This window comes from Panicum hallii, chromosome 1 (genome assembly GCF_002211085.1).
Source record: "Panicum hallii strain FIL2 chromosome 1, PHallii_v3.1, whole genome shotgun sequence".
Lineage (NCBI taxonomy): Eukaryota > Viridiplantae > Streptophyta > Magnoliopsida > Poales > Poaceae > Panicum > Panicum hallii.
Window position 1 is genome coordinate 6,876,468 of NC_038042.1, and position 71,527 is coordinate 6,947,994.

General features: G+C 45.3%; 5 protein-coding genes and 1 pseudogene across 8 annotated transcripts; 4 read left to right on the forward strand and 2 right to left on the reverse strand.

Moving 5' to 3' along the window:
* The first annotated feature begins 1,184 nt into the window (after positions 1 to 1,184).
* On the forward strand, positions 1,185 to 2,871 carry LOC112872923. The gene has a single exon (XM_025935958.1). It carries the CDS (start codon positions 1,653 to 1,655, stop codon positions 2,544 to 2,546), a length of 894 nt encoding a protein of 297 aa, XP_025791743.1. The 5' UTR covers positions 1,185 to 1,652; the 3' UTR covers positions 2,547 to 2,871.
* A 3,515-nt stretch (positions 2,872 to 6,386) lies between these two features.
* LOC112873366 lies at positions 6,387 to 7,232 on the forward strand. The gene has a single exon (XM_025936336.1). The coding sequence runs from the start codon at positions 6,448 to 6,450 to the stop codon at positions 7,075 to 7,077; it is 630 nt and encodes a 209-aa protein (XP_025792121.1). The 5' UTR covers positions 6,387 to 6,447; the 3' UTR covers positions 7,078 to 7,232.
* Positions 7,233 to 7,714: 482 nt separating this feature from the next.
* Positions 7,715 to 11,700, reverse strand: LOC112899484. Of its 4 annotated transcripts, XM_025968002.1 has the most exons (4): positions 11,503 to 11,700; positions 11,293 to 11,414; positions 9,059 to 9,132; positions 7,715 to 8,041 (listed from the first exon to the last, which is right to left on the reverse strand). In XM_025968002.1, the coding sequence occupies exons 1-3, from the start codon at positions 11,613 to 11,615 to the stop codon at positions 9,065 to 9,067; spliced, it is 303 nt and encodes a 100-aa protein (XP_025823787.1). In that variant the 5' UTR covers positions 11,616 to 11,700; the 3' UTR covers positions 7,715 to 8,041; positions 9,059 to 9,064. The 4 variants fall into 4 exon arrangements, with proteins under 4 accessions (XP_025823787.1, XP_025824015.1, XP_025823855.1 ...); XM_025968230.1 differs by lacking the exon at positions 9,059 to 9,132; XM_025968070.1 differs by lacking the exon at positions 9,059 to 9,132 and having other exon boundaries at positions 7,715 to 8,105.
* A 164-nt stretch (positions 11,701 to 11,864) lies between these two features.
* LOC112885200 (protein phosphatase 1 regulatory inhibitor subunit PPP1R7 homolog) lies at positions 11,865 to 15,833 on the forward strand. The gene is made up of 6 exons (XM_025951099.1): positions 11,865 to 12,268; positions 13,285 to 13,515; positions 13,704 to 13,850; positions 13,923 to 14,065; positions 14,192 to 14,306; positions 15,185 to 15,833. Exons 1-6 carry the CDS (start codon positions 11,954 to 11,956, stop codon positions 15,263 to 15,265), a joined length of 1,032 nt encoding a protein of 343 aa, XP_025806884.1. The 5' UTR covers positions 11,865 to 11,953; the 3' UTR covers positions 15,266 to 15,833.
* Positions 15,834 to 16,552: 719 nt separating this feature from the next.
* LOC112895284 (mavicyanin-like) lies at positions 16,553 to 17,216 on the forward strand. The gene is made up of 2 exons (XM_025963236.1): positions 16,553 to 16,778; positions 16,915 to 17,216. Exons 1-2 carry the CDS (start codon positions 16,559 to 16,561, stop codon positions 17,214 to 17,216), a joined length of 522 nt encoding a protein of 173 aa, XP_025819021.1. The 5' UTR covers positions 16,553 to 16,558.
* Positions 17,217 to 33,133: 15,917 nt separating this feature from the next.
* Positions 33,134 to 36,806, reverse strand: LOC112895294 (annotated as a pseudogene).
* Positions 36,807 to 71,527: the final 34,721 nt, after the last annotated feature.

Consider the following 71,527-nt stretch of genomic DNA (forward strand, 5'->3'; position numbering starts at 1 on the left):
CGCACTCCCTTGCGCCACGCGTCCGCTCACCAAATAAGAATTTTGCTACGTGGATCCTACAGGGCGTGCCTCCTTGATCGACAAGTGCCCTTATCCACAGACCACATGTACACCTGTGTGTTCGGTTAAACTGCTTGAAGTCCGACGGCTCTTGTGGAGTTATGGTTATCCTGGACTGTGGACTCGTGCCACGTAGCCCGATCACAAATTAGGACAATGGATGAGGTGATAGGGGCACACTTTGATGCTTTCCTCTGACAGTGCGTATCACTCTGGGGAAGTGTCTTCAAACTTCACTCTGCTTTTGGGCGCGTAGGTCAAGAAAGAACACCTGATCTCCTTATCTCCCAAGACTGACAGCTAGTAGGTACGTGGAATTCGGTGTCATCGCCTCACTTTCAAACAGATGGGGGCTAAACGGTGCCTTTTTTTTCTCTTCACCCAACAATTTGGTTTGGCGTAAGGCAAATCGTTTGAAGAGACACACTCAACTTGAATCGAATTGTACTCATTTGTGGTCATCATTCAAAACGTTTTTGGGGGGAAGTTGATGCTCTGCCTCTGCTGGTGGTGATGTTTGAGAACAAACAGTTACCGGTTGGATAGTAGTGGTACGTAGCAAACTTCATCTGACATAATAGTACCCCTATTAATTGCATACAGCGACGCGCTTAACTAGTCTTTGTCCACTCCCTAGGGACGTATTTATTCGGAGATGTTCATGTGCCGAGACATGTTTTAACTCTCTAGCTAATCTTATTGGTCGGCAAGCTCAGACATATGGTTCATGCTTCATCTTCATATGGGGTCACACCTCCTAGTTAATTTCCTTTTCACCTTTTTTTATTCGAAATGCAGATTTATTTGTTTGTTCGTTCACCCTGATCAACACAAGAAAACAAACTCGCACCCTACTCATTGGGCATCTCTCATATGCTCAACCTACCTCTGCACAAATCTTGTAGTGGTTTCCGTACAATCACCTCCTTCAAGAACGGCAAGACAAGGATTACTCTCTATCTATGTCTCTTTCTTTCTTTCTTTTTTGAAAAGAAAAACATGTATGTCATGCGACAAAGTCCCCTGGTTTCGTTGCCTACAACCTGGAGGAATGCAGCTGGAGCTTCAGACGATGAGATGAGAAACATCTTTACAACTTCATCAGTGTCCAGAGAAACTGGCAAGCAACAGCCGTGGCTGAAACCTGAAAGCCTGAAACCGAGTTTGAAAAGCGAAGCCGGAGCAGCAGCAAACCAGGAGGGGTGCCCTACCCCACGCCTGCAACCTTGGGATCGGATGGACCCTGTCCAAGCAATAATGCAGAGCCGCCACCACTCGTCGTCCACTCCAACCACAACCACGCCCTCTTCTAGTCTTCTTCCTCCTCCTCCCTTTTGCTGGCTGCCTGCTGCTTGGTGTGGTCATTAGCAGACGGATCGGATTACCCACTGCGATTGATCAGCGAGCCTCCAGGCCATCCTTGTCCGGGCCTTTAAATACCTGTCCCCGCGCCACCTTCCCCTCCAACTCCAACCAGACAGGATAGTTCCACATCCACATCGACACCCACAGGGCGCAGCGAGCTGCCCGCTCGAGCTTCAAGTACTCGCCGACGAAGCCGGAGCAGAGGAAGAGACGGTGGGAGAGGAGCAATGGCGAGCGGGAAGCAGCAGCAGCAGGGCCAGGGCGTGGTGGCGGCGGCGGAGCCGGGCGCGGCGCGGCGGCTGTGGCGCGTGGTGCGCGCCGTGCTGTACATGCTGCGCCGGGGCCTGCCGTCGGGCCGCAAGCTCGCCATGGACCTTAGCCTCCTCCTCCACCGCGGAAAGATCGCGGGGAAGGCGCTCGGCGAGCTCTTCCTCGCCTTCCACCACGGCCGCCACGGCTCCGCGGCCGCTTTCCCCTACGCTGGCGCCGGCAGCAGCAGCACCGCCGGTGCGGGGCCCTTCTCGTGCCGCGCGCTCGACCCGAGCCTCGCGGTCCACGAGCCCGCGCCGGCGGGGCGGCGCGAGGTCGAGTTCAGCTGCAGCAACACCCCCTCCTCCGCGGCGAGAGGCGGGGGCCTCGGCCTCCTCGGCGTCGGCAAGCGCCGCCGCCGCAACCGTCAGCATCGCGACGACACCTCCGGCGGCTACCTCCAGTACAGCAACTACGACGCGGCCGAGGTGGCGCGGGTGTTCGAGATGCTCAACGACGACGACCACTACTACCGCGTCTTCGGCGACGACGGCGCCGCCGAGCCGGGCGCGGCGGCGTCCGCCGCCACCTCCGTGACCGCGACGCCTTCCCCCGCGCAGCTGCTGTACTGGGCTGTGGCGCGCAGCCCCGCCGTTGCGGCGGCGAGGAGCAGGACGCCGCGCCTCACCGACTCGCCGGCCGACGGCGCCGGGGTGGACCGGCAGGCGGACGAGTTCATCCGGCGGTTCTACGAGCAGCTCCGCGCGCAGAGGAGCGCCGCGTCCACCCCGGACTACTACGGCCACACTGCCGCCGCCAGCCCCTACACCACCCCGCGCGCGCGGCGGCCCGTCGCCGCCGGCATCGCCTAGTTGGAGCAACCGAAAGACCATCTTGCTGAGAACGAAGTGCTCGCCGGGCGCGGCCGCCGGCTGGCCGGCCGATGAGCGAAGGTCCTTTCTTTAGGCGTGCTGCATGAGGCTGCCTCGTGATCCCGCGAACCACCACCCCCTGCTTGTACACCGCGACACCACATGTTGCCATCCCTTCACGTGTTTTGTGCGTGAAACTACCTTGCTGCTCTTCTTCTTCTTCTTTTTTTTTTCTTCAACAAGTTGGATGATGAACATTGGACACAAGGGCTTTGCTGTGCTTGCTCCTGCAGTCATGCTAATAGTATATGATTGTCTCCCAAAAGCTTGGGTTTTAAACCAAATTATACCCAACTATACCACTTGGTCATTCTACTTAATCAGTTGTTTAATGATACTAGTTCCAAATTACTTACCACTAGTACTAAGTTAACTAGCACTTAGCAGTGGTACGTTTGCAAAGTGGGCCGTGGTGATGAGAAACAGGGAAAGTAGGGTTGATGCGGAGGAGTAAAGGGAGGAGGGGCAAGCAAGGACAGGAGTCCAGCGATTTGGTTGGGATTTAGCGCGGTACAGCGGCCCGCGGCTTTTAGTACGCCGGGTGTGGTGTGTGCGGTGTCACAGGAGCTTGCGAGTCGAGGAACGTGAAACGTGGTACGTGCTGCGTTGTTTAAGAGCGATTTTAGCGCCAGTAGAATGAAAATGAAAATGTACCTATGCAAATGTTCCCGGTGCAGAGAAGGAAGGGATTAGGCGATTAGCCACTGCCCACTGACGGAGCATTTCGTCGATCAGCGTGGAGAGAAATCAGGCGGCAGGTCGTCTGAGATGACCACGACAGACAGTAACATGCAAGAAACCAAAGGTAGCCGAGCCGAGTCCATGTCGATGTCGACGCACGCCGGCCGGTCGGGGGCGACGCCCGGTCAGACCATCCGTCAGCTGCGGGGCTGCTCCCTGACGGCATCTGGAGGAAGAGGACCGCGGTCGACGACGAGTTCCCAACACAAATGACCTCTCCTCAATGACCCATGGGATTGCAACAGAGCGGTCAGATCCACGCCATAAACCTGACGAGTTTGTGCGGATTGGTTCACTGACAGATGGCCCCGCCGGCCAGCCAGCCTTTTGAACTGAAGATTGAGCTCAAGTGACAGTGGCAGCAGCAGGGGAGGGGACGTTGACGCCGGTCCGCGACGAGCACGACGTGCGCTTGGACTTGGACCGGGACCTCCGCACCGGCGAATAATGCTGCTGTGCGCCTGTACCTAGCTGCCGCGCTCGGTACTTCACCGCTCTGCACAGACTCTGACCTGCTGCTGCTGCTGCTACGGTAGCACTGCGCTGGAGCTGGGTAGTACTGGTACTCCAGCATAGAGCGAGTCCAAGCTTCACCTTTCCGGCCGGGCCGGCCGGTCTCTGACGCCGTGGGCTACGCTCTCTGCGAGCGTAGCAACACTGCACGCTGCATCGCTGGAATGGTAGGAGGAGCCTGAGATGGTGAGATCTTTTCGGTCGATCTTGGCTTCAATGCAGGTAATAGAGAAGATATGTGCCGTGCTCGATCCCATAGCTCCCTCGTCCTCAGTGCTTCGCGTTCGGCGTTCTGCACAAACGATCCTGCAGCCTCGGATAAAGACAAGCCAAAGTGAAAGAGCGCTATGCTATGCCCAGTTCTACTCTGTTCTGAATGGTGACGTACTGACATGGGGAAATGGAGAACGAGTCAATGCTACCCTGTTAGTGGCTCATTTGCTCTGTCCAAGAGAAGGCCCACTCATTGGCCTATGGCAGCCAAGACCATTTTTCCATGACCATCCGTCAGCTCACGTACAGAAAAGCTCCATATCCGATCTCACCGGCGAGTTTCATCGTAAAGTTATTAAGATTGAGAAAATTTTATACGGATGAAACTCCTCTCTCATCCCATAAAACTTACTTTTTCTCGCTCCTCGCCATATCAGCAAAATTGATGATGTAATATAGAATTTAATGCCATAAAATTCTACGTGAAACCTCTATTGAGACTGGCCTTACTGAATAGGTCGTTGATAGCAAAGAGTTCGTGATGTAGAAGTCAACAGTTATTCACTTAGGATTTATCTGTCTCCAATGTTTAGTTAGCTGAGACAACCTAAATCTTCTTTGACTAGAAGACATATCATGTGGTAAAATGGTCAAAACCTTCCGACAAAAGACAACACGCCCATGTTAAAATGATATGGAATAAATAATATACCTTAAACAAGAAAAATGAACCTTGAAATTTCTTCCTTTTCAGCCTAAACAGTAATGAACTGGTACACTGTTACATACACGAGCTCGATCGCACACACACACACACACGTCATGTGTGATGTGTTCTTCCTCCTGTGTCGACTCCAAGTTACTTGCGCTGCATGGCACGGGACCGTGAGTCCGTGACCATGAAAGCAACGTCGTCGATCATCTAAGCTGCTACTAGCCGCAGCTAATGATGGAGCTAGAGACGATCGATCATCATTTGATACACACAGACACCTGGTCGGAATGGCTTCCACGTGAGGGTAGAATTGACCACCTGGACGGCTAGCTACCGTATAAAAGATCGGCTTGCTAGCATTTGCTTTCGCGAAAGCTCAAGTGATAAGTCATGAGAAAGTAATAAGGCGACGTCGATGATAAGGTCATGGCTAACGCAATTGTGATCACCTAACGCTCTTATTGGAAGGAATATCTTCTCGTCGTCGATCACTGAGGTTCACGTACGGCATTTATTGGTCCGGCTAGATGAGTTGCGGAATATGCTGAAGGTTCTACACCGAATATTTTGCTAGGAAGCAGTTTCAGGTAGTTCCACAAATTAATCATCATAAGATTCCACGCAAAAAAGAAAAGAAAAGAAAATGGTGACGGTATACTAGCTCCCTCCCTAGCTAGCTTTACATAACTTGTATTTAGGATAAAGGATAAAGGCAGGCTCAAATACTATTATCTGTTAACAAATATTTATAAGACAGAATAGTTTAATTTATTATGATAAAATTTTTCAGGACAAATCTGTATATATGATTTTTCATTTTTAGAGAGCAAATACTTTAGATTTTTTTTTTGCGAGGAGAAAATGTGTAGGAGTTATTTAAAGTTTCAGAAATTGGATATATAGGAACTTTGTCTGAAGTGTTTGTATGTATTTCTGTTTGGAGAGAGTACAAGTTTGTGCCTGCTGTAACGTTGTCCAAAACTTGCCTAACAAAATCTTCACCTGAGCAAATAATGAAGACATGATATTTACTGTTCGAGATCACTTTATTTTGTTGTGAGGAATATGCTAACTGAGTTTAACTCTAATTTCAAGTAAATATTCCAAGTAGTTAATAAATGTACGTAAGGGGAAAAATGTTGGAGGTGTTTTCATAAACTAACCCATCAACAACTATTTTTTTTACATTCTCACGCAAGCAGGTCTTTTACATTTTCAAATTCGCCCGAACATTTTTTTTTTAAATTCCTCGTCCCGCAACACCTAAGACGTCATCACGTACGTGAGATCAAAACCTAACCCCAGCTCGAAAGCAGATACTTGGCACAACACAAAGATACCTTCATGTTCATGTTGCTCGTGCCGCCAATCATGAGCTACCACGAATGCTAATGATAAGCTGATCGATAAGCACGCGCCGCGCACCCCAGCCACAAGTTGTGCTCGTATCAAAATCCGGTGTCCAGAGGCACACCTCGTCTTCTGCAATTAATCTCGTCCTCATTTGAGATCACGAGATCAAGGTCACTTTCTTCTCTGCAAGCTCTCTATAAATAGGTTCCATGGCGTAGTGCGCCTCTTCGCTAAAACGAAACAACAACAAGCACGCGCGCGCACGACAGGAAACTGAATAGACTGTTAGTCCGATCTAGTCCCCCCATGGCGCCCAATGGAGAAGCACCGGCCATGGCAGCCGCCGTGGTGCCGCTGCTGGCGACGATCATTGGCAGCTTCGGCAGCGGCGAGCACAGGCGGCAGCAGAGGATCCCGTCGTCCCACGAGCTCCGCAGCTGCGTTGCAGACCACGATAAGGAGGTGGAAGACGGCGGCCACGACGGCGGCGGCGGCGGTGGCAGCGACCCGCGGGACGCCGCTCGCCCGGCGGCGGAGGTGGAGGACGCCCAGTGCGAGTGCTGCGGCATGTCGGAGGAGTGCACCCCGGGGTACATCGGCGCGGTGCGGCGCCGCTTCTCGGGGCGGTGGGTCTGCGGGCTCTGCGCCGAGGCCGTGGCCGAGGAGGCCGGCAAGAACGGCGGCGACCGGGAGGCCGCGCTCGCGGCGCACATGGCCGTGTGCCGGCGGTTCAACGGCTTCGGGAGGACGCACCAGGCGCTCTTCCAGGCCGACGCCGTCATCGACATCGTGAGGAGGCTCGCGGGGCCGAGGTCGCCGAAGTTCAGCGCTGGAACGAGAGCCATCGGTGACGGCGCCAAGAACGGCCTCGCTGGCAGCTCCGGGTGCATGGCGCTCGTCGCCGGCGTACGCACCGATCAGGCGGTGACCAACTAGATCGCTGGTTAAAGAGTGTACAGCCAGCCAGCAAGGCGTTTGGGTGTAGGTCCATGTGTATTGGTTTTCCCACCCTTTTTTTGTTGACTTGTTTCCAGGTGCAGTGCCTGCTGGAGTTCAGGCCTTTTTGGATGGGCTTTTGTTTGCCTCTTTCAGCTCTTTTAGCTGAGCACTGAGCTTGGAGTGTGCAAAGCCCCATCTTCTCATTTCATGCCAACTACTTGTCTCACCACATGGTGCTGCCGACAAATAAACCGAACCATTGCTATATCGTACAACAAGCAGGTGTTGTTACTTGCAATCAGATGCCGGGTGGCATAACCGGTGAAAATGGGCTAAATGTTAGAAATTTGGAAATTTTGTTGCAAATGCTGTATTAATTTGCCACAAACAGTGTTTGCAAATGTTTCAACAAGTGAACACTGCAACGTTTGCTACAAAAAATCAGTGTTTGAAAAAACATTTGCAAGCTGCATCAAACTGAAACAACATTTGCAACAAAATTTCACCTTCCCAACATTTTTCCCATTTTCACCAAATTGCCTCCAGATTTCGATCTCAACTAGGTTCACCTGGTGCCCATGTCTCAGAGATGGAGACCGCATGCATAAAGAACAATCAGGGACATCAAATCATAAGACCATTGAGGATATCAACTAGGTTAGCTCTTGAGATGGACGAAAACAGCAATTGGCCCAATTCGACCAGTATGTTTACAAAAGACAACTATGTCTCTGAAACCTTGAGCTCAAATGGAATTCAAACGAAAAACTGTTACCAGGAAGGTTCAAGGTCAAACGTGCGCCACTAGTATATAGCATAAAGTAGGTGCCCCTGAATAATACATAAGGTAATGATTTAACAAAAATGATTATTGAAGATAACCAAGTCTTGCAAATATCTGCTGCTGCTGCTGCCATCTGGAGCAGTACCTTTCATTATCGAGGGACACTGAGCCCCGTCTCTGCAAGATATCAGGGAAAACATAAGTTACAGCCTGAGACACACCGAATCATTTACATACATCCCTGTCCACAAGACATGAGAATCAGTGCTACAATAAAGCATAACAGTTGCGGTTTTTAAACACAAAGGAAACAGTCAGAAGTAAGGAACTTAAATTTAAGTTGAAGCAACTATAGGATGAGTTGGAGGTCAGGACCCATATATACCAGTACAAGTTCAGAAACCAAGAACAAGATGTCCATTATTATCCACTAACTCTTTTGCCAAAAGAAGATGGCCCTCTAGAACATTTTGGATAATGAAAAATAGGATTGCCAAGCCTAAGTTGTCCGATAAATTATTTGTGGGCATAAAAACAGCACAAATGATTCAAGATTGACTAAAGTGCTTGTGAACTTCAGTTAAGCGATAGCGTTCAAGTAGAGAGCACTTTGGCAGAGCACACTAATATTGGGCTGATGCACAATTGAAGTTTCTAAGCAGGATTTTAACAATAGCCACAGATTCATAAACATGCGGAAGTCAAGCAATAGAACGGTATGCTTCGAGAATTCTACAGCAAAGATTGATATAGCACATAGGCCAGCTAGATCTAAAAAGGGGCACGGACATTACATATCTACAGTAGCAAATGTGACCGTTTGAATAATAACATGTGTAAGAAGTAAAGGAGCAACTTCAATGCACTATATACAAGCAGAATTTAATTGACAGCCAATTTGACTTGCCAAATTAGTAGAATTTATCATGTAGTGACCATTAGCTTAGTGTAGGCACTTTAATTTCCATGTTGTAACAACAACAAAAAAAACCTTTAGTTTCAACCAAGTTGGGGTAAGCTAGAACTACCAAAAAAAGGGGAAAAACCATATAGAATATAAAAAGGCATTAATTAACAATAACTAGGTGATTTATGGTCTGTTCATGGTACATTTGGTACATACATTAACAAATAAGGTTCCATTATGTGAAAATTCTGACCCAGAAATTCAGAGAAGTTGAAATTTGAACCCACCCAAATCTAGTGGATAAAATGAAGCCCAATCTCCAGCGAAACAACTCCTGAGCACCAGGAAGGACAGACATCACCTGAATTCGTGCAACATAAGAAATGCTCAAGAAATTTGTTAGGTGTCTGGCAGTGACACATGGAAACAAGTGGGAGGCAGATGGTGTTGCTCAGGATTCTAGAGAGTGCCAACAAGGAACACGGGCAGTGATGGTCTAGTTCCTGTAGTGGGAATGAATCAAGGGTGACAAGAAGATGGAAAAGTGCTGGTGGCAGAAAGCTGTGCAGTGTGATAAGTAAGCTGATGTCCTCACTTGTCACTTAAGCCCAAACTTGAAACTTGAAAGTTGGTTACAAAACTGGACCACCTAGAACTTGGAGGACCAAAGTTAAACCAAGGGTGAAAGTAGAGGGACCAAATAGGCCATAGCCAATGGTGTATCAAATTGCATTGCAGAATGTGTTTGTGTGGCGGGGTGGCCAGGGGGGTTGGGGGACTAAACAAAAGAATGAAAATCTTGAAGCAATAACCGAAATGGATCAGAATTTTTTACCACTCTAACCTAAACTGAAAAGGTTAATACGCTAAATCAAGAATGTTTTGATGAAATCCACAAAACTGCTAGCGCACACCAATTTGCCCTTTCTTAGAGTTAATTTCACAAAACTACAACTATCCACGCCTAAATATCAATAATGACCTACAGCTTTTGTGATAAGTTTTACAGACCTACAACTACTTTTCCCCTTAGTTTCACAAAGGCGGGCCTTTCACAAACCTACAACATTTTGCATGGACCAACATGTCAGCCACACAAGTCCACATGTGGGTCCACATAGAACTTGTGTGTCCAACATGTGGGTCTAGGAAAATTGTTGCAGATCTGTGAAAGATATGGCACAAGTAGAAGTAGTTCTGTGAAATTGATCCCAAGAATTGTGGTTCCTTAATAGATAGGAGCGAATGGTTGTAGTTTGTGAAATTAGCTCTTTCTTCTCATGGTTTAGGATCATAAAAACACAGTTTATCAAACTTCTATACACAACTTCTCAAGTTCAATTTTTCATCCGAGTTATAACTCTATCATGGACGTATATGACATTAGGGTGATCGGTAGTGGTAATTATAAAAGTGGCCAGTGACTCAACCCAACCTTTGACTCTCGACACCTACATTGAAAAGTAAGAGTGAACTACATTCAGAAAGTATGAACCCCACACGTATATCAGGTTTTGTTGATTTCCAGCCCGTGGCATTTTGGCTTTACATTACTTCTTAACCCTGATATCTTAAACTATGTTAAACCGATATGCAATACCCACACATCTAAGGCACACCGTTTTCTGTAGCCTGTAGGCCAAGTACCTCATTCCATTTCAAGCACATATGCCCAGCCTTAGCCCATAAAACATCTGCCTAATTTGCTAGCATCAGTGTCAAACTGCATATTTGGTCTGCTTAGTAGTATTGTATTAGTACAATCCTCTTTGACAAATAGCATATATCATCTAAAGAAGCAAGTACAACTAAGAAACACCTTGAAAGTTCATGGCTAATATGTCTTGAATACATGAAGGACTGTGAATGCACTTCCAGCTAAGCATTTATCTCTTCCATGTTACCATGTGCTACACTAGTGTTTTTGTTCAGCATACAACACAATGTCAATGGCTAATTAGTACTGTGTTTTTCCTTACTACAAAACTGAAAAGAAGAAAAGGCTACATTGCATTGCTGCAAGGCCATCAAATTCGGGCAATGCTGAGTTCTTGATCAAGCAAACACAATTATTTAGCAAAGTTATTGATATAGCTTTAAAGACACAAATATAGAAGCATGTTTATGCATGTGGTTGGTGTGTTTTACTGAACAAAAATTCAAACCATTCTCCTAAGTAAATCATGTGTAATCTCCCTATATAGGATCAATCATTGAAGGAAATGAATTTGAGGGCATGGGAACGTATTTGGGCCCATGGCTATCCTATAATAGTGAATTTGTAACCATAAATAAAGAGGATTTTCGCCCATGAATGAAAGGATCCTACCCAAATGGATAAACGAACATAGATCCAAGTGAAATGGATCTCACCAACCGAAGCAAATCATCCTAGCCAGACAAAACATAATAAACAACAACAAGCAAGCAAGCAATCGGGCAGCCACAACTCACTGTAGCGTTTCAAAGATTAGTAGACTGTATCAGACTCAGACTCCCGGGTAGGAGCTGCAGAGCGTACCCTGCGACACGGCCCGGGCTACCTCCGCCCCCAGCCGCGACGTCAGCCGCGCCGCCGAGACCGCGCTGTGCAGCGGCTGCAGCGACCGCGCCAGCGCCATCAGCCGCCCCACGGCCGGAGCCCTGCAACACATGAATTTCCAAGCTAAACCGACGCGCTAGCGGGGAAACATTCTCACAGGCCGTGGTGAAAATGGAAGAGGCCTCTTACCTGGGGACGGGAGCGAGGGAGCGGGGGAGGGAAGCGGCGGGGCTCCGGCTGGCTGCGGAGCGGAGGAAGGCCGCGGCGGCCGGGCGGGCGAAGGAACGGAGGCGCGACGCCATGGCTTGCCGGGGACGGGGAGGGGAGCGCGAGCTCGCGGTGGAGGTGAGAGAGAGGCGGCGAGGCCGTGTGGTTTTTTTTAGGGTTTTGGACCTTGCGATTTGAGAGGCCAAGGCGTAGATGGGCCTAAATTATCTTTCCAGTTGGGCCTCAATAGTAGTATTCTCAGCCCAAATAGTGGGCCCAAATACCATTCGGCCTGGCCTACTATAATCACCCTTCTTCGGTTCTTCCCCCATGGGAAAACCCCAGTCGCGCATATTCCCCTTCTCTTGCCTTCACCTGCAGCTTCTTCCAGAACCTTCTCGAAACTTGAATCCACGCTCACCACGTGATCCCCATGGCCTCTGGGGAGGGTGCCGGCGATCCGCAGGCCGCGGCCGTCAGCGGCGAGGCGGAGGCCAAGATGGAGACGGAGGAGCAGGAAGGGCCGGTGCTGTGCCTCGACCTGACGAGCTACCAGCTGCACGATCTGAGCGAGGTGGAGATCCCGCCCACGCTGGAGGAGGTCGATCTCACCGCCAACCGCCTCACCTCCGCTGATCCACGCATCGGGCGACTCGCCGGCCTCCGCAAGCTCTCCTTCCGCCAGAACCTCCTCGACGACGCCGCTGTCGCGCCGCTCTCGTCCTGGGACGCAATCGCCAGATTGCAGGTGATTACTGCCTCTAGAAATGTGTGGTAGCGAGGCTTTGCTGGTCGCTCCGAACGTGATGTCCAATTTCGGTTATTAGGTGCTTGTGTTGGCTATTCCTGCAATGTCCTTCTTTTTATTATAAATCACCAATTTCGTTTGATGACAGCCAATCTGTGTTATCCAGGAAAGCAAACTTTACATGATACTTGGTAGTGTGATCAATAACTACTCATTGTTAATGTTACTTGATGTAAATGGGCCAGAACTAAATGTATTGTAAGATGCATATTGATGTAGAAAACATAATACTATTCATAAGAGAGAAACGAGAGGGTTTGTGTATGCTTATGGTGTGATGAGAAATAGAAATTTTATGAAATTTGTGTGCAAAGTTTAGTGCTCCTGTAATCTGATTCCCATCACTGAGCCTTTTAGTCCCCAGTAGTATTAGATATCAAGTTAGGTAATTGGCATTATTAGGCGAGCAACTTGGCTCAATGAGTGTAAGAAAAAACAGCCATAATGATATCTATCCATCCAATGTTAGGCTGTTAGCTGTATCCTTACAATATAACAATACAAGTAAACCTAGTGAGGAGACTAAATTTGGGTCTAGCACACTTCATGAAAGTTTGCAGATGTGTAGACAACTATATGTAATATTTCTTATGGTTATTTTGAGGACCCAATAACAGTTGAACGCATTGAAATACTGTCCTGACTCCTGATACTTTCACAACATGACCAGTGCATTAGCTTTCTGAAGCTTGTAGTAATAAGTTTTCACTAGGCTTGCCGTGGACAGAGTCGGGACACCACGTTTTCCTTCATTAAGCTTGAGAACTGTAGTGCTGAAAACAATGCATATAGGCTTTAAGTGCCTTTCCCTTCTTGTCTTGTTCATGAACTTCTTCGGTTCTGCTCCAATTTTAATGTTGCTTTAATTTTGATGCATTCCGGAAAAATCATTTGATTTATATTAGAAATAGGGAAGTGGTTTTGTAATGCTATCTAACTCCCATTTCATATTTCAGGAGTTGGTCCTTAGAGATAACAAACTTTCAAGGATTCCTGATGCCAGCATCTTCAAAGGTCTCCTGATTTTTGATGTATCATTCAATGAGATATCTTCCTTGACTGGGCTGTCCAAGGTTTCCAGCACATTGAAGGAACTTTATGTTTCAAAAAATGAAGTTGCAAAGATGGAAGAACTTGAACACTTGCATGCATTGGAAATTCTTGAACTTGGCAGCAACAGATTAAGGGTAAGTGTTGTAGAGTAAATTGTTCTTGATTCCTTGTGTTGATACCTGAGTGTTTGCATGTTGTTTTATGGAAAGTTAGCTCCTCTAGTCAGTGAACTAATCCATGTCTGATGATTATGCGGTATGGATTTTGTTTATACCCTAGATCCTGTGATTTCCTACATCCTTACATGCTCATCTTATTTCAGGTGATGGAAAATCTTGAAACCTTGACTAATCTACAAGAGCTATGGCTGGGAAGAAATCGAATTCGAACTGTCAACTTGTGTGGTTTGAAACTGATCAAGAAAATAAGTTTGCAAAGCAACAGATTAACTTCGATGGATGGGTTTCAGGTAGAATACTATAACACCCCCTGTTTGCTGTTCTAATTGCTGCTTGTTAATAATATCTGTTTTGCAATTCAGGAATGTATTGCATTAGAGGAACTGTACCTCAGCCACAATGGTATTCAAAAGATGGAAGGCCTCTCTACCTTGCAGAACCTCCGTGTTTTGGATGTTTCATCTAACAAGCTAACCGCTATAGAAAATATTGAAACCTTAACCAGGTAACATGATATCATGTGATCGAGCTTCTCATTCTCAGCACCAATTCTTAAGAAAGAAAGATGATAAAGAGCAGGATAAAATGGCTTTCTCTGAATATTTGGTTATCATACCAACTTGCTATACAGGTTGGAGGATCTGTGGTTGAATGACAACCAAATACCATCACTAGATGGGATAGAGGCTGCTTTGGCTGGTTCACGGAAGAAGTTGACAACCATATATCTTGAGCGAAATCCCTGTGTAAGTATTCCACACCTTTTTATATTTATTCATTGAAAGTTCTTATAAATCTGAAAGGTAACGAAGATTTACCATGACCTGAACATATCCTCAGTTATTTATGACTTAATTATCATCCATTGTTGTGTGCTTTATTGTTGCTAGTATTTTTCTTATAATATTATTGAAGATCACTGTGATAATCTCTGTTCTTGATACTATGTCCATTTTTTCGCAAAATCAATTTTTTTTCTGTATATTATCAAAATAAGCAACGCTTGATTTTTTTAATTCTCTAGGAGCATTTTGCAAAATTCAGTGGTACTGTGAAATATCCACGGTAATAGAACTGTTTACGAATAACAAAACATGTTTTCATTAGTCCTGTCATCGTGAATGAGCTACAAAACCTTTTTAACTTTGGCTAAGGTAGCACATTGGTTTTTACCCTCTACCGAGCTGAGCCACTTATAAAGTCGCAACCTTAATGGCTTCCACTTCCAGTGATTGTGGGTACTCTTTTACCATTCTACTGTTGCTGCATCTTTGTATATATTGCCTGAAATCTTGATCCACGTTTGGATCGGGGTGCTACTCATCGTACCATTTCTTTGATGTGTTGTGAAATTTCGAATTTTCACTCCAAGTGTACTTAATAAGTACAAAGAAAACAATATGTGCATTGTTGAGTAGGGGAATCCGTGTGTACTAAAACTTTTTCTTACACCATTGAAAATGGATAATGTCTGTTGGCTATGGAGAACCATCTAGTGACATAATCAAGATTTTGTATCTGAGCTTAATACTGTGATCCTGATTTTTTGACAATCAGTCAGCTGAGCTCGTGCCAAAACTATCCCCTCACTGTCTGATGTTCTTCCTTTTTGCCCTTTGTGCAGGCAAAAACTCCAAATTACTCATCCACGTTGAAGCAAGTATTTCCAAATCTCGAGCAAATTGATTCAGATATCATAGCGTGAAACTGGCGAATAAATTGCATAGAATACTCTGGCAAAGTAGGCTTGTTTCTTTCTTTCTTTTTTTCCAGAGAAGGCAAGTTGAGCTTTGTGAAGGAATAGTTTAATCTTTTGATCAAGCGCAGACATTGTGGAACCAGTTATCTATTGGCTGCAACTGTTCCCGGCCTATGTTTGCCATTGCCAACTCTGCCCCATGGGGTTAGAGAAGTCGGTCAGGAGTATGTAGGCTTGAGCCCCTACGAGCTGAATAGTGGTGATCGGTGACCAAATAATGAACGATTGATGTTTGAACCAACAGGAGATGTAGTAGGATTGTCAGAGTGTCCCGTACCAATGTTGCATTTGCTTTCTCTGTAGCGTTAGTTCTCGGTGCTTATTTTCCTTCATGAAATATATGAGACGAGGAACAGGTAGCAGCTCATCTGTACGCTATTGAAGCAGACACATACATATGTTATATTGCAATTTGCAAGGCTTTCAATCGGTGAGCTGCAGCTTCTTGACAAGCAAATTATGATGCTACAAAGTCTTCTTGATGTTGCAACAAGAGATATTATTTGATGCTATAGTCTTTTTTTCCATGTTGCATAAGATGTTTTTCGATGTTTCAACAACTGATTTTGCGAAGTTGTACTTCTTCGAGAAAAACGAAGACCTAGATCTGATGTTGCAGGAAATATTATTCCTTTGTTGTGGTGGGAATTTGTTTCTCTTAATCTGAAATTAAAAAACATATGCCAATAAGTATTTGATGTTGCAAAATGTATGGTTGGATGTTGCAGGCTGTGTTTTTTCTTATTGCAATGGACCGTCCGATATGAAATGCAGTTAAATTTAACCAAGTCGATGGATGCGGGTGGGAGAGGGAGTCTTCCTCGGGCCCGTCGAAGTATCGTGGGCCTTCTGGGCCTGAATGCCCGTGGATCGGAACACCTATATGGCTCGAAGTCGTAGGAGTTGCCACCACCGCCACCGCGAACGCCAAGTTTGCAACCGCCGCCGTTCCGACGCCACCACCACGTTCTCCGTTCCCTCTCGCCCCGCAACCGCCCATCGCCCATCGGCAACGGGCGCCGGTTCAACCCAGTCGAGGCCGCGCATGACGACGCTTCCCTCCCCGCCGTCGCCACTCGTCCCCTTATATATCAAGCCCCCGCGCCTGCCCCGCGCTACCGAGCGTCCCGTCCTCTCTCCAATCCATCGTCTTCCTCCTCTGTCTGAAGATCATCTGATCGCAAGAGGCCGGAAAGAAACCTCACAAGCGCCGCCGCACGTTCCTCGCTAGGTTCGGCAATGGCTGCCGCAGCGACGTCCCGCCGCCTCCTCGCGCTCGCCGCCGTCCTCGTCCTCGCCGTACTCTCCCTCCAGGCTGCGGTGTCGTCCGCGGCGGCGAAGGGGACGCGGTACACGGTCGGCGGGGCGGACGGGTGGCGCGTGCCGCCGCCGGAGGACAAGGAGCGTTTCTACGCCGACTGGGCCTCCAACATCACCTTCTACGTCGACGACTCCGTCGGTATAGTAACCGCCGCCGCCGCCGCCGCCGCCGTCTCCGTCTCACATGCATGCAACTAACAGCCATGCTTGCCGCATCCGGCACACGCTGACACGCACCGATCGATCGATCGCTCATTCCGCGTCGTCCTCTGCAGAGTTCGTGTACAAGAACGACTCGGTGATCAAGGTGGGCAAGGCGGGGTACTACCACTGCAACGAGACCGCCCCCGACGCGGCGCCGCGAGACGGCACCACGCTCTTCGTCCTCGACGCCCCCGGCCCGGCCTACTTCGCCAGCGCCGACCTCGACCACTGCAACATGGGGCAGCGTCTCATGGTCGACGTCCTCGCCGACGGCGCGGCGCCCGGGCCGTGGGCGTCGGGCCCGTCCGTGCAGCACTCCGCCGCCGCCCTGGTGCCCGTCGCGCTGGCGGCGTTGGCGGCCGGTTTCGTTTGAGCAACCGCATATGCAGTCGTCTTGTCAGGTTAAGCGTGTTGTGATCCCGTAGCTAGTGCCATGATGTGCTTGAGTTGTCAGATACTACGTGCTTGTTCATTAGGTTGTTGATGTGGACGGAGTCCATTCATCGATCGATCAGTGTCGTCGTGATGTACATATCGTCGCGTTTCATGCTGAATGTTCGTGTCTGTAATCTTGTATCTGGACCCCGATTTTGTACGTCGCCTTTTTTCAAGTGTTCAGTGTATCCAGGGGCAGTTGCTCAGTGAATGTTTGCGGTGGTCTCCTGAACTTTTACGAAGTTTTTCTTTCACTCTGCTTTTTGCATGTCATCTCCCATCACTCGTGAATAAGGTATCTTTGTGGAACAAATGTAGTGGAAATTCAAAAGAAAATGAACTGTATATAACTCTAAGCAGAACCTTACAAGCAGGTAGGCACCAAGCAGCTAGGAAGGAAAAATGTGGAAGGCACGAAACTTTTCCTTTTCTTTTCCCGATCGAGGAACTGAACGTATGATCATGGGCCAAGTTTAAAGACTAAATCGATCAGACTCCAAACTAAAATTACTACTTGCACGTGCATGTTTTAGATTATACAAGGCGAAAATAAATGAAATTATCTAGCATGAGCAATCATTCCCGATACTTAGAAGGGGTTTTGAGCCTAGGATGATGTTGGTGTAGGCCTTTGTTTCTTCCTCTCTATAAATTTGTTCAATGGCACATCTCTCTTGTCTGTTAGGTAAAAGAATTATTCAAAAGGTGTTCTTATTATAGAAATAACATCACTAGACTTGCTCATTTATCAGGGTGGGTTTGTGTCGGATCAAAGCTGAGATTTTTGTGCACAAATATCGGATTAGGTTGGGTTTGGGGTTGAAATATTCAGCCGATTTTTGTGTTGGGTTAAAAATTTCAGTCCGAGCCCAGCCCATACATGTGTTGGGTCGGGATTTTTTGAGGGGGGGTATCAGATTTACCAGGTCGGGCAGCCCATGATCAAGTATAACTATCATCATCGAAAAAAAAGTCAAACCATCCAACGGAACACAATACAACTTACGAGCGAACGAACCATCCAGAGACCACTTTAATTACCACATTTAATTTGTAGGGAGGACCAACAAGCATGCTTCTTCACTCATCTTATCCATTTCATGTATATGCCGCCTAGCAGGTTACTAGGTTGGCATCTTCATTGCGTCAAGCTTTCGTCTTTCCCGCTGTCAGTACGGTACCATGTCCACCGCCCATCTTTCTATCCACCCATTGTTGTTGGACATGGAGATGCCACTAGTCACAGAGGAGTGATAGCCGGTGGAATGTAGAGTATTAGGTGGGGGCATATGCTCCCACTAGGCACTCTAGCCCTTAGATGTGAGTAACCATTTTCTTCTATGTTATTTCCACACAGGGTATATGAGCCAATCAACATTCTCAAGAGTTGATCAACATCGTCAAGAGTTGTTGAGTATGGGCCTGTTTGATGGACTAAAACTAAAGTTTAGCTATAGCTAAAGTCTAAACTTTTAGACTTTAGTCAGCTAAAATTAGTCATGTCCTGTTCGGATGCTTGGGCTAAACTTTAGCTGTTGTTACTATAAAAAGTTATTTATACCCTTATACCAAGCACGCGGTGCTAGAGAATAATGTTTGACGATATTTTGGTATTTTGCAATGTGCAGCTAGAAATTTGCCCTCATTAGTTAGGTTTCGAGGGCTAATGGACTAAACTTTAGTTGGGGAGTTGGTTAATTTTTAGCCCGTGTGTTAGCCCCCTGTTTGGATTATCTAGAGCTAAACATATCATATATAGTTGTGCATATTATTTACACACTCCTGTATATACCTTCTATTTAGATAAAGAAAGATTTATTGATATCAGACAATTACATTAAGGTGAATAATTGCTTTATGACCAACTGTCACCTTTACATAACTAGTAAGCATACGAACTACGATGATTAGAGAATAACAACATACTATCACATATCATGGTGAAGTGAGCTATAACACACTTACACACAATATAATGTCGCATTGCATGATCCCATTGGACAAGATAGAATTCTGAACATCATGAGGTCAATCTTTGGCATTATTGGAAAAGAAAAAACTTTGACCATTATTTTAATTGTATACCCAGGGTTTTTGCATGTCTAAAAAATATAGAATTAATTATTTGAATCTCAAAGGAAACTACACCAAATATTATGGATGATATTTTAATTCTACTAAATAATTTTTTACTAAATTAATCAAGTCGGTTCGTTAAACTGCTATTCTGGTGCCTGTCGAGCTGGTGCTGGTAGTTGGTTTGGTTTGAGCTACTACAATCGAGTGAATCTAGCGTGCCCTCTTACAGCTTGGAAACTCCATAGAAGAAGGAGATGGAAAAGAAGAAGGAAGGATGAAGAAGAATAAAGAGAGGGAAAATACGTGAATGTATAGGAAGTAAGGAGAGGAGAGCCTCCTACCGTGCAGTTCTACATCTTTCCCTGACATCTGTGTATAACTTTGTATTGTTAGATTAAGAATTATGATCCATTAGTCTAAATCTTAAAGTGGGGTGTGTGCGTGTGTGATAGAGAGAGGTGATGATGACGATGATGATGTGAATGAGGGAGCTAAGACATGCATCTAGGTGTGATTATACTCCCTTTATTTTATTTTATTTTATAAGGCGGGCATGCATTTTAAGAGCAATCGTTAATGATTATTCTGTTTTTAATATCAGTGTCATCATGATGTTTCGTCATATTTTATGTTGAATATCAGTGCTAGTAATTTGTATTATCTGGACTTAGATTATGCACATCGCCTGTCGTTTCAAGTGCTCGTAGTGTGTTCATTATATTATCAATGGGCAATTATTTAGAGCTTCACTGGTCTGTTTAATTTTGCCAACATTTTCTCTCACTTCTTTTCATCATCTCCTAACATTCTCATGCATTCCATCAAAAAAACATTCTCATGCATTATCCATGAGAATTGGGAAATAAAAAGCCGCGGCTTTGTGGAACAAAGAAAGTAGAAATTTCAAAGCAGTATATATCTTGGTACAGCTCTATTTTATGAACCCAGGCAGTCAGTGGTCAGCGTTTTCCCGGCCCATCAGCCCATCAAAGTATTTCAGCCCAACTAAAATGGACGAGCACAAGAGACTGACTGTCGCTACAAAGCCTGGCCCAAAATAAATCTTACAAACTGAAAAGCCCGTAGCAAGTTTGGGCCAAGTTTCCCTCACAAATCGACCTTCTTAAACTATAGAAAATTGATTCCTTAGGTAGATCCTCTCATTCAATTTATTCTTTTCTTCTAAAAAAATCTGAGTGTGTCTCCTTCAGACGACTTCAGAGGCTTTTTCTATACGGGGACTTATTTTTAGCCTGGATTGTATCAAATACCAACTAGTATCAAATACGAGTTTTCTATACCAATTAGTCTAATTGCATAAATGGATACTAATTCACGAGATGAATCTTTTAACATAATTAATTATTATTAGTACATATTTACTGTAGCACAACATTGTTAAATTATGAACTAATTAGTCTTGGTAGATTCATCTCGTAAATTAGCCTCCATTTATATAATTAATTATGTAATTGATCTATAATGTGATAAGTACTAAACTTTAATCCAAAGATCCAACGAGCCCTCAGTCACGGCAAAAGAGTATCAAAACCTGCCACGAAATGGAGTAGTAGCATATATACACTGAAAACTGTAGCACATGCATTTTCTACCACGATCGAGGGTCAAAACATTCAGACCTGCCGACCACGATCCGTTTGACAGCTCCTCTTCAAGTCGATTCATTTTCTACCACATGCATGCATGTATAGAAACTGTAGCACTGCGGCATGTTTTGCAGAGCTATCAGCCTTCCGTGCCGTGCATGACATTTTTGACATTTTGCCTAGCTTTTCCCAGGCACGATGACACGCGCGTGCCGGGCTGGGGAGGGCCCGTGCTCCGATGACACGCGCGTGCCGGGTTTCAACTGGCTGAAAACTGTATCCAACCTACCTACCTAGCAGCCTGGTTTTCTCCTAGCTCCTTTCCCTTTCCAACCTTTTTTTGCGGGTATCCCTTTCCATCTTATTAGAATCTATACATTCACTCCTACTGCTACGCAAAACACCAAAACGCACACAGTCGGCACATGCATAGTTGATGTTACATAGTTAATAATAGCTAAACATGTTCAGTTAAGTATATGTACGTAGTTAGTTATAGTTAACACTGATAATGCTTGCTACGTGCCTCTATACATGTATATATACTGGCTAGTTTTTTTTTTGTTAAATTAAGTCTATGAGCTATGGACATAGAGACTTATGTTGAAACATAAATTTAGAGCACTTTTTTCATCGTTTTCGGAGTAGACAAAAAGGATGCGTAGCGACAAAAAAATAAGGGCAAAATAACCAGGAGATCGAAGAAAATCAGCTGATCATCATATCGCTTTCACGAGATATGATATCGCTCTTTGGAGGACATGCAAGATCGATTATTGGACTATAAAATAGAAAGCATGACATCTTTTGACAAGCCCCGTTCATCACTAAATTAACAGACACCAACTAATGGAGTGTATCAGTGGCCAACAGGAGAATTCTCGTGGCCTAGATATGCCGTGACCTGCTGCCTACTCGGTAGACATCCCGGTCAATTTATTTCTTACGCATATTTTTTATTTGTTCATTGTCGATCAATTTCAAAACTGGTATTAGGAACTTCTGTCTTATTAGTGATGGAGCGAAAGCAACATCTGTTCTTTCTCTTAGGCTCCGTTTAATTTGAAATCTTAGAAATGAATTCCATTCTAATAGTCATAATTTAGACACAAATCTATTAAGCTAATATGACTATAAACAAAATATATTTGCATATTATTGTTGGCCATACGAGGGAGATAATTATATGCTATATTTCTACTATAGAGAAGTGAATCAAAGAGCGCGCTATAAGTTACGGAATAAAAACATAGTTTGATCTTCCATCTTATGAATTTACGATAACTTTGGAAAGTGGTTGGAAAATGATGGGATGTCAAATTCTAAGCCAAATAGCCTAGTTTATTAAATAAATTTCAATTCCTCCAAAATGAAAGGATCCAAACGGCCCCTTAACGTTTTTTGTTTGTTTATGACAGCGATGCGCCCATGTATATAGTATTTTTTACAAAGTCTGGCTTACCATAAAGGAAAATAATTGTGTTGGGAAAAATGAAGTAATATAGGATCAGATAAATCAAAATGTACTCCATTATAACACATGCGGATATCTTCTCCTTATAAAGTGTGTGTCACATGTGATTTTTTCTCACATCTCGCTGAAGAATGAGGATAATGGACCTGAAACAGATAATGCTGTTGGATTAGCGCGATAGCAGGTGGTACCGGCAAATTCGGCGGTGGGCATGCTGTTGGAGATGGGGGCAAGGGTGGTGTGAGGGAGTGAGAAGAGGAGGAGCGCACGAGATGGATAATATAATGAGCCGACTTGCCATCTAAAGAAGAATGCAAGGTAGAAGAACGCTCAATAGAGTTTGATGGACTGTGGATGAGGCCAAGGGAGATATGATTTGTCGACGGGAACTACTGGAAGAAAAAAATCAGGCATCCGAATTTTAGCATCGCCTATATGAACATTATGTTTCTTCAGCGAGAAAAACAAAACAAAAACATATAAATACAAAGTTTCGTTAAGTAACTCAGCATAGAACACTATCTTAAACACCGTAATAGAACCCACCTCAGTAGTGTTTTTATGCGTGATGGCCGCGTGCCGTGCCATCCAGGCATGGATCTTCGCCCTACGTTGAAAGGCAGATCTACTGACAAGATCGGGCGGGTCCCACGACTCTCCTCACGACCGGCGAACGATCAGGTACGTGGTGGTTAGGGCATTCAATTTGGCGCGCGGCGATCTTGGTTTTGCGTTTGGACCATGCATGCATGCATGCACGCACGCACGACCCCAACGACTGCTGACTTTGCAGGAACTGTTCACGGATCAGCAGACCAGGGACTGTTCATCCAGATATATTGTTCAATGCTGGGCGGCTGCAATTACGTATACAATATTATTGCATGTTAATTTAATAGGGCAAAGACAAGGCATAAGAGACAACGGGTACATCCAGCAGCTCTGTCTTGTTTAATTCCTTGGACGGCATCTTTTTTCATGAAGACTGCTGGACAGTATTAGAGCATTCTGAGGCCTGCTGCAGTTACTCCGTGCATAAAAAGCGTTATGAGAACTTTAATCTGATGATCCTGACTTTGGTTAGTAATGGTGGTACTTATAGCGGTGCTTCTCATCAATGGAACATTCACCGTACCTTTCATGTGGTGAAGGTGAAACATTGTTAATATTGAGTTGCAGGTAGCGACCAGTACTTCAAAACCTAAAAACCTTTGCTGATGAGTACAAAAGCAACAATTAATTGTCCAAATGTTTAACCTTTAACTGTTGATATACGGTAATTTGGATGACCTTTTAGACCGCAAGTCTGCTAAGAGAAAGTTAAAATAATCTATACTTTAGAATGGAGGGAGTAGCGTAGTTCAAATCGCCAACATTATTATACCACGGCTACCAACACCAACACTAGCTTAGTTTAAACTTAGTTAGCATTGTAGTGGGGTAATTAATTAACTAAAGCTGCTCGGGTTATTGAGTTGACAACCCACTCCGTCCCAAAATATAGGTACAAATTAAATATGAAGTGCTGTCTAGTCGTAACCGTCCATCCGTACGTATGTAGTAGGTGTAAGTATATATTTGAGTGTATAACTACGTCAACTACCACGCATGCATGTGGCGGCGCCAGCCTGTATTATTGCAAGCTCTCGTGCAGCTAAGGGGTGTTAGGATTCAGGGACCGATTTTTAATCCGGGTCAATATCAGACATTTGGATGCTATTTAGAGGTAATAAATATGAGCTAACTGTAAAATCATGCATAAATAGAGACTAATACGAGATGAATCAATTAAGTTTAATTAATTTATCATTAGTCTATATTTACTGTAGCACAACATTATCAAATTATGGACTAATTAGGCTTAATGAATTCGTCTCGCGAATTAGGTTTTATTTATGCAATAGATTTTGTAATTAGTTTATATTTAATAATCCTAATTGGTGTCAAATATTTGATATGATGGGATTAAAGCTTAGCCCCGACGAAGAAACGGAACCAAGTTGGGCGGCGTTGTCAGTCGTCGAATCTTTGTCTGGACCATATATTTCGTTTGGTAGCTAGGTCTGACGAGATGGCTTAATTTTTTGACATTATTAGTTGAATAGTGACCACAGCACAAAAGGATTAAAGAAAAGTTGAGCCGATAATAAGACAGTTTAGTTTAAGGGTGGCCTGCTGTATGGTTAAGACACGGCAGATGATGATGATTCCGTCGGCCGCAAGTTGATACAGAATCTTTTTCCCGGGTTCATTACCTGACTCTGATGAGTGGTACGTGGGTGATTTTTCATTGGTATCTGATCTCCAAATTTCTCACCTAATCAGAGCCCATAATGGCTAATGCAGGTGATAACTGTCCTAGCATTATTTAACAAAGAACTGTTGTATGCAAAGTCAAGGAGCAACGACATTTGAGATTAGAGGTAGTAGTAGGTTGCAACTTGCAAGACTGTTATCCTCTAAGGAAGCAGGCTTACATTTGGGACTAGAGGTGGTGCCAAATAGACGTCTCTGTCGCTGCATGTTTGATCTTGTAGCTACTCTTCTTGCTACGGCCACACATAAATTCTATCCATTTCCTGAAACAAGTTTTATATTATATCCATGGATGCCAAGATTCTTCTCCTCTTAGCCAAATTGGTGCGGTCCACGTGGCAGCCAGAGGGGATGCCGACAGTCGCTTTCCTAGCTGTTGACTGACGCTGTCAGAGACATGTAGCTTTTATACCTGAAGTAGAACTGGTCACAATGTACGTGTCTTATTACCTGTTAGAAAAACAGCACGTATATATATACATCTATGTGAGATAGATGCCATTTGTGTACATATAGATGTACAAAGAAGTTTATAAAGATTTAGATCCATTCATCTACACGAACCGAACAAAAACATTGCACAATTCAGATTGATTTCTAGCTCTGTTTTGTTTTGTTATCATTGAGAAGATTGGATCATGGCACTGTGGATAGCTAGCTATAGGAGGAGTACTAGCGCAAATAAAGGGCTGTCACATCGACATAAAAATGACATTAGGAGAGCTTACTCCATCAGTTGGCCGGCGGCGTGCAGGGCGACGACCTCTCCGTGTCCAACCATCTAGCGTAGGGGTGCGGATTGGCTCCAGGGAGCGCAGGTCTGGCATCATGCTGGCCGACAATGGTGCCGCTTTCCTTTCTAAGGTTTGTTGATGTGCTATTCTACTTGCATATCCGTGGATGTTGGGTGTTATGGGAAACCGTTTGAGGAAATTGTTAGTGTCAGCATTGACGACACCTCTTGGTGCCATTCCCTCCCTGGAGGTGATGTCGTCGATATTTCCTCACACCCAAGCGCTAGATGGAGATTTATATGAAAAGGGCAAGTGACAGATGATCCGGACATCAAGTTTTTAATTAGACGAGAGAGACGATGGATTGATACCACATCAAGTTATTGTAAGGTTGAAGCGGGAACGAAGAAGAACATTGAACCTTAGTCTTCTAGTTTTCTTTTTTATTTTATAGTTTTCTTTTTTATTTATGAAATCCCTCATTTAAAATTAGAATTTAAGGTTTAGAGTCTAAGAACTCTGGTAATGTTTGGCCGTATATATCCACGAGGTGAATATAGAAGGCTAGGTTAATTCTTTATTAAAAAAGATGACAGGATCGAAGGTGCCGCCATCCTTCGTCAGGTGGCCAGCCCGGGAGCAGCTCGACGTCGTCGCCGTGATCCTGACCTGCCTTGACAAAATTTCCATATGAGATGTTTCAACGTCAAGTGAAGTGTGATCCACCCAAAGCATGCTCGCTCTACAGGCTACAGATTGGCCGCCGGCCCTTGCATAGAACCGCTCCATTTCGAACAGGGTACTGATACTACCATCCTAGCTACTGCCTACCTCGAATCCTCAATCCTATTCAGAAAAGGACCTGCTGGAGCTAGCAACGCAACTTGTTACTGATGAATTGAAGATATGATTAGCATACGTTGTACGGTGTTCTAGAATCAATTAATCATGAAACGGTACGGTGGATCGATCGACCGGTCCAAATTAAACCGATCAGCAGGGGTGAAGAACAACTCAGAGCTCAATCTTTACGTCGCACCAGCGCACCCATTGATTCAGAGCAGCAGAGAAGTACACTGCCGTACCATAGGATCCTTTGCGTGCTCATCGTCGTCCTCGCGCCAGCAAATCGAGCCCTAATAATTCTGCTCCAGTATGAGAGGATACTAGGATAATCTGCGACTACATGGAACTATGCAAGTCACCACGCACGCACGCGACCTCGACGCGGCCACCGCCCGGCGCCAGCCCGTCGTCGTCTTGGTTCGTCGGAGGCTCGACGGCAGCAGCAGTATCACTGTCACCGTCGTACTACTCCTAAGCAAAACAGCTGGCCGTGTCACACTCTCCTGGCCACTGTGCCCGCCCGCTTGCTCCGGGCGCGAGCGAGGTCGAACTGAACAAAATTCGTGTGTCCTCCAGCGCTGCTGCTCCTGGAGCTGCGCCTACTACTTTCGGTAAGGCAAGCGTAGACGATCGACGGTGGCTTCCAACAACAACTTGCAAAAATAATGCTAAAGTTACGTTATTCGGAAATCCAGGTCGATTCGGCCTAGGTTAATTAGATCATTACACATTTATTAATTAATTTGAAGTAACACCTAGTCATCTAACGTATACTAGATTACTAGTACTAATATAAGACTTCTCGCGAGCTTGGACGGAAGTTCTTTTATTTACTGCTGCAGAATGCAGCCGACCTGTGTATTCATTCCTGCAAAATTTTCACGAAACTTTTATGACACATACAAACGTCAAACTGTTGACATAAATGATTACTCGACCAGTTACTCGAAGCTTATTACCCCTCTCAAGCTGAATCCAGACCCTTTCCGTCCGGTATGAAAAACAGGTGCCATCTTTAGTCCTTTTGGTTTCGATCGGTTGTCTGCAATTTCACCGACGATTATCAAAGTTCCTTTCAGCAGATGAGTCTGCTGTATATGTTTGCCAAATGCTTTTCAAAAGTTAGCGCACTTTTGGATTGGCAGATGGAGATGATCGATACACGACATACATGCCCTTTTGATGAAGGGTAACGATGAATTGATGATACTACTGCATAGCGCACACTTAGGTCTCATTTGGATCAGATCCAAATGCTAATAGATAAAAGTGCTAAATTTTAGCATTAGTTTATCCAAACGGAAGTACTAACGTAGTTTTTTATTTGTTAAACTTTAGTCAAAACTCAAAAATTTAGCACATGCATGAGTGTTAATATGCGTTAAAGTTTAACACTTAATTTTACCTCCTACAAAGGGACCCTGTATTGCACTTTTCAACACTCCTTGGAAAGCCATTCGTGGGGCGTGTATCTTTGTTTGCGAGAGAACCCATTCATGGAGCCATTTCTGACTCTCTGATTGGTCCGCTTTTGCCTTGTGGACAACCAAGGGCGGCTGCCACGTATTCACACGTGCTGCTCCTCCTGCGGCTCGACGGCTCCGCTGCGAGCCACTCTTCGCGCATGGCCGACTGAAAGCAGGAGGCTGCCTTCCGGCCCCACCAGCATCTAACGCTCTGGATCGAGACCGTGGCCGTGAAATTTTGCAGCCATGTCTACTTTAGCATATTCAACGCTGGATTGTACTTTCTTATTCTGAGATTTTGGAGCTGCCACTGTGGCGTCTACTATGTTCATGCGGCTATGATGTGAGGCGTGATGGTAAGAATCCAGCCGCCGTTAAGATGTATTTGACAACTAGAAGGAACCATAATAATTAGGCACGCGCGTGTAGGCATCTCTGTCCCCTCCAAGCAAAGACACAAGAACATCGTCCACAATGCCCGAGTACTCGACAGCTCACAAGGACTGTCAGTTTCCATATATAGCTAGCGGCATGCACATTATTCATTAATAAAATCAAACAAAAACCAACTAACAACCTTCAATTGCAATGGAACTTCTTAAACAAAAAGTGAAAATACTTAGAGCATGGACGGCGATCACTGTTATATATTATACAGTGTAGATATAGTTGGATTGAAGTATATATAGTAGTAAGATACTCACTTTATTCTAAATTACAATCCACTTTAGCTTTGTACTAAGTCAAATATCTTTTTAAGATGGTGCCAAATATCACGCTTTAGATTTCGGCCATGCATCCTACCGTTGTGTAGGGATATTCATTCCACTTACACTGCGTTTGGATGTAGATACTAAGGCTTATAATTCGAAATTGGTATTGGCAGCTTCAAATGCCGACTGTTTGGATGTTCTGAAATTTACAATTAAAAATCAACACCAATATTAACCGGTATTCATCTCACCCTCTCCCCGTCATCCTCAATGCCGAGCCAGACCTCTCCGTATTCGCTGGTATTAGTTCTTCCTGTCCGTCGCATCCCTTCCTTCCGCGTGAGCTGCGCCGCCGCCCTCCTCTCCCCCCCCCCTCCACCGGCGAGGTCATGCCATCCTCCCCCTCCCTCCGCCAGTGAGCCACGCCACCCTCTACTTCATCGGCCGGTGAGGCCACGCTGCCCTCTCCTCCCTCTGTCGGTGAGTCCACGCCGCCCTCTCTCCCTCTGCCGATGAGGCGCGCCGTCCTCCCCCTCCAGCTCCCTACGCCGGCGGGCCACGGCGCCCTCCCCTTCCCTCCACCGGCGGGCCGTGGCACCTCCCACTGCCTCCCTATGACGGCGGGCCGCGGCGCCCTCCCCTTTCTCCATGGGGGCGGCAGAAGCTCAAGGATGAGCGGCACGTCGAGTTTGGGCTTGACTGAGTAGTGGGGCGGCTGGTGGAGGAGGTCTTCCTTTTGCACATCCAAACATGAATTGATTTGACTGCTTCTAATGATTTCAAAGGGAATGCAATGGCCATCCAAACAATAGAATTTTGAATTGTAGTCATTTCAATCCATGAATGAATTGGTATCGAACCAAATTCAATATCAAGCTCTCTAATATCGACATCCAAACACACCTTTATATGATTTTCTACGAGAGAAAGGGACAGGTAAAGAGTTAATGACTATGCACTCAACTTGCACCTACTGTCATGAACCCACACAACATGGACACATGCGCGCAGATCGAAAGAGCACATTGCCTGAAATCATGATTTCAAATTACAATTGTAATTGCCTGAGTCGATCGATCATGATCAAGTAAAGTTATTAAGACCCTGTTCGGTCGGAATTGTCTAAACTGTATCTCTTACGGAAATAAGAAACATTTCCCATATTCTACCACTACCAGAAATAAAAAGTAAATAAAAGAACTGTTTCTCAGTTGATCTGAAGAAGCTGCGATCGATCGAGCCAAACGAGAACTCGTGAAGAACAACGTCCGTTTCTCCATTGATTCTGACGTTGAACCTGTCGGCCTGGATGCCTGCATTCTTCCCGGCTCTGTACTCCATCAGATTGTATCACCAGTGGCATCTGCGTGCTTTACTATTCTAGCTAGCTAGCTCGCACCCGAGCCAATCGATCGGGATCCCTATCAAGATCGATGGCGACGGTTCGTCCTTGTAGTACGTCACGCTGGATGCATCGCAGCTCTCGCTCGATCGTGGTGCGTGCGTAACGACTACGGCACAATGACGTCAGCAACAATGCTGGGAATGATGTGTTTAATTAGTTTACAGTAATAACGATCTTTGATGATAAATGCTGCCAGTTTAGAGCATCTCCGGTGGTCTCTCCTTCTCCAATAAAGTATTAATATTGAGAAAAGATATGCTCAAGCAGTTTCTTATACCTTTCCTTTCCCTGCTCTAAGAAGCAGCCGTACTTGGTGTGGAGTAATGGATGGTGCATGATTGTCTCGTAGCGCCGTGCAACCCCGTCGCATCCATATTTGTGAGTGCCTGTCGAATGGTTCTGATGCTTCTGGCCCGACGCTTGCACTTTATTTGGAATGGTTCTGATGCTTCTGACCCGACGCTTGCACTTTATTTGGAATCTTTTCACAACCTTGTGTCGTTTCCGTCTTTTCACTAATTCGATTGCAACTGATAGATATACAGTAATACAGAGATTGTTCCTGTCATATGTACGCGTGGCTTACAAATTAAGGACCAGTTTAAATTCAGATGATTAGATTTTAATCTCATCATATCGGATGTTTGGATATCAATTATAAGTATTAAATAGGAGAAATAGTCATTTTCATCCTTTGAATTTTCTCCCGGGGCTCAATTTGATCGCTCAATTATCAAAACGATCATTTTGATTCTCAAACTTTTCGTTTAGGCTCAATTTGATCCCTCATCCTACGTGGCATTGCCATGTTATCGTACCATGTCAGCAAAAAGTCATTAGAGTTTCATGGTTGCTTTGTACATATATTTCCAACGTGCCTTCTACAGCATATGTCACTTTGAACCTATTTTGTTGACATTCTATTAAAGTCTACTTGTAACCAATCCTACGATGTAGTGGATCCATTTTATATGCATAAAAGAGGATCAGCCATGTGATTTTACTTACGGATAGACCAACATTTTATTGGTATAGCAAAAAAGTAACATGTTTGACAGTTAACAAAGTGCACAAGAAGAAATACGTAAGCTGAAATCAAATATTATTCTACAATGTAGTTGCATGACTATCTTGTGTCTTTACTCATGTATAGGCTGCCTAGCCTAGTAAAGAAGAAATGAGGGGGAAGGGGTATAAATAGGATCAATTCACATGTGTTTGTTCATCTTGGAGGACTTTGCAATGACATGGCACGACAATATGATATGCCACATAGGACAAGAGATGAAATTGAGGCTAAAAAGAAAGTTCGAGGATCAAAATGACCGTTTTGATAGTTGAAGGATCAAATTGGACCTTGGGCGAAAGTTTAGGGATGAAAATACCTATTATGCCTATTAAACATAGGCTAATTACAAACCAATTGCATAAATGAAGGCTAATTCACGAGGCGAATTATTAAGCCTAATTAATCCATCATTAGCATATGTTTACTGTAGCATAACATGGACTGATTAGGTTTAATGGATTCATCTCGTGAATTAGCCTCCATCTATGCAATTAGTTTTATATTAGTCTATATTTAGTACTCCTAATTAGTATCCAAATATCACTAATTTTTAATCGGGGTGATCCAAACAGATACTAAATGGGCCGATCCGTGTGGAACGCATATTCACCAAGGGATGTGCACGGCACTTGTACCAGCAGTACATTCAGACAGCCTTTCACGCACACAAAGGAAGAATGGAGCACTAAACTAGCTATATTTTGAAAATTTTAAAGAAGCAGTAACATTTCTTTCCTTCTCACCGCCAACAGGCAAGCTTAAGGGAGGAGCAGCCTGCCAGCCGAAGGAAATTTATATTTTAGTTATTGAGCGTTGAGGAAACTAGAATCATCAATGCTTAACTTTACCATTCGAGCGCGTGCTGCATTGTCCAAAAGTAGGGATGCAAATTGGTGACTCTTAAGTGCACCTTCAACTTTCTTTAGTTTAAATATTTATGCTATTTTCTAAAGTTGGATCTCAATTTTAGAAAAGTAGCACAAATAGTTGAACTAAAGAGTGTTGGAGGCGCACCTAATGGTCACCAATTTGCACCTCTATCCAAAAGGATGCTTCATGAGGAGAGAAAAATAAAGCATCGATTTTAAGGATACGCGGTTACTCAGTTCAATTAATTGAACTTGCATTGTTTTTTAAATATACCCTTATTTTGAAATTAAGTTCAACCAATTAATCTTTCTTTTATGAAACAGGAAGTGGTCACCCCCAATTCAACTAATTGGATTAAAGAGGGATGGCCGATACTTTTTATTCAGGTGGGGGTGTGGGGGTGGGGGGGGGGGGATGGGGCATCATGTCTTCTCCGGCGAGGTTGGCATTGTCCTCTCTTGAAATGTTAGGGTTTGGAGATGCGATTGTCCTCTAGAAATGTTAGGGTTTTGGGATTGGGATTTCTGAACATAGAGTGAAACAAGGTGGGGAAGCCGGCCGGGCTAGCAGTAGCAGAGGATTGGAATTAGATGGAGCTAAAGGTAGGCGACAAGCGTTGATCTAGTGGCATAGGTGGATGTGGGTGAAGGCACCTTACCAAATGAAGAAGGATGATGATAACAATTTCATTAATTGAGCAACGGGCTAGAGTGGAGGTGATATTGGAAAGTTTTGGAGGTTGTCTTCCGGATCGGGTTGGGTTTGAATTAGGTTAGACTGCATACGAGAGAGGAATAATATAATCTTCACCTTAAGTCCTCAACTCTGAATCCAAATAAATTTGTTAAAAGATGGCTAGATCTTCCCTTTTATTCTTAGGTCAATAAATTCAAGTAATATTTGGCCAATGATAACAGCGTCCCATTAATAGGGACAGTGAAAAATTCAGGAGATAAAGAGCATGTTTGGATACCATGGCAAAATTTTAGCCCTGCACTTTTAGCTTTTTTTGCCAAAGGGATCCGAGCAGGTAGAGCAAAATGGCTAAAGTATGGGCTAAATTTTTTTTCCTCCCAAGGAGCCCTAAACCGGGCTACTACCAAAGTGGGAGCTTTTTTCGGAATATATAGAAAGTTGCAACAGCAAAGAGAGAAGCGAGGACGTCCAAAAAAGACAGAAAACTATTCAACAACCCAAGCAAGTTGCAGCTTTTTTGAGAAATAACAACTTGCAATTCTCCATCTACAGATTCAGAGAGAAAAAAAGGGGACAAGAAAGGAAATGGAGAGATTAGAGCTGATTACAAACTGGTCAACTGTGATTAGCAAACCGACCAGCAGCTACAAGTTCCACACATGGCACCAACCGATTGGGCCCAGGTCACACAGCCGTGGTCGCCATCGAACCCGCGCAGGTCGCCGTGTGCTCCCGCCGCCGCCACGTAGCCGGCGTCGTCGTCGATCCACATCGGGTCGCACCACGACGCCTGCGCAGCGTCGTGGAACGCGAACGACGACGCAGCCCCGAACGTCGTCGTCGCGCCGCGGGAGCTCGACGATCGCATCGAGCTCCTCGTCCTGCTGCTCTCCCGCCGAGGTCGCGGCGGCGGCAAACGACCCAGCACTAGCAGCTGCCAGCAGTGAGGGCTCGGCGAGGCCGAGGCCGGGCGCGGCAGCACCGTGGCCATCTCCGGGAAGTTGAGCACGGCGGCGGGGCCCTTGACGACGAGCGCGGCGGCGTCGTGCGCGCGCGCCGCCATCTCGGGCGTCGGGAACGTGCCGAGCTAGATGCGCGACTTCTTGCGCGGCTCCCGGATCTCTGACACCCACTCCCCCACGCCCGCATCCGCACGCCGCGGTACGATGGGAGCTTCTCGCCGCCGACCCGCGCCGGCGGCCTCTTCTTCCCTCCCCCGCGGGTGCTGCGCCCCGACGCCGTCTCGTTTGGCGACTGTGGCGACGAGGACGTGCCTCCGGACGACACCGGGCTGGAGGGCACCTCCCTGTCCGGCGTTGCAAATCGATGGGAATGGTGAGCTCTGCTGGTCGACAAGCTCGCATGGAACGTTATCCGCTGCTTTCAGAATGCGCTCTTCTCAAAGCACACTTACCATAACTTCGGACGCAATCGCCCGACTACTACCGTGGAACTACCTGACATGATAGCATAGTGGGCTGACCAGGAGGACGAGGAGAATGACCGTTTCCCCAAGTGCAACAGCGACAACCAAAGCAATTGCAACGATCACTTCGATAAGAGCCAGCGGAACCACTCGGGAAACCCCCGAAAGCGCAAGTCAGACCAAAAAGTCGCGGCTGTTGAGTGCAATCAGCATGGCAAAAAGGCGGGGAACAATGACACACAATTTGAGAAAATCTTGCACAAATAATGCACGATGCACCCGAAGTCGCGACACACACTCTTCGAGTGCGGCAGCCTCCGCAAGTCACTCAATGTCCCACCCCTCCCTTAAGCAGGAAAGCGAAAGAACCAGGAGGATGACAAGGAGGGTGACAAGTCGGGGGCTCAAGGATTTCAGGATCCGAAGAATGTTGTCAACGTCATCTTCGGCGGAGACGGTAGATTTCCCTCCAAGCGCACGTAGAAGTTCGCCTTGCGCGTAATCCTCTCTGTAGAGCCAGCCACGCAAAAGTCTCTGAGATACAATGAGGTCCCGATCTCCTTCTCCAGGGACAATCAATGGACCAGCTTCTCCAAGCTGGGAAAATTTTCGCTCATTCTAGATCCTATCATGGCGGGCTCACAGCTGACCCGAGTACTCATCGATGGCGGGAGCGGCTGCAACCTACTCTTCGCGAGTACTCTGAAGAAGATGGGCCTGGACATCTCCAAGATGCTCACCCCCAGCAGAGCTCCTTTCTATGGTATCGTCCCGGGAAACGCGGCTACACTACTCCGCTTAGTGGTCCTGCCAGTTACCTTTGGGACGAAAGATAACTACCATACCGAGTACATCAAGTTTGAGGTGGCTGACTTCGACTCGTCATATCATGCCATCCTTGGCAGACCGGCACAGGCCAAGCTACTACTATATCTACCTGCTACTCAAGATGCCAGGCAAGATAGGTGTACTAACGCTCCGTGGTGACATGAAGAAGTTGTACGACTGCGAGCAGGAGGCAATCGAATATGCCACAACATCACGTGTGCTAGAGCCATCTGTAGAAGTACTCGCGGCCGTGCAGAAGCTGACCAACATAGAGATGGAGATCTCTAGCCAGCGGCCTAGCCAGTCGAGGGTTAAACCCAACCCTAGCAACATCAGCATCAAGGTCATCTAGCTGCAAGAAGGCGACCCGTCCAAGACTGCTTTGATCGGGGGGGCTTAGGTGATAAATAGGAAATGACGCTTGTCAGCTTCCTTAGGGCTAACCGAGACATATTCGTGTGGAAACCAGCAGATAAACCAGGGGTGCCTAAGGAGTTGATCAAGTATTGACTAAAAGTTGACCCTAAAGCCACTCCAAAGAAGCAACGACTATGACGTTTTGTCCCCGACAAAAGGGAGGCTATCAAGAAGGAGCTAGCAAAACTACTCGCAGCTTGTTTTATTAAAGAAATGTACCACCCTGAGTGGTTAGCTAACCCTGTACTAGTCTTGAAAAAGAATAATAATGAATGGAGGATGCGTGTGGATTATGCTAATCTTAACAAACACTGCCCGAAGGACCCCTTCGCTCTCCCACGCATCGACCAAGTCATCGACTCTACGGCTGGCTGCGTCCTGCTCTCCTTCCTCGACTGCTACTCGGGCTACCATCGGATAGCTCTCAAGGAAGAAGATCAGATCAAAACGGCGTTCATCACCCCGTTTGGAGCATACACATACACTACAATATCATTCGGGTTGAAGTACGCAGGAGCCACCTATCAACAGGCCATCCAACTGTGCCTCGCGGAACAACTACATCGCAACGTTGAAGCTTACGTGGATGACATGGTCATCAAGACCATATCCCACGAAGAGTTCATCACTGATCTCGAGAAAACATTCAACAGCTTGCAGAAGTTTCGATAGAAGTTTAACCTGGCGAAATGCGTCTTTGGCGTGCCATAAGGAAAACTACTCGGTTTCATTGTTAGTCACCGAGGAATTGAAGCAAACCCGGAGAAGATCACCGCCATCACAGCCATGGATGCTCCACGGACTATTAAGGATGTCCAGAAGCTCATAGGCTGCATGGTACCCTTGAACAGATTCATCTCCCGACTTGGAGAACGGGGACTACCCTTCTTCAAATTGCATTGCTTAAGCGCCACGTCTAGTTCCACTAGACCGAGGAGGCAAAGCAGGCGTTGCAAGATCTCAAGCACCATTTGCAGTCGCCCCCTGTCAGACCCGGGTACATGAAATTGTGCACATGGCCTACATCTTACAGGATATGGGGTGGGACATGGCCCACGCCCTACACTGGTTGTAACTACTCATAGCCTAGTAGAACTGCTCCTACAGTAGTAAAACTAGTCGGATACAGTACGGAACTACCAGAAAAGTACTCGGGTAGGACTCTAGGGCATGTATCCGATTAGGACTTCCATGTAACTTGTCCCCCCAGACTATATAAGGGCGGGCAGGACCCCTCCAAGGGGGGAATCACCCAGGGGAATAACCTAGGAGATCATCCGATCATCATCAAAGGCAATACAAACCACACAGGATGTAGGGTATTACACTCTCGACGGCTCGAACCTATCTAAACCTTGTGTTCCTTGCACCTCCGAGTTTCTGATCTCGGCGACACCCTACCTACAAACTCACCACCTCGAGGGTATCCCTCGGTGGGCGTGGCGGTAAAACACCGACAGCTGGCGCACCAGATAGGGGTGTTCATCGAGCATCCACTGGAGAACTCGATGGTATCTCTCAGCTTCACTAGCACCATGCTTGATGAGGGCACAATCTTTGTCTTTGGCTCTTGGATCGGCATCGCCAATGGCCTGGGTGGCTTCAAAAGCCACCTAGCTGACTCTAGGAAGCCGGAGACCTCTGCAGCGACTCGAAGCAGTAGCCTCAATGAGTTGCCGCTCCCCGATCTGCCCAGGCAGATTGAAAAAATGTCCATTTTCAACGCGACTTGGAGGAGGACTTGGATCACCTCTACAAGATTCGAGACAAGGGAGCCAACGCGCGTCGGGAGCTCCCTATTCTTGACTACGACTCTGACTCAAACAAAGAGTACCCATCAACTACAATTCCAGGCCGAGGAGGACTCGAGGACGGGGGCGCCACCGCTCGTCGGGAGGCCTCAGTTCTCGACAACCACTCGCATCCCGATGATTACTCCGAGTCATTTTAGGTTAATCATCCGGGTTCGAACATACAATCTACGCCGCAAGGTCATTTCGTGTACTGGAAGGGTCTAGAGCCTTCCGAGTTACTGGAATTCGACTCCCACCTTGTGGCACAATCTACCCTTCGGCGTATCGACACCAGAAAGCTGGAAGATTTTGACTACTCCGCTCAACTTCATCTCATGCCACAACATCGACGTGTTGCAGCGACGACCTCGACTACTCGACTCGCACCGTAGTCACGACTGCGTCGACATATCGGCAGCTCCAAAGACAACTTTGACAACTCATCTCGACTAGAAACTAGTTGAGAACAAGTCGCAAACTACTCGGCGACTAGCTCCGCACGATCAATAACTAGTCGGAATCAGCTCCGAGCTCCGACTAGTTGGCTCCATCGACAAATCACTCACGGATCAAGATTGGGTTGAGACAATTCAACCCAGGTCCCTTCCCGCATTGGAAGGGGACTTTGATCATCTACCACCACTCGGAGAAGGAAAAGCCACCGCTTGTCGGGGGGCTACGGTTTCGACAACTACTCGGATCCATCTACTCATGTGACCTGTGGTCTGGTAAGGGGATCAGATTGGTTGGGCAAGTTTGGGCATCAGAAAGGCATGAAACCCTCCAGGTCTCTCAAATCAAGTCCACCATGATTCATTTCCACACCTGGAGAACTCCCCTTTCAAGAAGGCAGACCCCTCCTCCCTTCCGACGATGAAGACAAGGGCCAAGTGGTGCGGCGTGCAAAACGCTTCACCCCCCAATCAAGAAGTACTCATGATTCATGCCGACGAGGACTGTGAAGGCCTTGAGCGGGTCTAGCTAGACGACTACAACGACTACCTTCTTGATCCACTCGACGAAGATGTGGACGTAATAATGGATAGTGAATCCTCATCCAACATCAAGGTGGAAGACGCAGATAACATCAAGAAGGAACGCCGCAGGCTCATCAATGCGAAGCGCGCCCAACGCAGGCATCGTGCCATCAAGACGAACCAGCAGGGGAGCAGTAACTTCCACGACTCCTCCACGGGCGATCTTCATGCCATCATCAATGCTGGCAGGGACGCCCGCAATGTCATCACTGCCAGGCTGCAGGAGCGCAAAGAAGTGGAAGCCTACAGCCCCACCCGCTATCAACACCCTCTCGACTACTTGGAGACTACTCAGAAGCGCAAGCCAGAAGCCGGGGAGCAATCCACCCGTAGAAGGAAGACTCCCAAATCAAAGAAATGACTCGAGGAAATGCTCCACAGGCAATGCCTATGCCACCCGAAGAGCAAGCATTCTGCGTTTGAATGTCAAGCCTTTCAGAAGGCCCTTGGACCTTCGCCAAGTCAACGAAGAAAGGTGACGGGACTACGCAACTAATGATTTACTCATAAATTTCATCCCCGATTTAAGGAGGTTTTCTGAGAGTCTTTTTGGTGTTTCGTTTGTTTAAACCATTATTTTGGAACCATATCTCGAAACAAGAGGTTACGTACACCTAAAAGCACCCCTTTTTACCACTTAGTTAGGGTAGCTATTTGTGTTCATTTACTCGGGTTAATCACGACTCCCTCGCTAAACTCAGGGAACCTTGTCACAGCCAAACACTATGACTGCCAAGAGTGGTTGCCTCGTTTGGCAATGACTAGTGGAACCCGTTAATCTGCTAAATAAGGCACCTACATGATTATCTATCAAACACTTCCAGTAACACACAGATTACTAGTTCCTGACTAGTTAGCTGTGTTACTGAAGGGGCCTTGCTCCCAAACTTCCAATAACACTCCATTTACTAATTTTTGACTAGTATTACGCGTAGTTTATTACTGAAAGGGCCTTGCTCCCGCACAACTTTGCCAACGGTTTCGACGGAATTCAATTTTTCCCGACTAGAAGTAGCATGAAGCAACCGTACCACCCGCATGGAAATCAACCGTGCAATCGACGACTCGGAACCCCTCGAACCGGATCCCCCTCGGTCGGAGCTCGCCTACTACAAGTCGGAGGAGGATTTGGATTGTCTACTACAAGTCAGAGGAGGATTTGGATCATCTATTACAAGTCGGAGAAGGACTAGCCAACATCCATCGAAGGGCTCCCGTCCCCCAACTACTCGAACTTCATCAACAACGCCATACCTTTACCAAATGTCCACCGCGGCCTGACATCGCCTCAATCTTGGTCGGGTGGGTCAGGGCATTGGAAGGGCACGAGTCCTCCAAGCTACTCGGCTCAGCCCACCTTTTTGCACCTCAATCTTGGTAGGGCAGGCCAGGGCATTGGAAGGGCATGAGTCCTCCAAGCTACCTAGCTCAGCCCACCTTTTTGTGCCTCAATCTTGGTAGGGTGGGCCAGGGCATTGGAAGGGCACGAGTCCTCCAAGCTACACGGCTTAGCCCATCTTTTTACGCCTCCATCTTGGTCGGACGGGCCAGGACATTGGAAGGGCACGAGTCCTCCAAGCTACCCAGGTCAGCCCACCTTTTTGCGCCTCAATCTTGGTAGGGCGGGCCAGGGCATTGGAAGGGCACGAGTCCTCCAAGCTACCCAGCTCAGCCCATCTTTTTATGCCTCCATCTTGGTCGGGTAGGCTCGGGTATCGGAAGGGCACGGAGTCCTCCAAGCTACCCAGCAAAGCCCACCTTTTTGCGCCATCAACCTGAAAGGCCCTTGTTTGGTTTTGGTAATTGATGGACAACTTAGGTGGACTAATAAGTGTTTATGTTGAGATACACAGGAGATTAGTCCACACAAAGACACTAGTATGAGCAACATGTGCCATGGAGGAGAAATGGCTAAAGGTTGATGCTATGCTCATATAGTGTGATCGAGGAGCTCATTGCATATGAGACATAATATGGAGTTATGTGACCAAAATGGAGAAGATCAAGACAAGGCTTGGCTTGATGGACCGGTTGCAATGGAGAAGGGCAAGTCAAGGCTTTGAAGCGAGGGACCACGAGGCGGTGAAGCTTGAGCAAGATTTGGCGCCGATGGACCGAGGCAACGGTGAAGAGCGAGCAAGGTCAAGATCGATGGACCAAAGAGGTCATGTGATGATATGGAGTGGATCATATCATTCAAGGAAGATCAAGCCAAGTGTTGACTTATGAAGATGATCAAAAGGCTTGATGGAATTTGGTGCTTGTGTGGCATCAACATTTGGGAAAATGAAATGAAATGCGCAAGGCAAAGGTATGACTTGTAGGGCATTTCATTTCACCGATCAAAGGTTGTGTAGAGAAGTGCATGACCGGATTTAGGATAGATGGCCGTACTATCAAGAGGGGCAAACTTGTTTGCATATCGGTCATCTAGTGCCACTTGAGCGATCTAACATTGCGATGTTGCTAGGATCGAGTGGCGTGGTGAGATCAAGTAAAAATCCTTTGAAAATGATTGTGAAATGCTAACACACATGCACATGGTGTTGTTCACGTGGTGGTGTTGGCACTTTTGCAAAGGAGAAAGAGTTGGAGTTGATGTTGATCAACTTTGGGAAGTAAGAAAGGTTTTTCGGTTTTCTTCGGAAATTAGGTTGTCTCTTGGAGTGGAATACTGCTTTGATCCATTGTGTTTTGGACCAAGTATTCAGTTCGGTTGTGTAGCCCTCTGAATTAGCTTTCCATAGAGTCCAAGATCACCTAATTTGGACATCGGAGCTAGGAGTTATGGCCGTTTTACCGAGGTACATTTCTGCTGGAAATAGACCTGCGGACGGTCCGCCCATGGGGGGCGGACGGTCCGCCGTTATCCCGGATGAGCTCTAACAGAGCCATTTTTGGCTCTGTTGGTGGTCCAAAATGAACTGCGGACCGTCCGGTCCATGGGGGCGGACGGTCCGCCATTAAAAGCTGAAACGGGCGCAGATTCTTGGTAGTTCTATCTTGGGTGTCCAAAATGAACTGCGGACCGTCCGGTCCTTGGGGGCGGACGGTCCGCCTCCTACTGAAAATTCTGGGACAGAAACACTACGGTTTCTGTGTGTGCTCACTTTTTGAACTGCGGACAGTCCGCCCATGGGGTGCGGATAGTCCGCCGGTCACTTCCAGATTTAGTCAGAGATGTTTGCAAATCGGTCGGTTCGAAGTTTTGAACCGCGGACAGTCCGCCCCAGGGGCGTGGACAGTCCGCCCGGGGCTCTAACGGTCGACTCTGACATATAATAATTGCTGTTCTAGCCGTTGGTTTTGAATGGCGGACGGTCCGGTTTCTGTGAGGCGGACAGTCCGCGAAATCTCTATTTTCTCGGGATTTGAGTGTAACGGCTAGTTTGGGGCCTCCCTCTATAAATAGAGGGTGTGGCCGGCCATTTGAGGGGGCTGAGCACCTTGGGGACTTGGTGTCCATGTGTGAGAGTGCTTGAGAGCCCTCTACTCACTCTAACTTGATAGTGATCATCCAATTGAGTGAGAGAGCGATTCTAGTGCGATTGCTTTGAGAGATTGCATCGAGTGGCACTAGGTGATCGTGTTGCAAGCCGGTGTGCTTGTTACTCTTAGAGGTTACCACCTCCTAGACGGCTTGGTGGGAAGAGGCTCCGTTGAAGCCCGCAAGAAGATTGTGTGGTGCTCCGGAGAAGAGATTGTGAGGGGTATTGTGCTCACCCCACGGGAGCCGCGAAGAGCAACTCTAGTTGAGCGAGACGTGAAGAGCAACAAGTGGTTCGTCCGGATCATGTGCTAGAGCTCGGTGTGAGCACTCCACGTGGGAGAGTGTGACTTGAGAGTCACCACTAGCAAGAGGATCGGCGGCAACCTTGGAGCTTGTCTCAACGGGGATTAGCTTGGTGGCAACCAAGTGAACCTCAGGATAAAAATCACCGTGTCAATCTTGTCTACTCTTCTCGGTGGTTTGCATTCTCCAAATCACAAGCCTTGTATTTACATTCATATATATCTTGTGCTTGTGTAGTTGCTCTCTAGTGTTTAGTTAGTTTGTGTAGCTTGCTAATCATCTTCTTGCTTGTGTAGCTAGAAGTAGAGATCATAGTGTAACTAGTTAGCTTGTATAGTTTAATTAGTTGCTCTTGCTTAGATTGTGTAGCTAAGCAAGTTGAGCTCTTGAGTTTGTATTGTGTATCCTTGTCCTTGAGCATCTAGTGAGCTTAGGTTTGGCTTTGTGCTATTGCCCATTAGAATTGTGTAGGAGCTCCCCTTATTTGTAAAGTACTAGTGCTTAGACTTGTGTGGCTTGGCATTAGAATTGTTAGGAGAGCTCTTACTAGCTTGGCACTCCATTTGCTTTGTGTAGGATCTTTTTGGAAGTGCCTTAGAGTCATAGTTAGAGGGGTGAAATCTTGGCTAAGCGAATAGTTTCAATTCCGCATAAGTTTCGGTTAGCCGGCGCAATTAGTTTTAGAAAGGACTATTCACCCCCCCTCTAGTTGGAATTGATTCCGACTAGTCGGGATCTTCAACAAACCGGCACAGCTTCATCAACAAGCGACACAACTTCGTTGACAGTCACCAACGAATCAAGATCGCCAATCACCTACGAGAAGACTGAGACGCGATTCAAGGAGGTTTTATGGAAATCTTTAGTGAATTTGTTTAACAACTGTCTCGAGTTTTTTCTCAACACAAGGGATTTTTTCCAAAAGAATTCGTTCAAGCACTCGATCAGGGGACCAAAGAATTTACCCAAAACAAGGCATGTTCGTTCATCCCTAGTTCAGCACCATGCGACTTGTTTTGGCCCACCTAAAGAGTTCCTTCGGGCTAACCGAGACATCTGCGCATGGTAACATGCAATTTATTTTGGCCTACCCAAGGATTTCCTTTGGGCTAGCCGAGTCATCCTTGCTCAACGATTACTTCTGTAACAATACACGGCTTGTCTTGGCCCGCCTAGGAATTCATCGCCTCACGTGAAGGGTCGCGTCGTCAATCTCTTAGGGCCAACCATGAGGTTTTCACAAGTCAACATGTGAACTCTCATGGTTCCCCCAAAGATACGACTGAAGTTACCAGCAAGATTTATCTCTCCCTCGCCAATTGACTTCCGGTCACCTTCACATATTTCCAGTAATACTCCATTTTACTAGTTCCCTACTAGTACTATGCGTAGTTTATTGAAGGGACCTCGCTCCCATAGTTCCAGTATAACTCCGTTTACTAGTCCTTGACTGGTACTACGCGTAGTTTACTGAAGGGACATCGCTCCCATACATCCAGTAACACTCCATTTACTAATTCTTGACTAGTACTTCGCATAGTGTACTGAAGGGGCATTGCTCCCATATTTTCAGTAACACTCCGACTACTAATTCTCAACTAGTACTATGCCTAGTGTACTGAAGAGGCATCGTTCCCATACTTCCAGTAACACTCTGTTTACTAGTTCTCGACTAGTACTACGCGTAGTGTACTGAAGGAGCATCTCTCCCATACTTTACCGCTTTCTTTCCACTTATGAGGTTTACACTAGAAAGACAGAAGTGGAAAGAGACAGAGAGGAACACTCTATTTTACTAGTTCTCGACTAGTACTACGCGTAGTGTACTCAAGGGGCATCGTTCCCATACTTCCGGTAATACTCCGTTTACTAGTTCTCGACTAGTACTACGCGTAGTGTACTGAAGGGGCATCGCTCTCATACTTTACCGCTTTCTTTCCACTTATGAGATTTGCACTAGAAAGACAGAAGTGGAAAGAGACAGAGAGAAACACTCTGTTTACTAGTTCTCGACTAGTACTACGTGTAGTGTACTGAAGGGGCATCGCTCTCATACTTTACCGCTTTCTTTGCACTTATGAGATTTGCACTAGAAAGATAGAAGTGGAAAGAGACAGAGAGAAACACTCCGTTTACTAGTTCTCGACTAGTACTACGCGTAGTGTACTAAAGGGGCATCGTTCCCATACTTCCAGTAACACTCTGTTTACTGGTTCTCGACTAGTACTACATGTAGTGTACTGAAGGGGCATCGCTCCCATACTTTACCGCTTTCTTTCCACTTATGGGATTTACACTAGAAAGACAGAAGTGGAAAGAGACAGAGAGGAACACTCCGTTTACTAGTTCTCGACTAGTACTACGTGTAGTGTACTCAAGGGTTATCGTTCCCATACTTCCAGTAACACTCCATTTACTAGTTCTCGACTAGTACTACGCATAGTTTACTAAAGGGGTCTCACTCCCATACTTCCAGAAATACTCCGTTTACTGGTTCTCAACTAGTACTACCCGTAGTTTACTGAAGGGGCCTCACTCCTATATTTTCAGTATTTCTCCGTTTACTAGTTTTCGACTAGTTATACATGGAGTTTATTGCAAGGGCAATGCTCCCAACACGGTTTCATGACTAACAATTACAACATACTTTTATGTTTACCTTGCAGGGGACCTGATCTGGACTGTGCTGATGGGCGAGTCGGATTCAACTCCAATCAGTTGGCTTCATCAACAATCACCAACGACTACTCTGATTTCACGAGAACGCTCGCCTACATATCGCTGACTATAACGACTACTCGTCGAATTTGACTCCGACAAGTTGGGATCATCAACAACCATTGACAATTGCTAGACTTCATGAAGAACGCACGGCGACACGCTGGCGACTACTTCGACTACTCGTTTCATTTTCAAGCTAGTCGAAATAGACTGTGCTTGGTGACACGCTAGAGGCTACATCGATCACTCATCTCGCCTACACAACTAGTCGGAATCGACTCTGACTAGTGGGCTTCATCGACAGTTCAAGAATCAGTGGCTACTTGGCCAATACCTAGGCTCAGTGGCTCGCGCCACCTACTATTAGGCATACCCTATGCGACTCATCTAGCTCCCAGGCTCAGGGGCTGGATACGACATGGCTGTCGGCAATGAAGATTGCATGCCACGATTCTCTGTATCCTTTATTCCAAAACTTGGGGATTTGGATTCAAGGCTTGGGGGCTACGGGACACGTGTCATCAGCGACTTATTTTTCAAATATGCTGGAAGATAAGGACAGAAGACTCAAGATTGAATTGACCTTTAGTCTAGTTCTACGAGTCAACCTAAGGCTCGAGTGCTACTCCATATGGAGTGCGAGTTTAATCGCACCCCATATAAAAGAAGACAACTACTCGGGCCAGCCTCGATGCAGCCAAGGAAGTACTCGGAAAACACCTTCAAGATGAAGATTGGGAAACTCGAAGACGCCTTCAGAAGTACTCGGACGCCTGCAGTACTCGACTACGAAGAGCTCGGAGGCTTTCAGACTCGGGTACACGGGACTGTGCACGTGGCCTACATCTTACGGGATAAGGGGTCGGACATGGCCCACGCCCTACACTAGTTGTAGCTACTTGTAGCCTAGTAGAACTGCTCCTATAGTAGTAAAACTAGTCGGATACAGTAGGGAACTACCAGAAAAGTACTCGAGTAGGACTCTAGGGCATGTATCCGACTAGGACTTCCATATAACCTGTCCCCCAAGACTATATAAGGGCGGACAGGACCCCTCCTAAGGGGGGAATCACCTAGGGGAATAACCTAGGAGATCACCCGATCACCATCAAAGGCAATACAAACCACACAGGACGTAGGGTATTACGTTCTCGGTGGCCCGAACCTGTCTAAACCTTGTGTTCCTTGCACTTTCGAGTTTCTAATCTCGGCGACACCCTACCTACAAAATCACCACCTCAGGGGTACCCCTCAGTGGGCGTGGCGGTAAAACACCGACACCCCCCATCCTGACGGCTCCCCAACCCGGCAAGAACCTGCTACTCTAAATCGCCGCGACTACTCACATTGTCAATACGGCAATCATGGTGGAACGCCAGGAGGAAGGTCACACCTTCGGGGTGCAGCGACCAGTCTACTTCATCAGCGGAGTCCTTTCTAAATCCAAGATTCGTTACCCCACAATTCAGAAACTACTTTATGGTATACTTATCACCTCCAGGAAGCTTCACCATTATTTTGACGCATACAACATCTTGGTGGTCTCCGACTTCCCATTGGCGGATATCCTCCACAATCGGGATGCCACCGGGCACATCTCCAAGTGGGGAGTGGAGCCGGGAGCCCTCATCCTCGACTTCAAGCCCCGGACGGCCATCAAGTGGTAGGCACTAGTCAATTTCATGGTGGAGTGGCGAGAAAACCAAGTGGAAGCCCCAACCAACCAGCTAGAGCATTGGGTCATGTACTTTGATGGCTCACTCAAGCTCGGTGGCGGTGGCGCGGGAGTACTTTTCATCAGTCCGAGAGAAGAACAACTCAAGTACGTGTTCCAAATACTATTCGAGGTCTCTAACAATGAATCTAAGTATGTGGCATTATTGCACGGGCTACGCCTGGCAGTCTCTCTGGGCATCAAGCGACTACTCGTCTACGGTGACTCCTTACTAGTAGTCCAACAAGTCAACAAGGAGTGGGACATCAACAAGGACACCATGGATGCATACGTTATGGAGATACGCAAGCTCGAGAACAAGTTCTCAGGGTTGGAAATCCACTATGTGATCCACGATAACAACGTGGGAGCGGATGTGCTCTCCAAACTGGGTTCTGATCGAGCTAACGTCCCACCGGGAGTTTTCATTCACGAGTTGCATCACCCTTCCATTAAGGCACCGGACTCAAGTTCCATCGCTCAGGGTCCAAAGGAACCCGACCGAGAGGTCTTGATGATCGAGGTCGACTAGAGGGTGACATTCATTGACTACATCCAGGAGCACAAACTATAACATCCTAGGTGTTTAAAATCCTAAGCAAGAAAATTTAAACATAGCACCATGCATAATAATCCAGAATCATTAAAACAATGCATCTAATTATGTGTGTGTATGTGCATGTGTATGTATGTGTGTATGTTAGATTTTTTTCCTTTTGTGTTTATAATCTTTCATGCTCCACGTTTCATGACAAATATAGTATAAGAGCACACTCATATTTTTAGTACCTTACAATGTGTACTTCAAAACACCATTTGCAAATTCAAAAGTTGACACAAGAAATGACTAGTAATTCAAACCGTGGCTCAAATGAACTTTGGGATAAAACAAAAGTTGTAGATTTTAAAATTTTCTACAACTTTTGTGTTTAGAGTTTTTCAAGTTTCTGTTCAAAATTTTGAGAAAATTTAATTTGAATCCTGACCTTTCTCTCTCTTCTCTCCCCTTCCCTGTTTTGTCCCGTCGAGGGGCAGTGGCCGTCGGCCACCTGGCCGACGATGCCTGCCCCGGCAAGCTACGCCAAGGCGGGATCCCCAACGGGCCCGACCAGCCACCGACCGGGCCTGCTGCCGGCGATTTGCCCCCATCCCGTATCCCGCCCCTGCCAGCTCATGCGCGCCACGCGGGTGTCGATTCCCGACGGCTGAGCCATGACGCGCTGGCGACGCCATGCCCTTGCTGCGACCTTGTCCTGGCTGCGCCTCCCTCCGTTGTATCGCGCCCAGCTCCTCCTTCCCCTGCATGCCTATAAAAGGACTGCACCGAGCCCCTATTCACATGTGCCCGAGTACCACCGCCACCCCGCCATTAGTGCCGCCACTCGACCTCGCCATCGAGCCCTACTGTCCGCTCCTCCTGTGCCCAAACCGAGGCTCTAAACGGGTCACCCTCGACCTGCTGATACTCCCCGACTTCCCCACGTCGCCCTCCCTCGCCAGACCGCCACCGCCCAATGCCCGCATCATGCCAGAGCTCCTGCTCACCGCCGGCAGCCCAAATCCGGCCACCCCAGCCCCAACCGAGCATCCCAACAGGTTTCCCTCGACCTCCTCGTGCTCCCCCACCCCTTTCTCCTCGCCGCCGACTAGTTCTCTTGCCAGATTTTGGCCGGGAACATCCTAACCCCGCCTAGGGACTACATTGCAATCGCCAAATTCTTGTTAAGTTTCTTTCTGCTAGATCCAGGGACCTATCTGCGAGAACCCGAGTACTTTTATTTTCAAGAGGTTGTCACTTGTAAAATCAATCTAAAATCATAGAAAAATCAAAAAAATGCAAACCAAAATTTGTTGTGACCCTCTTCATGAACTCTACTATTTCTGCATAGATGGATGACTGGTTATAAACTATAACTTGGTCTAAAATGAATCTTGTTTTCAATAGCCCATAAATGTATCTCTTGATCTAGGATAGTATTGTAATTAATTTTTGGACTATAAACTCATCTCTACTTGTTAAAACTTGTGTAAAAATTTCAAGGCTAGAACATGTATCTATGAGTAGTTTTTGTGGGATCTTGTTTGATGTGCTATTTTGCTAGAGTTATTTGTTCATATTGTTCTACTAATATTTTAGGGTTGAAACTTTTACAGTAGAGTAACCTTGATGCAAAAATGCTATGGATAAGGTTTGGAACTTTTTACTTCTGTCTAACTTGCTCATATGTTTTAGTTAAGAACAATTACATTTAATCAAAGTAACTAGTTCTTGTACTTAGAAAAATATAAAATTTTAACCAGAGACTGCTTTTGAGTAGTTTATCTAGTTGGAAAAGTTTGAGATACAGAAACTTTGTGGAACTACCTATAGAAATAAATTTTGATTAATATAGATGTATCTTGACTTATTTTCTATACTCTGAATCTTGCACACTAAAACCTGAAAAATTTACAGTAGACTCACCATAAGTTTAGAAGTATTTAATAAAATATTGAGCACCAGTTCTTGCATGGTTTAGTCTGTATAAATAGATCTTGATCCTAATAGTAGGTGTTTAATGTATTTTTCATAATTAATCTGCTAAATGAAAATGACTGAAATTTTACAGTGAGTTTGTACTTACGTAATGTGTTCTGCGTAAGAATCTCAACCTTAGAAACTATCTCTACAAGTAGTTTTATTTAATCCATGCTTACTTTTAAAAAATAACCGTTTATGGAAGGACAAAACCACTCACCTACTTAATAAAGTTAGTTAATCCAGATAAGTATTCGATAAATGACTGCCCAAGAAAAAGAAAATGAAGTATTTTACAACTTAAGTTGAGTTTTGTTGAATTACAACTTTATAGTGAAATAATTATTTATCTTGTACCATTAAAAACACTCATACATATGCATTCATTTAGAATCGACAACTCTCGCCGACGGAATCTACGAGCTGGTGCCCGAGTCCGAGAGTGAGCAGCACGAAACTCAAGTTAATCTAACTGAAGTTGTTGAAGACCCGAACCAAAGTTTGGAAGCGCCCACGGCTAGTTTTGCTCAGGAAGGCAAGCCCCGGAGCATAGCTCTTATTTTTTTAAAACTTATGCAACTTTTTTTAATATATGGTATTGTGCATTAAGTTCGTAGGAGTTGATTGAAACTCTAGTTGCATGATTCTAGTACCTATGATATGAACACTAGTCTATATCGATCGCTAGATTACCATGCTAATAGGGCTCCGATAAAAGTCAAGTGATTTTCTGTCACTCGCAAGATATAGAAGTTGCTTGTTTTACCTATGTTGGAATCATAAGATCGACGGACAGGGCTATGTTATGATATTCCTGTTGATGATTGCGGGCCCGTCTGTTTAGCAAAAATGTTAAGATCGCGGTGTGTGGTAGTGGTGGTTAAGGTTTTGAACGTACTAACCACATGCCAAGAATATGGTAATCGGTAAGCTTAAGTACCTGATTGAACCGGTGCGTGGACATACCTCACCCTGTCTTGACGCTGTCCCATGGGCACATGGTGAGTGCAAGAGCAGCCACAGCCTGGCGCAGTACCGTGGTTCGTGGACCTCTGTACTCGAGGACGGTGGCCCTGATCCATGAAACGGGAATAAAGGGGAAAAGTTGCACTTGTGACTATGAGTAACCACGTGACGTGTGTTTAGGTTTCCCTTGCAAGGTTAAGAAATTGGATTCGAATCTTTCATTTGTCACGGTAATTGAAACTGCTTAACCCTTTTACCACATAGAGTAAGAAGAGGAACAATGATGATGATTAATCTGGTTGGATGCTCAGTTAATTATTTCTCCACCATGTGTGAATTGGATAGTTGCTTACCTAGAATGGTTAATCAACTAGAACTTGATGCAAAAACCTGAAAGCAAGGACTCATTCTTAGATGCTTTTTGGCAAAAACTACCCTCAGCCAAAAGTCTTGCATGTTTAGGAGTCGGCTAAATATACCACTAGTTGGGTAAGACTTGTTGAGTATTAGTATACTCAGCCTTGGTTGTGACTTTATTTTCAGATGAGACCTTTGAGGACATGGTTGCTAGTTTGACTTGGCCGCGTACTCTTCCTTCTGGTTGGTCGGTGGAATGGGATACTTCCCCGGCCAACGATGATAACGCTGAATGATGTCATGTACGGGCTTCATCATGATATCTTTTATCGTCATTAGAACTATCGTTTATTTTCCACTGCACTATTAAACTCTGAAAGTACTTGTTTATGCATGAATTTAAACTTGGTTTGTAATAATAATTTATGTTGAACTCTATGATGTAAAATTGGTGGATTGTTGTAATCTCTAGGCTCACCTTCATGAGGGTTGTATGTATGCATTGTTTCGATCGAAATTCTACTGGTTGCATCGGGATGTTACCTGATAGACTGTCATTTTACTTTGTTTTAAGTGTGTGTTAGCCTAGATTACGTCTATGGTGATGGTTAGTGCACTTAAGCTAGATTAATTCGGGCGGTTCTGCCACAACTACCCTCGGCGTCGACCCAAAAAGCGCCGAAGGTACTCGCATTCTAAGATGTAGTAAAGGGTACGTTTTAGTCGGGGGTAACCTGTACAAGCATGGATCAGCGTTAGGCATACTCATGAACTGTGTCCGCATGGAGGAAGGCAAAGAGATACTCCAAGAGATTCACGAAGGCGTCTGCGGGAACCACGCAGCTTCTCGCACAATAGTTGGCAAGGCTTTTAGATCTTGTTTCTACTAGTCGACTGCTTTGACACATGCCGAAGCACTCCTTCGCCGGTGTACAAACTGCCACTTCTTCAGCAAACAGCCCCATGTTCCAGCTCACAATCTCATCACCATACCACCTTCATGGCCATTTGCATGCAGGGGCCTGGACATGATAGGGCCTCTGACTACCGTGCCGGGTGATTTTACACACGTGTTGGTGGCCATCGACAAGTTTACCAAGTGGATCGAGTACAAGCCAATTTTAACGCACTCTGCAGATCGAGTGGTTACTTTCATCTGTGACATCCTACACCATTTTGGCTTCCCCAACACCAACATTATGGGTCTGGGATCCAATTTTCACTCGCATCAGTTTTGGAATTTCTATGAACGTAGTTCCATTGAAGTCAAATACGTTTCAGTGGCTCACCCGCGGGCCAATGGCCAGGTTGAGCGTGCCAACGGCTTGATTCTTGACGGATTGAAGGAAAGATTTTATGACAAGAATAGCAAAAAGGACGGCAAGTGGATCAATGAGATCTCATCAGTAGTCTGGGGCCTTCGCACACAACCAAGCAAAGCCACAGGACAATCACCTTTCTTCCTCGTATACGGGTCTGAAGCTATATTACCAGCTGACGTGATGTGGAAGTCTCCTCAACTGGAGATGTTTGAAGAAGGCGAGGCTGACACCGCAAGACATCTCAAGCTCAACTTAGCTGAGGAAATTAGATATAACGTCTTGTTCCTGTCGGCCCGCTACGTACAAGGAGTCCATCGTTATCACGACCGAAACGTTCAACGACGCTCTTTCAATATTGGAGATCTGGTTCTTCGATGAATCCAGGACAACACCGGGTTACACAAGCTTAACTCGCGATGGGAAGGACCTTTCATCATCCACAAGGTTATAGACTTTGGATCTTATCGCTTACAGTACCCTGATGGCCAGAAGGTTCCTAATTCCTGGAATATCGAGCATCTACGCTATTTTCATCCTTGATCAACCGGGACATCTTCTATTGGTGCCTGAAGATTACTACTTCCAGTACAACTCTGTTTTACTGGTTTACGATCGGTATTACACGCAAGTTTGCTGAAGGGGCCTCACTCCCATACTTCCAGTAACAGACTACTAGTTCCCGACTAGTATCCTATGTTACTGAAGGGGCCTCGCGCTCATACTTTTAGTATAACTCCATTTTACTGATTCCCGACTGGTCTTACGTGCAAGTTTGCTGAAGGGGCCTCGCTTCCATACTTCTAGTAACAGACTACTAGTTAACGACTAGTACACTATATTACTAAAGGGGCCTCGCTCCCATGGCAAGGGTTTTACTAGTTTACGACTAGTTCTACACCTGTTCCATTACTTCGACTACTCGTCTCGCCTATAACTCTAGTCAGGATCAATTCTGACTGTGATGGCTCCATCGACGGTTCAAGATCCAGCGGCTACTTGGCCGATGCATGGGCTCGGGGGCTGGCACCACTGACTGCTGGGTGTATTTTGTGATACTCACCTAACTCCTTGGCTCGGGGGCTGGACGCGACAAGGCACTCAACGTGCTTCCAGAGACAGCTCTCATATTTTTAACGCTGGATGCTGTAAAACTACTCGAACGTATCCGATTCAAGAGCCTTTTTAAAATTTATCTTGGGTAGATGATTGTTAACCATTAGGATTTTTATTCTGAAATAAGGGGTTTTTTCAGATTATTACCCAGAGGTCTTATTTATTCATTGACTCAGGGAACAAGATCTAATTTGCCAAGTCATTTTAGGCGTTTGTTGGAGAAGTTATTTGTTTAACCATTTTTTAGGGAATTCATCCTGAAACAAGAGGTTTTCAAATTTACTTAACCGATTTGTCCATCTCAACCATCAAATCTCTACCGTCATATATTGCATACCACGATTCTTTAGATCCTTTATTCTAAAACTTGGGGATTTAGATTCAAGGCTGGGGGGCTGCGGGACACGTGTCATCAGCGACTTATTTTTCAAATCTGTTGGAAGATAAGGACAGAAGACTCAAAATTAAATTGACCCTGAACCTGATTCTACGAGTCAACTTAAGGTTCGGTAGCTACTCCATATGGAGTGCGAGTTTAATCGCACCTCATATAAAAGAAGACTTGACAACTACTCGAGATATGAGCACCTCACAGCCTCGACACAGTAGGAAGTAGTCAGAAGACACCTTTAAGATGAAGTTCGGAAGAACTCGAAGACGCCTTCAGAAGTACTCGGACGCCTACAGTACTCAACTACGAAGAGCTTGGGGGCTTGTTAGACCCAGGCACACGGGGTTGTGCACCTGGCGTATTTTTTCTAGGATACGGGATAGGACATGGCCCACGCCTTACATTTGTTGTAACTACTCGTAGTGTAATAGGACTACTCATACAATAGTAAAACTAGTCGGACACGGTATGAAGCTACTCGAAAAGTATTCGGGTAGAACTCCTAGGCTTGTACCCGACTAGAATTTCCATGTAAACCTATCGCCCCAAACTATATAAGGGCGGACAGGGACCCCCTCCAAACAGAAGATCACCCGATCACCACGTAAGGCAATACAAACCACACAAGACGTAGGGTATTACGCTCTCGGCGCCCGAATCTGTCTAAACCTTATGTTCATTGCATCTTCGAGTTCCTAATCTTGGCGACACCCTACCTAGAAACTCACCACCTCGGCGGTATCCCTCGGTAGACGTGGTGGTAAAACACCGATAGGTACCTAATAGTATTTTCTAGTTTAGCTAATTAATTACGATGGTATGTCACTCTAGTTGATTTCTTCTTCCAAATTATTTACGTATAATACCATTATAGTTCATTGTATCAATTTTTTAGATCAACTCAATAATTTAAAATATATATAACTTGCATCCTACCTGGAGGCCTTTCTTTAACCTAGACCTCGCTGCAACAGCATTTTTCTTCCCACGCACCGCGGCAGCTTGCCGCGAATTGGGACCCGCACCGTACTTTCTTCCTAAACCTATGTTACTATCCCTATTTGTAGTTTTTTAATTAAACCATCATGTTTAATCCTCGACGCTAGAAAAAAATACTAGAAAACTTTAGCCACTAGATTTGTTATATTTTCTAAAAAAACTATCCACCAATGTTAATATTAAAAATAGTCTAGAGCAACCACCTAAATATGTATGGATCTCGATTAGATTTCTATGTTTTGGCTGAAATTCGCTGAAAACCGATGGATTCCGGTCCTAGATACCTGCCACCACCAATGAATTGCCGTACCTATAATTCCGGTTTTGTCCGAATCTCTATCAAAATTTCAAAGCACAATGAACATAAACATGTAATGGAACAGCAGTGGGTGGTGTAAACCCAGTGCGTAGTAGACCGCGGCTGCGGGCTGGTTATGTGCCGATGAACACAAACATATAATGGAAGAAGAGATTGTTGGGACAGTCACATATTAATAGTGAGGAGAATTTAATCAACAATTGAATAGTCTGGTCGGTCCCTCACCTCTTGACTCCATACTATTATTTGGACCAAAAAATAATGTATTTTAATGTTTATGTGGCTAAAATTAGGCACAAAGTCTATGTGTATGACCTGCATTCAAGCACATTGGCTTTCGATTGCTCTTCAATAATGTTGCAATATATGCTCTCTAGTTAACAGATCCACAACCTAGGAATGCAAGTGGGTTTGTCCGCAAGCCTAAAAATAGGTCATTCTATTCATTTGCGAGCTTCTGGACAAACTCGCATACATCTTTACCATGACAGAAAGGAGCCACAAAACCAGCTGCTTGCTTTCACCAAGGTCAAGGAGGATCGGTCGAATCCAGCGATGAAATGTTGTACTACCTCTTATTGGATTCACTACTCAACAAATTGGTTGTTTATTAGTTTGAGAAATGAGATGGTCCATCATCTTTTTGCTACTATATAGTCTACACTGAAGCAAAAAATGTGATGCAATCAATAAAACTTTCTTCATTTTCAGAGTAGCCGAAAAGGACAAAATAATCAGGAGAAGAACACAGCCTGAAATCGCTTTCACAAGAGATATGATATCGTTCCTGGGAGGACATGCACCGTCGATTAGAGTGTAAAATATAGTAAGTTTGCTATCTTTTGACAAGCCCCATTTATCACTATAAATAAATAAACACCACCCTTCAAGCGGATCATTGACAAGAGGAAATTCTTGTGGCCTAGATGCGGTGATGCGGTGACCTGCTGCCTACTACTTTCTAAGCATCCTGGCCAATTCATTTCTTGATATGGACGCGACACATATTATTTTTTATTTTGTTCGGCGTCCTTTCAGCACTGCTATAGAAATTCAAAATGGTGTCTTGTTGCTGTATGGCGCGAAAGCAACTTATGTTCAGCCTTTCTTTTGCTTGTTTACGACTGCGACGCACGTAAGGTACGTGCCATATTGTTTCCTAGCTACTTTTATCTGGAGCTACCTATAAGCATCATGGACGAATATAGATGTAGGTGCAGCTCTGGACTTTTTCGTTGCGTAAGGGAAAATCATTGCATCGGAATAAAAATAAATTATATGTCAGATCAGGAAAACAACAACTCATTGTATGAAATTGTAGGCTGTTTTAGCTTTGTACTGAGTCAAACTGTTCTAATTTTGATAGGATTTATTGAAAAGCATATTAACAACATAGATATCAACTTACAATTTTGAATGGAGCGAGTGCAAAAACCATTCTAGCCCGCCTCCTTCAACATTGTTCCTCTTGTGAAGAGCCCTGGAGCATAATTCGAATTGGACTTGGAGACAAAAGCCTCAACTAACACAACCACAACCCTGAATCTTGTGTGACTTTAAGAAAAAACTGTAGAACCCTTGCTAACCAAGCATCGTCCACCGAGTGAATGGCTGATCTAGCTAGGGAGGCACACGGACGGACACACGATCCGGCAGGCGGCAGGTCCACGTCTGCCACATACTCCTATTGACTGGTGGTTAGCGGCTTCAATTAGGCGCGCAACGAGACGAATGAATTAACAACGCTGGACCACACTTGCGCAACGACGTCTGCGCAACTGTTCATGACTCAGCAGACCAGGGACTGTTCATTCAGATTATTCAGTGTCGGACGGCTGCGATGTTGTTATGGAGTAGTAATGCGGGCAAATATAGTTAAGACAAGGCGCCGGATGGGGAGGTGCTCAATTCTTTTAGTGTTGACACGGGAACTCACTATGTCAGAACATTTAATTAATGAATTAGAGATGCGTCAGAAATCTCATTAGAGACACGGAAATGAAGCCTATGTAAGTTCGCGTCTGTAATTACAGCACATCACAGACATGAAAATCCGCGTCTCTGCTATGTCCAATTTCAGAGACGCGGTTTCGTGCGTCTCTGATGTTAAAACACGTCTCTGGTGTTGATCATCAGAGACGCGGCTAACTAAAACGCGTCACTAGTAACCACATCAGTGACGTGTTTCCTCAACACGTCACTAATTATACTGATCATCAGTGACGTATCTCCTCAACACACGTCTCTGTGTTGAAGAAATAACCAAAAAAAAGAAAAGAAACGAGAAATGCCACGTAAGATATAGTTCCTCCTCTGTTCATACATACACACATGCCAAAATGATTGAGTAATTTAGCACGGAATCGAATGCTAGTCAAGCAAATGTTCAGAATTCCGTCTCAGCAACATATTCAATTAAATACAGAAGCAAAATAAGAATGAGATTATGGACCAGCGTCTTCTCACGTGACAGGACCATGGCTAGTGATTGGACACTGAAAGCTTGTGTTGTGAGCTTTATTCAGTTCCAGGTCAGATTGCCTTACAATGTAGGTCAGCGTAGATGCAGCACTTCAGACTTCCATATAAATCATAATTGATCTGCACAAGAGAAGCGCTCAGTATTATCACTGAATCTATTGAATAATAAAAATAAGAACCATCTGGCATCTATACAAGCTAATTTTAATTTTCAAAAATAAATTTAAGTGGAGTCCTAACACTTGAGAGACATGCTGAAGGAACCTAAAAGGAACTAGCCCAAAACAAAGTTCCAGCCACAAACGACAGTAGGAATTGATAGATCAATCAATTTTGGAATATTAAAAACGAACCTTAAAGGGTAGTCAGAATTTCAAGTTTAACTATTTGTGCATTTACAGTGACACATGGTGTATTCGCAAAGTTCCTAGTTTTGTGGAACTCAATTCTTCTATTGCTTAATTAGCTTAATTTAGAAAGAGTAACATAAAATTCATGTACAGAATATTTCTGGTGCATTTTTGCACATCGTGGTATAACTATGTCAATACATGCTAAGAGATTAATGTTAGAGACAAAAGATTGCTATTAGCAGTTCCAGAGAAGAAAAAGAGGCTAAGAGAAGCAGTTCCTGACCTTGATCATTGCAGTTCCATTCTCACTGACACTATGGTGGGTATCCTCACAATCAGCCATTTTCCAAAGATTTTCCTCTGCAAATATACAACATAAAAAATTGAACAAGTTAATATCAAGTATTTAACAACAAAGATAGCTTTCTAGGAATCCATATTCATTATTTAACAACAAAGGAATCCTGTCAGGCTAAAAAGGCGAGCTCCAATACACTGACTAGGATAATTCATGGCAATAAAATTGTGAAATCATGTAGATAGAATCCACTACCAACATGTAAGGTTTACTAGCAATAAGACTTTTCATTAAATGATAATAGCATGAACAAATTCTACAAAGTAATTTGACCATCACAAACAGGTGGCCTACCTCACACTCACAAAGCTACAAGCTGCAAACTGAGATGGAGAACACAGACAACACAGAGCAGTCCTTATGATCTGTATAAGGAGCAATCAAGCATAGCAATATTCTATTCAATAGACTAAATATAGGATTACACTGAAAAAAATGAGAAATCCAGCATCATGCATACAAACCAGAGAATTAGATACATAGCTCATGACTCTTAAATTCTACACAGAGTTTCTGGAACTCCACTCTCTCAAGCAGAGTTATGACTAGTTGAAACAATGGATAATGGAAAGTTCAGTGAAACATGGCAAGTAGCTGAAATAGCAAAAATTTCCCTACCCGTGAAGCAGCACTTAGATTCACACTCCACTACGCTCTCCAACCTTTCACCTCTGCAAGCACCCTATCAAGGGCTTTATGCTGCAAACATCAAATCATGAACAAAAATTTAAAACTTACAAAAGAAAAATGCAACCCAGCGAGCTAGTGCAGGGTACAGTCAATATATCCCGCGTGATCCAAAAATTCAAATGCCTTTGGAAAAAATAAACTTAAAGGGAAAGCGTTAAGACTATGGTGTAGCATACTAGGAACTGCAATGTAGAATCTGATTTGGTAGTCTGCGTATAGGTTATGGTGTTGGGGGCAAATAAGCAGCTTGGACCATGTATCCCAGAACCGGCGAAGGATACTACACTAAAGAAGTGAAAGAAAGCTGAAAAAAAAACAAGGGGCGGACTTGATCACTTCGGAGTGTGCTTCAATGACGTGGAATTGAAAAGCATGATCATATTAAAAATAACAGAACCTAATGTGACCATTCTAAAAAAATAGCAAGGAATTTAATGATAAACATTAGGTTCCTGAAATAAAATGTTGTGTTGCTTCTTGCAGAATACTGTTTCCTGGGAGTTCAGTGTGCATATACTTAGTATACCAACAGTAGTTTCTAAAGCTTGTTTATTATACAGGATTAGTATGGTAAAGCAGAATCCTCACCCGATTCGTCAACATACAACTATACATGCAGGTTTCTTCATGCTAGCTATGCTAGAACTCAGTTCATCAAGGCAGTAATAATCAAGTACCTCTTGTCAGCAAAAATCATCATCCCATAAGTAAGACTTAAGCAACCTATCTAGTTCCAGAGGACCTGCAATTTCATATATTTACAATAAACTGATGATGTTCCAAAGGACCTACCCTGTTATCTAACAGATATGGACGATTTGTGAATTTGGCTGAGCTGCATAATAGCATCATGCCAATAATACTCATGGGTCAGACAACTCAATACAGCCAGTGAGTACCACACTAAAGGCTTGGTCAGTAGTACACTAAGCTACTAGAACTATTCAATCAACTACTAGGAATCAAGTATATATGTGTGAAGGAAAAAAACAACAGCATCAAGACACCTCATCACAAATTGACGACCTTCCTGAGAGACTAGTAGATCTAGAGGTCTGTCAACAACTGAACCATCGAAAAGGACACAGACCAAGTAAGCAAACCTGAATCGCACAAAGGAATCATGTAAACAGCGCAAGGAGAAGTTGAGAAGGAAAGGAGGACCCACAAGGATGACGCGGTGGGTGGGGACGGCAGGTGTGTTGGGGCTGCGGTGCTGCGCCCGGCATCACCGTCGCCTCCTGCGCTGGAGCAAGAAGGGATTGATTGAAAAAAAAAGTAAGAGTTTCAGTTTTAAATTAATCCGAAGATAAATCATAACCATGAAGAAAATTGCGTATAGAAAATGAACATATGTAAACATGCTGATCAAGTGATTTAAGATAAAATATTGCAGCAGCAAGATCAACCCTAACCAGATCATACTAGGTATGAAAGACATAGTTAGGGACAAAAAACCGTACATCTCTAGGCTGATCAGAATAATCGGGTAAAGAAGACGACAGCGACGATCAGTACCTCCGCGCATTTGACGACGCCGAGTCACGCCCCACTGACGAGGAGGAAGACGAGCCGTGGCGACGAGGATGTAGAGGACGGCGATGTGGAAGCATTCGAGCAGTCGCGCAGAACGCTTCCTAAAAAACCTTATTCGCTCTCTCCCGGTACAGGATCGCTGAGGACGAGGTTCTGGAGACCTGCTCTCCCAATCGCCGGTGCACGCTGACGAACGGGATGAAATAGCGTATGCGGCGGCGCAGCAGGTAGGTCGAGGCGTGTTGTGCGTCGTCTATTGTATTCTGTTTCTAGCCGGCACCCATACGTATTTATAGGAAGGAACCACTAGGGTTTTTGGCGTCCAAAAAACCAAGTCGGTTACGAGTCCTAAAAATTCCGCGCGTGAAATCCGTAACAGATTCAAAGTCGCAAAACAAATCTGCAAAAGGAAGCCGCGTTCCCGCAAGGATTGGACCGGATTTTGGCGGACCATTCATGCGCCCTTCGCTCGAAGCCCGTGCCCGAGCCCGGCCCGGCCCGGCCCGGCGAGGCGAGCAAGCGCGCGCGTGTGTTCTTCCTTCTTCCTCTCACCCACACTTGCAAGAGCATGGAGAGCATCCAACTATTTAAGTTGGATTTCCTCCACCTCCACTAGCAAGGTGGGACTAACTTGTTGCCATACACCTTTGCACTAATGGGCCTTTGAAATTTTATTGGAATTATTTGGATTTACATAGTGGGTCTTTGCACTATTGGGTCCAAATATTCCAACAATCCCCCACCAGATCTCAAAGTCTCATTATGATTTTGCCTCAACCCACTGTTGTTTGATATACCAGTATTTCAATGGAGACTGTTAAGTTGAACTTCCATCTAGAATAGCAAGTTACACTCATTTACAACTTGAACAATGGACTAACCTTGAATTGCAGGTTTTGTGCAAATGAGTTTCACTTATAGTCAAACTGATACTTAACCTCCAGTAGGCTACTTCATGGTTGGAGCATATAGCTCGTACTCTCTGGTCTCTTCATGAGCTTAATAAAGATCACCCGAATCTCATAGACTGCGATTGTCTAACAGTCGGGCTCACATAGGTGTATTCTTTCAAGAACGTTCCACAAGATAATTGCTAATTAAAGCCAACAGAATACATTAAGGCCAATGCCAACCTGCCATGCAGTAATCGAGAGTATTGCATCCTTCTCGAGTGAGTATAAAAGTTTACTCTCATGCTAACCTCTAGCTTGTTCTTCCCAAATCCTAATTCACGGGATCTCCGATCACATAGGTTGGGTTACCACCAGGGAATAGCTTATACGGGTCTCAAACCCATCTCCTTGGATGCCTTGTCTATCACATTGCGTGACAGCCCCTTGGTGAACGGAGCAGCCAGATTTTTCTCAGTGTGGACATAACCCACAGTGATAACTCCGGAATTTCTCATTTTTCTGACTGATTTTAACCGTCTCTTGATATGTCTTGAAGACTTCATATTTTCCTTTGAACTGTCTACCTTGACAATCACCGTTTGATTGTCACAGTTCATCATTATTGCCGGCAATGGTTTCTCGACAATAGGTAAGTCCATCAAGAGCTCACGAAGCCAATCGGCTTCCACTGTAGCTATATCTAATGCTGTGAGTTCTGCCTCCATAGTAGACCTCGTCAGGATCGTCTGTTCGCATGATCTCCATGAAACAGCAGCACCGCCAAGAGTGAAAACGTATCCACTAGTGGCATACAGCTCATCTAGATCTGATATCTAATTAGCATCACTGTATCCTTCTACTACTGCAGGAAAGCCGGAATAGTGAATCCCGTATTCTATAGTACCAACCAAGTAGTGCATTACGCGCTCAAGTGCACGCCAATGATCATCTCCCGGATTGCTAGTAAACCGGCTCAACTTGCTTACAGCAAAAGAGATGTCAGGCCTCGTTGCACTCACAAGATACATGAGTGAGCCAATCATCTGTGAATATCTCAATTGATCTCTACCAATTATTCTGTTCTTTGAAAAGATCAAGCTCGGATCATAGGGAGTTGGACTAGATTTGCTATCCTTATAGCCAAACCGTTTCAACATTTTCTCCACATAATGGGATTGCGAAAGAGTAATCCTATTATCTCCCTTGATCAGCTTAATGTTGAGAATAACATCAGCCTTACCAAGATCTTTCATATCAAAGTTTTGACACAAGAATGTCTTTGACCTCGTTGATTACATCAAGACTAGTCCCAAAGATCAGTATATCATGGACATACAAACACAATATAACTCCTTGACCCCCACTATAGTGGTAATACACACATCGATCAGCCTCATTCACACTAAAGCCTGCTGATATGAGTGTCAAGTTAAATTTCTCATGCCATTGCTTAGGTGCTTGCTTCAGGCCATACAAAGATTTATACAACTTGCACACCTTGTTCTCATGACCCTCTACTACAAACCCATCAGGCTGTGTCATGTAGATTTCCTCTTCCAGCTCTCCGTTGAGGAAAACTGTCTTAACATCTATCTGATGGATGAGAAGACCATGCGAGGCAGCCAGGGAGAGTAGAACACGAATAGTGGTCAATCTCGCAACAGGTGAGTAAGTATCAAATAAATCTTCGCCTTCTTTCTGGGTGTAACCCTTAGCCACAAGACGAGCCTTGTACTATCAATAGTACCATCAGGCTTAAGCTTCTTCTTGAACACCCACTTGCAACCCACAGGTTTGCAACCATACGGTCTTTCGACCAGCTCCCAAGTTCCATTGGAGAGAATGGAGTCCATCTCGCTACGGACAGCTTCTTTCCAATCATCCGCATCAGGAGATGAGAATGCCTCAGTGAATGTTTTGCGAGAATTATCTATGAGATAAATAGTGAAATTATCACCAAAAGACTTTGCAGTCTTTTGCCTCTTGCTCCTCCTAGGAGCATCACTGTGAATCTCCTCATGATTTGATTCAAGTGTGTGTTCATCATACTCAGAAAATTCAACAGATTCAGGAGTTGTATTCACTGTTTCATTCGGAGGTAATGAAGATATAACATGCGAGTCTTTCATAAGAAAAATATTCTCAAAGAAAGTAGCATCATGAGACTCGAACAGTGAATTTACATGCATATCAGGCACCTCAAATTTAACTACTAGAAATCTATAAGCAATGCTTTGATGTGCATAACCCAAAAAGATACAATCCACAGTTTTAGGTCCCAACTTGCACTTCTTGTTGATTGGCACATTCACCTTGGCCAAACAACCCATGTGCGCAAGTAAGAGAGTGAAGGTCTTCTCCCAATCCACTCCTCGTAAGAAGTATTTTCCTTATTCTCCATAGGAACTTTATTCAGGACATAACATGCAGTCAATACTGCCTCCCCCCACCATGCCTTAGATAATCCAGCGGTGTCTAACATGGCGTTAACCAAATCAGACAACGTGCGATTCTTCCTTTCGGCAACCCCGTTTGATTGGGGTGAATAAGGAGGCGTCCTCTCATGAATAATGCCGTGTTCCGCACAGAATAAATTAAAATCGTTAGAGAAATATTCACCTCCTCGATCGGACCTAAGTCGTTTGATCTTTTGCTCAAGTTGGGTTTCTACTTCAGCCTTATAGATTTTAAAGCAGTTAAGAGCCTCATCTTTCATTTTCAACAAGTACACGTAGCAAAATCTAGTTGCATCGTCAATCAAGGTCATGGAATATCTTCTTCCACCTTCTGCTAACACGCCATTCATCTCACAGATATCTGAATGGACGAGTTCTAGAGGTGCCAAATGTCTCTCCTCTGCCATCTTGTGAGGTTTTCGAGATTGCTTAGATTGCACACAACTATGGCACTTAGAACCTTTGACTATGGAAAAATTCAAAATTAAACTCATGGTGGAAAGTCGAAACATAGAGCCAAAATTCAGATGATATAAACGTGAGTGCCAAACAGATGCATCACTCTCATTTATACCATCAGAAATTAAGTTCACAAACTTATTACAATAATCTAAAACTGAAAAACGGAACAAGCCTCTGCACCTATAGCCTTTACCGATAAATTGTCCACACTTAGACACGACAAATTTATTGGACTCAATCACTATTTTAAAACCATCCCTACATAAAAGGAAGCCACTAACTAGATTCTTACCGATAGTAGGGACATGCTGCACGTTCTTCAGCTGCACGATCTTTCCCGAAGTAAGCTTCAGATCGACCGTGCCAACACCACAAATAGTAGCATGCGACCCATTGTCCATCATCACGGTAGAATCCCGAGCGGTCTGGTAAGAAGAAAACAAGATAGCATTAGAACACACATGAATATTTGCACCAGTATCAAGGCACCAACTAGTTGATTGAAATACTAAAAAAGCCAAAGGTAAAGAATTATACCCACTGGTTTCCACTCCAGCCATGGTGACCGTGTTCGCAGTCTTCTGCTCAGGTGAAGGCTTCCTTCCTTTGCGGTGTGGGCACTTCTTTGCCCAATGATTGGTAGATCCACACACAAAACAGCCTTGACCTTCCTTAAATTTCTTCTTCTTGAAAGTAGTGGTAGGCTGCGGTTTGGTCTTCTTTCCCTTGCCCTTGCCTTTGCTGTGAGACTTTTACACCATGTTGGCACTAGTCTGGCCCTCAGCAGCCTTAAATCGCCCATCCTTGGCCCGAGCTTTTTCCTTAACATCAAGAGATGCTATCAGATCAGACACTGATATCTCCATCCTCTTATGTTTGAGAGTAGTGGCGAAATCCCTCCATGAAGGAGGCAATTTGGCAATGATGCCACCAGCCACAAACTTATCAGGTAGGTTGATCTTGAGGTGCTCAAGCTCTTTGGCCATGCACTGTATCTCATGAGCCTACTCGACTGCAGATTTCCCATTGGTCATCTTGTAGTCATGGTACTGCTCCATGATGTACAACTCAGCGCCAGCATCTATGCCGCCATAGTCGGCCTCCAGGGCGTCCCACAACTTTTTAGCGTTTGTGTGATGGAGGTACATATCCTGTAGACGATCTACAAGTGTACCGATCTTAGCGCCCACAAAAAGTGTGTTAGCCTCGGTAAAATCCTTCTCCTGCTCAGGGGTAAGAGGCCCCTCAGGTTTTCCCTTGGACACCCACAGCATGTTCATGGCAGAGAGCCACAGAATCACTCTCGTTTGCCATCTTTTAAAGTGCTCGCCAGAGAACTTCTCGGCCCTCAGAGCATCAACAAATCCAACCATGAAACTGAAATTCCTATAATAAGATTTTTGGATTGATAGAAAAAAATAAGAGTTTTAGTTTTAAATTAATCCGAAGATAAATCATGACCATGATGAAAATTGCGTATAGAAAATGAACATATGTAAACATGCTGATCAAGTGATTTAAGATAAAATATTGCAGCAGCAAGATCAACCATAACCAGATCATACTAGGTATGAAAGACATAGTTAGGGACAGAAAACCGTACGTCACTAGGATGACCGGAATAACCGAGTAAAGAAAACGACGGCGACGATCAGCACCTTCGCGCGCTTGATGACACCGAGTTGCATCCCATTGACGAGGAGGAAGACGAGCCGTGGCGACGAGGACGTAGACGACGGCGATGTGGAATCATTCGAGCAGTCGCGTAGAGCGCTTCCCAAAAATCTTATTCGCCCTCTCCCTGTGCAGGATCGCTAAGGACGAGGTTCCGGAGACCTGCTCTCCCAATCGCCGGTGCACGCCGACGAACGGGATGAAGTAGCGTACGCGACGGCGCAGCAGGCAGGTCGAGGCGTGTTGTGCGTCGTCTGTTGTATTTTGTTTCTAGCCGGCACCCGTCCGTATTTATAGGAAGGAACCACTAGGGTTTTTGGCATCCCAAAAACCAAATCGGTTACGAGTCCTAAAAATTCCGTGCGTGAAATCCGTAACAGATTCAAAGTGGCAAAACAAATCTGCAAAAGGAAGCCGCGTTCCCGCAAGGATTAGACCGGATTTTGGCGGACCATTCATGCGCCCTTCGCTCGAAGCCCGTGCCCGAGCCCGGCCCGGCCCGGCGAGGCGAGCGAGCGCGCGCGTGTTTTCTTCCTTCTTCCTCTCACCCACACTTGCAAGAGCATGGAAAGCATCCAACTATTTAAGTTGGATTTCCTTCACCCCCACTAGCAAGGTGAGACTAACTTGTTGCTATACACCTTTGCACTAATGGGCTTTTGAGATTTTATTGTAATTATTTGGATTTACATAGTGGGCCTTTGCACTATTGGGCCCAAATATTCCAACAGGGATGACGTGCAGGAGGAGGTCACTGCTGGGAGGGGGAGTTTGCTCACCGCCGCCAAATGTATGCGGGCCATGAACCGTTGCTGGTAGGGTGTGCGTCGTCACCGATACGGGGCGGGGACACTCATGCAACCACCAGTAGAGACCCCCGCCTGCGCCTCCCAGAGCCGCCCTTGCATGTGCTGATTGTCCTTGCCACAAGGGAGGCAGCAGCTCCGGCTAGATCCGGAGGAGAAAGAGAGAGATAATGGTGGTGGAAGAGGAGTGGTGACGATAAAGGAAGAGGAGATGAGAGATGGTGGTGGCGGACGGAGGAAGAGGAGATGAGAGATGGTGGTGGCGGGCGAAGGAGGAGGCACCAGCGGGCGGCGGGGCGAGATGCCATGACCCAAGGAGGCGAGAGAGAGAGAGGATGGGAACGGGTGACGTGGACTAGTAGCGGATTCAGGACCTGACTCCTCAACTTACTATGTTTGATAATTTTCTCGGGTCCGACATCTTCTAGAAGTGACGCGTTTTGTGCCAACGAGAGTCTCTTAACAGCTCCTGTTATTAGTGACACGTTTAGTTATGATGAGTCTATGATAATTTATCATTAGTGACGCATTTTGTTTTCAGACCACGGGCGGCACTTAACCAGTGACGCGTTTTTTTACCCATGTCACTAATATTAAATTAGTGATGCGTTTTAATTTCAAGTCACTAATTAAGGTGTCTCGTTTGTGCTGTTTTGGCATAGTGACTGAATGTGCAGTGCACAGGGACGCACCTTGGAGCAACGCTGCACCCGTCAGACCAGTCTTGTCGAAGCAACCCGACGAGGATCCAACGAATGCCCGCCCGGGAGGGACCCGTCAAGGCAGGTGCACCTTAGGTTGCTCTAGGCTCGGTAGGCCACCTAGAGCGTCCTCAAACGCCATAGAGACGAAGGAAAAATAGCATATCGGGATTGGAAAAGCTAGGGTTTGGAGAAGACAAAAAGTAAGATTCATATGATTTTGATCTATTGGATACCTTCAATCGGCCATGACCCTTTATATTTATACGGAAGGGAGGTCTTATCCCACTAGAAATCAAAACCCTAATACATATCGTATCGAAATACAACTTCTAACTTGTAATGTACAGCCAAAACCGGTCTGACCACCCTACTCAACCGGGACCGGTCTGATCTGGGTTAAGTCTTCCAGAAATCGTAACTCTCTCATCCGAACTCCAAATCGAACGTTCTATATATGCATTTCAATCATCCCGATGAGAGCTACACAATGGTGAAGTCAAATTTGTATTTTTAGCAAAGTCACCTAGACCGGTCTGACCGGTTTTTGCACACCGGTTAGACCAATTCGCACACGCCTGTGCCGATTTTGGTCGTCAACAGTTAGCATTTGATTTGATTCCGTGCCCCCGTAATCGCAGGGACATATATATAAATATTAACATGCTTCCACATATATATAGCACCCCGCCGCCACATTACTAAAAAGCAAAAAGGTTAGGATTACTAAAAACCAAGAAATAATCCTAATCGTCGGGTAATTAACAATCCCCCCTGCTCCAAAGGCTTTTCACCTCCCAACTATCGACAGGGATGGCTGGCCGGTTACTTGTGCTCGATTGGTGAAAAATATGTCTGATAATACAGCAGTAGTCCCACCACACACTTTCGCTAATCAATGGGCTAATCACGTACCTAAACCGGATTAGGATGTTGTTAATCAACCAAAGCCCAATCTTATGATGTGCTTGTTGGTCTGCTGGACAAGTAGCTTACTTGGGCGCCATGATTGTTTTAATTTGGCTCCTAAGCAAGTGATTAATTAAGAAGTCCACCGTTCTGTTGGTATGTGTCATCGATATTTTCTACTACTCTTAGATAGCTTAGTTTAATTTAGATTTTAGAGAAGGGAATAATAATAAAAATGTGCAGGACGCATGCTGATCAGTAAGACGTATCTTGGTTTGGACAACCAAATTAACTAGCGTGATAACTGATCCGTGCGTATTTAGGTACATAGTACTGTAGACATTTGGTGTTTGTGTATAACTACCATGCATACACATGCATGTGTGGCGGCGCCTACTACTTGCCTTATTTTCTGCATGTGCTTAAAAAAGAAAGTGTCTTGTCGCAAGTGATGAACAGTACGAACACTTGCAGAATAATACAGATCGATCCATCTAGCCATATAAAGTCCCTGCAGTTGGATCTGGTACTGGACCACCGTTAGGTACACGACGATGCATGGCTTTGTTTCCATCAAATTATCACTTGGTCGATCAGTGACCAACTGACCACAGAACCGAGATATATAGGATCAACGATGCTTTCTCTAGAAGAACAATGTGCATGATTGTGAGACTTGCGCCGCCCGGGCCGGCCGGCATCTGATTAGATTCCAACCGGCGTGTTGTCATTTCTTGCTTCGCGGCTTCATTACTTAAAAGTGAGCTGCCCAAGGGCCGGAATGATCTGGAATTAGAATCGTTTCTTGTTCCGTCTAATGCCAAATCATTTCCTGTTTCGAAAATAATTGCGGTGCTCGGTATTTGATATGACAAAGATCACTGCAATTGTTTTAGTTGTTGACAACAAAAGATAAAGCAGCCATTTGGAAGAGTTTTTTCCCCTCGAAATGGTTTAACTAATGAAGCATAGGAAGACACAGACTTCACCCATATTTAGTTTATTGTTGTCTCAATTTATGAAATGGCTTTCAAGCTCTATGTTTCGACTACGTTTGAACCGCACATTACAAAAGGAGGCACTTCGAAGACCTGGCTAATTCAACATCCTTGTTGTACAATACGTTTCCTCCCATAACGAGTGAACATCATCCGATGAAGTCAATTGTATTCTCGATCCCTGTGAGCTCATGGACGGCAAACGAGCCAGTGCAGTGGCTTCAGCATGCAAGCATGTAAACCTCTGAGGAGGCAGCAAAGCCGTCTTTGTGCTTGTGCCATAAAATTGCACGTGTCCTAGATCTCTGCCTCGCTAGCTTCGAAGTTCGAAGTACCACAGCCACACAACTTTTTTTTGGAAAGATTATGCCACATAACTTAATCTTCCTTGCTGCATGCCCCAAAACAAACTACACCCATCCATCCATCCATCAAAAGATCGATTCTTGCTTGAGCTTTTTGGCCTTTTCTGTGAAAAGAATCACCAGCTAGAATAAGAGCTCTGGGCCATGCGTCTGTTGTCCATACGCGTGGTGTCAGTGCGACTCTGCCCCACTAGATGCTGTCCACGTGGCAGACGCAGGTGATGCCGACAATCGCTTTCAATATATGTTATTGCATGCATGCTCGCTGTCCCTACCGGCAGACAGACACGTACAGGGAGCGACAGACAGGTGTGTATGTGTACTCACTCTGCCACCGCCATCTTAAGTTAAAAATACATGCATAGTGGACGTTGAAATCAGCGGTAAAACTATACACTATCAGTTCTCCTACTAATCTAGGGTGATAAACGATTTGATTTTCACCGCTAATTTGAACCACGAGCCGGTGGTGTAAATGCTTGCACCACCGGCTTCATTATTATTTCTTATTTTAGAAATTCATTTTTTTGAACTTTTTAAAACAATCTTGGATTACACATTGAATGCTTAACGAGATCTGAAACTTCCTAGCTGTCAATTAGACTCCCGCGCGCCGTCCATCCATGATCAAGATCGATGCCGCGGGCTGCAGCAGTGCCCGGACAACGACGCCTAGCTTGCCTCCAATACGGATCTCTAGTTTGATTGGTGGACTCTAGGTGCTGCCAGCGTTCAGGTGGCCAGGCCGGGGCCCCTCCGGAGTTCGACGTGACGCGACGGGTGCCGTCGTGAGCCCGACCTGGCTTGACAAAATTCCTATCTCAACATGAAGTGAACTGTGATGCAACCTGGCTTCTAGAACATACATATAGCTCTATTGTCAATAATAATATACGTCCTCCATTAATTGTAAATTGTTTTGACAAACCTAAATTTATAAATTTTACTATGCATCTAGATATACATTGTGCCTATATACATAGTAAAATTTATATATATTATGATTTGCCAAAACAATCTACAATTTAGAGCGAAGAGAGTATCTTTTCTAACTATAGGTGGCCGGAAGATACAGTTGCAAATATTATAACAAAGAAAAAAAGAAGTAGCCGGGTCCTTGCATTGTAACTGAGGCCTGGTTTCTTTTTTTTTTGGTTTTAGTCGTGTTTCGCCACTTTAGCTGCTCTCGTACCGCGTGTCATGTTCCAACTAACCCAGATCAGTTAACGTACGGTAGTATTCCTGTCTTTATTTTTGCCAGCAACCTGCAATAATCATATGAAAGCAAGCATCGATCATTGCTGGCTCGAACTGACACGTACGAATGAATCTGTAGAAGTCATTGATCCGGAGCAGGAGAGGAGGCACACTGCACATGAACACGCCCGTTCCCTCTAGGATCCAATTCACAATTATGCTTCGAGCTGCTTGATGGAACGTAACACACGGTAACTTAATTTCACCTCGCTGGTCATCACTCAACACAGTTGGAGCGATCGAGCGAGAGCTAGCAGCCGTCGTTGAAGCTCTTTGAAGAAGCAGTCAGCAGACGTACGGCCGCACGTCATGCTCGCACTGAACGTACAAGCGCCGCCATCGAGGCAGCAGCTGGCGCCAATTCGCCGATGGCCCCGGCCGCGGCGGCCGGCGACGCGACGTCGGACGTGGACCCGGCGACGGTGGCGACGTCGACGCGCGCGCTCATGCACGCAGCTGTGACTTGTGACCACCAGACCGAGGCAGCTGACGACTATGCCCCAACTCGTACGTCGCTTTCCTGCACACTGTGCATGCCTGCTTTGCTCCCGGCCCGCGCCCGTGTCCAGCTAGCTGCTGGTGGTCCTGGAGCGAGCTGCGTGTTCACTGTTCACTGTGGTCGAGTCTGTGTGGGGACGGTGGGTGGTACCATGTAGAGAGGTTCCAACTCGCAACTTGCAAAAGTAATGAACAATATGTTCTTTGGAAATAAAGTTTTTTTTGCACAATTCATCAATAATTAAGCTGCTTTATAATTTCCTCATGTACAAATTAAATTAGCTGAATGGGGGCCGGGAGAACACAACTCGCCTTTTTATAGCATATATATAGGTCTCTTTTCTAACATTTCCGTCGTCCATCAGCTGCAAAACTAACCTTCGCTTGACTTTTCCATTTCTATGTGTTTCAAACAGAAGTGCTATGCCAGTTTTCTTTCTCAAAATCTTGATAATCTTTTGTTTAATTTGCTAGATGGATGGGAATCCATGAAAGCTATTCTTCAACAACAATAATACTATACATCTTGTTTCCTTATATGCTACCAGCAGCTTGGGTACGGTGTTGCCAAGATACTTACTCTATGTTAATCGAAGTTCAAGGTGTTTTTTCAACAATCCCGGCCCAACTAGTACGTTTTTTTATTATCAAATGCCATAATCACTACCAATTACACTCGGCAAAGGGCACCCGGCAGCGATTTCGTCCGCAAAGACGTCTTTGCCGAGTGCCTTTTGTCGGGCACTCGGCAAAGGCTTTGCCGAGTGCCAAAAAACACTCGGCAAAGAGAAGCACTCGGCAAAATGTAAATCGGAAAAAATCC

Coding starts and splice junctions, on each gene's coding strand:
- LOC112872923 (XM_025935958.1), top strand. CDS start 1,653: ATGGCGAGCGGGAAGCAGCAGCAGCAGGGCCAGGGCGTGGTGGCGGCG.
- LOC112873366 (XM_025936336.1), top strand. CDS start 6,448: ATGGCGCCCAATGGAGAAGCACCGGCCATGGCAGCCGCCGTGGTGCCG.
- LOC112899484 (XM_025968002.1), bottom strand. CDS start 11,615: ATGGCGTCGCGCCTCCGTTCCTTCGCCCGCCCGGCCGCCGCGGCCTTC. Junction 11,415..11,502: donor TCCCTCGCTCCCGTCCCCAG/GTAAGAGGCCTC, acceptor CATGTGTTGCAG/GGCTCCGGCCGTGGGGCGGC. Junction 9,133..11,292: donor AGCCCGGGCCGTGTCGCAGG/GTACGCTCTGCA, acceptor GCACGAATTCAG/GTGATGTCTGTCCTTCCTGG.
- LOC112885200 (XM_025951099.1), top strand. CDS start 11,954: ATGGCCTCTGGGGAGGGTGCCGGCGATCCGCAGGCCGCGGCCGTCAGC. Junction 13,516..13,703: donor TTGGCAGCAACAGATTAAGG/GTAAGTGTTGTA, acceptor ATCTTATTTCAG/GTGATGGAAAATCTTGAAAC. Junction 14,066..14,191: donor AATATTGAAACCTTAACCAG/GTAACATGATAT, acceptor CTTGCTATACAG/GTTGGAGGATCTGTGGTTGA.
- LOC112895284 (XM_025963236.1), top strand. CDS start 16,559: ATGGCTGCCGCAGCGACGTCCCGCCGCCTCCTCGCGCTCGCCGCCGTC. Junction 16,779..16,914: donor CTACGTCGACGACTCCGTCG/GTATAGTAACCG, acceptor CGTCCTCTGCAG/AGTTCGTGTACAAGAACGAC.